Consider the following 72,089-nt stretch of genomic DNA (forward strand, 5'->3'; position numbering starts at 1 on the left):
AAGGGCCAAAGGTGGGTGAGCACGTCGGTGATGCGTAAATCATGAAGATGGTGTGAGAGCTCTATTGCCTGTCCCTGGATGGGTAGCAGCCACCAACTCTGAACCCCACTCTATCCCCGAGGCTACACTCAAGGGAAAGGAGAAGATCATCGCACCAATGCCTGGCATATAAGTTCTAGATTGATGAAGCACCACACAAATCTAAATGGGAGCTACTGTCTCCTCAAAAATATATGTCCCTTCTGTGTGACAGGAAGACATCGGAAGAAACTGTAATCCACTGGTAGCCCCAAGATCCTGGGGACCCACGTGGGGACTCTGGCGGGAGAGCCCTTACCACGGAATCTATGATGGTCTCCTCTATCAGCTCCGAGAATCGATGAATCAAACAGCGGGGGGACAAAGCTCGACGCGACTTTCTCCACTCCGGGTTGGGCTCCTGCTTCTGCTGGAGGGCGATGTGATGCTTTGCAGAGGTGAAAAGAGGGGGGAGTGTGGGCTCAAAGGAAGAGGGTGGGGTAGAGGGGACTGCTGTGAGGATGGAGGAGGAGGAGGTGGAGGAGAGGGATATGGGAGCGGCTGGGAGTGATCCATCGGAGAGGGAGGGTGGTGGGAGGGGCTCATCAAGGGTTCAATGAGGCCAGTTGGCCCCACTAGAAACTGAGAACCGAAGGAGTTGTCTCGGTGGGGTAACGAGACTGCCAAACCGAAGGGGCCAGTGATTGGGGGAGGCCCATTGCCAAATGGGTGGGTGTTGCGAGATAAATGCTCAAAACGATTTTCTAACAGAACCGAATCCTCCTGTAATCTGCCAGCCTAGTGTGTGCAATGATGGCACTTAGCTTTGGTAGTCAACTAACAGCCCTGGCACGAGCCAACGGTCTACCACTCTTCGGTAGCAGAGTCATCCAATGGCCAGGTCTTGGTCAGGTCTTGGTGCTCGGCTACTTGAGGGCCTGCCTCTTTCTCTACCCCCTTTTCCAAAGATGGCTAAGAGTGCACAAATTCAATTAAGACCTTTGCATTTCTTTCCTCTCTTGTGGAAGGGTTTCACAAGAGAGGGTTGTCTTTTCCAAGACGGCTAAGAGTGCACAAATCCAATTAAGACCTTTGCATTTATTCCCTTTTCCTCTCATGCAAGGCACAGTTTTTCTCGATTTGGTGAACACCAAGCACCAATTGAGATCAAATGAATTTATTTAATGCCACCAAAGAAGCTCAAATAAGGATAGTTAATCTCAAACATTGACCTCATTGAAGATCAAATGACTTCATTTGATGTGAATTGAGGATCATTGTCCTCATACAAGATCAAAGATAATTTTGAAAGATTTCAATTAAGATTAGACGACCTAAATCGTCATCTTTTATTGATCTTCATAAAGATAAAATAACCTTTTATCATCTTAATTTAATCTCAATTGAGATAAAATGGCATTAATGAACCTAAAATGAACACGGTTAAGCTCAACAAAGCTCAAATGTTCTCAATTAAGGCCGATTCATTAGAACATAACTTCAAATGGGAGATCAACTAATGTCAAATGAGCTCAAATGACAAAAAATTCTTGTAACTTCAATTAAGAGAAAATGGCATTAATACATCTCAATTGAGGTTTCATGATGTCAAATGAAGTAAGATTTTATCAAATTATGATTGACCTTATTCGACCTCAGTTGAAATCAAGTAAACTCAAATGACCTCAATGAAATCAAGCAAACTCAAACGAAGTAAGATTTTATCAAATTATGTTGATTGACCTTATTCGACCTCAACTAAAATCAAGCAAACTCAAATGACCTCCATGAAATCCAAATGTTAAAAAATAATGTATGTCAAACTGATCACGATTGAGATGAAAAGATGTTGAATAGCATCATTTGATATCAAATGAACTCAAACAATGTTGATGTAACATCGAATTGACCTCACATGACGTACCTTAACCAGTTAACTTTTAGGATGTGTACAAATTTAACCTGTACACATCAATTGGTTTTGCAACTAATTTCGTAAACTACCATTAAACCTTCAATCCAAGATTCCAACCACTTTCAAGTTTGTTTCAATCTTAGACTGAATATTAGACTAGGTTGATGTAATGACCTTAATCACAAGGTCCAACTTAATTTGGAAGAGATTCCTATCTTGGGAAAATTGGGTTTCAAAAAGTAGGCCACCCCATTGTTAAGTAATGGGTTATTTCTTATCTTATATCTTATAGTATGTTGGTGACATGGGGTGCGGTAGCTTGGGCCACGGATAGCGGCCCTGCACTTGGATATGAGGACGCTCCTGGCAGTGTGACCATCCAGGTCTCTGACAGGGCGATGGCGGTGGTTCCGACACCAGACTTCTCCTCGGCAGCCTCTCAGGAGGGGGTCGGGCAGAGATGGGAGTTGATCAGCAGCATGACGGCCTGGCACATATGGAGAGCCCGATGCAGGGAGGCCATTGACCACCAGACGACTCCACCGGCGGAGGTCATACAGGCCCTCTGGGTGGACATCATCCACACCTTGAGAGGACACTGGGGGAAACTCCAGGGAGACTCGGATCGCATGAGAGGGCGCCGCAAGGCTTTCCTCCGCACTTGGCAGCCTGGCCCTTTCCTCACCGCGAGGGACGAGGATGTCATTTGGCACTATCGGCCGCCAGTTTGGCTTTTCTCACCTCCTTCATGTATTACTAGGTAGCCCCCCCCAGAGAGCGGCCAGCCACGGGGGGGAGCTCAGGTGTTCATTGTGTTTTATCCCTCCTTGCGAGGTGAGCTTTGTAGCCATATGGCGTTTTCTCATTAACTAATAGAAGGATCTTTTTTTCGGAAAAAAAAAAGTATGAAAGGACAACCAATGTTCGTAAAGATAGTCTGAAAAGGAATTCTTTTTAACCTTGCTTTTTTCTAATGCAAGACTTTTTATTTATACTAAGCAGTGTCTTTAAGAATGAGAGCTGGAAGTAAGATTCGATCACGAGACTCACACACACGCTTCACCAATTGCTCTACCGCACTGCTGGTGGCCGTGGTTGAGGTGGTGGCCATCACAAACCGGGCAGATGACTGTGAGGACAGCCCACCAATCTTGACCTGGTCACGGTCAAGGTTCTGCAGAAAAACCCTCATCTGTGTGTTCTCCGTTGCCGCATTCGGTAAGGATTCAGAGCTCTTCGTAGAGCTGGTCGTGTTTGGAGAAAGCAAAAGCAAGCGACAATGGTGGTTCCGTCTGTGGTTGACGAGCTCGGGGATGGCCATGGCAGGTCCAGGCCCTGCCCTGTGCCTTGTATTGAAGGCCTGGAAGAGCCTCCTGTTGTCTGTGACTTCCTTGAAGCCTTCCTTGCCAAAGGCTGGCGACAGATGCAGCTAAATGATCATGCCTCCAGGCGGGCTGTTGCAGGGCCTCTTCTTCCATTGCAAAACATAGATTGAGGACATTTGTGGGCATTGCGGATACTTTTCCTTATGTTTTGAGGTTCCTCCTCACATAGAGTTGATAAGCATTTTTGTTCTTTGCTGCAGATTCCTTGTCTGGCTTGGTATCAATATGTGTTAAGGCTAAAGGTTTGTTCCCCATACGAGTCAGCATATGCCCGAGTGATTTTTTCTCATGCATTGCAACCATGCATCTAAGGGTGGTTATGCATGACTTTCCTGTTGGGTATTTCCGAGACTCTGCGTGTGTACCTATACCCCTGTCTGTGTGCCCACTTATGCCTGTGTGTGAACAGCCCTTGTCTGTGTGTGTGAAAGTGCTAACTTCTTGGCAACACCGGTAGAAGAAGATTCATCACCAACATAGGGGCATTTAATCTCCCATAAATATCTATGTTTTTATGTAACTGTCATGGGTCCTCTGCTCGGGGTCATCCTCGCAATATAAGTGTTTGACATGTATGTCAGTTTTTATGTGTTTGTAATGCCTTGTCTTATAAAAGGGTTCAATACTTCAATTTATCCATGTTTAAGTCCAAGGGAGGGTTGATTTTTGACAGATTGATGTAATTGAAAGTCATGGGTGATCAAGCTCTTTTAGCACCTGTTCCCTAGACCTATGAGTCTCTACGTATCCATGCTTATTAAGCCTCTGAGTCATACTCGTTGAGCTTTTATGCCTTTTGTGCCAAGCTCACTGTCCTTTCAACCACACTTACTAGCCTCTAAATCTGGAGCATGAAATATGTCTTAGATGGTGTGTTAGGTGCAATGTTGAACCCAAATCATAGCGGTTATTGAAGGTCTATCTTGGGACATCTCCACCTTCACTCCGCAAGGGAGTTTGTTGGGTATTTTGTGGAGACTGTGTATACCTACCGTCTAGGTGTACCCCTATTTGTGTACCCGCTTATGTTTGTGTGTAAACAATCCTTGTTTGTGTGTGTGAACACTCACTTATACGAGTAACTACATGTGAACCCTCTCTTATAGCCACTAGTGTGTTTGTGTGTAAGCAATGATGTCATTGGTTTAGCCAAGTGTCGCTGCCCCATGAGTAGAGTGTTGAGAAAGATAAGGCATTCAACCTATAAAAGCATACACTTGGTGTAAGCTTTACGATATAAATCAACAGAATATTGAGTCGTGCAACACATTCTCTCTAAGGCTTCAATGTCTCTCTCTCTCTCTCTCTCTCTCTCTCTCTCTCTCTTCTCTCTCTCTCTCTCTACACACACAATAGCCATGGACATTTTTCACCCTCCTTACCTTACGCATGTATAACCCTAACCCTAAGGCTCACACTTCCAACGTGCCACAGATGGCTGGACACAACTTGTTTTATCCAAGTCTTTCTACCCTTGCCCTTCATCAGATTCTGTAATGAAAACATGAGTTACCCATACTGTGTGAACACCCATAAGTTTTTTCTATACACTACTTCAAAGATATATGGGGAGCATGAGCTCACATCATAGTTTAATGCAAGTAATTATTTAGAGCCAAGGACTCGTGTGCTTTATTATCAATGCTTCATCCCGTGTACAAGTCAAGTATCCCCTCAGAAAAAGAGCGCCCAACTAGAGGAGAGGAAGGCAGGACCCTAAGAATATAGTATTGAAGTGAAAGATAGTAGGGAATGAATCAAGGATAATCATTTGAAAGAATGTTGAGGAAAGAGTAGTTCTACTGTCTCATGGAGTGAGTCACTTGAGTTGAGGAACTTGTTGAGAGGGTAATCCTTGAAAGGGGTGGGCATAAAGATTTCGTTTAATGAAACTCATACAGTTGTTGCATAGCTATTGATAAAGCAAGTAGAAACCCATAAGTAAGGGGAGCATGGACTCATCCTCCTTGAAAAGAGAACATGCATCATCACCACCCAAGTCAAGGAGTGGAAGAGGCTTATGAGCTCTCAGAGACTCACTCAAGGAGAGATCAAAAGAACTACACAGAGTTAGTTGGGATGAAGCAGGGTTTAGATTGAGTTTACAAACAAGTGTGTAGTCAATCACATCTTCATCCCATGGTACAGGTATTGACACACCTGATGATTTCCATACCCAAGACCAGCGCAAAAGCGCGGATATCACCTCATGTTTTATCCACTTGGCTTTGAAGTCAGTGATGAGTGAATCCAAGCTACGCCATCCATTTTTTGTCAAAGGACAATAGAGACCACGATAGAGGAGATACTTTCGCAGGGGTGTGGAACTCATAACCTCGATTTCCTTGTGTGTAAGAGTACCATGTTTGATTCCAACGTATGTGTCCACCTGGTTACCAAAATCATACAGCTCCTGTATTCCATCAAACTTGAGAAACCGCTGAGAAAGTTCATTGACAAACCAGTGCTCCCACCCTACCCTAGCCAGAACTTTCTGGTCCACGGAGTTATGCAACTCACACTCACAGCAGCCATTCTGACAGTCGCATCTGCGAGAAAATCTTGTGAAGATGTCATCAAGCAGATGTGTGCACAAGTTATGGAGAGCATGGAGAAGTTCTTCTGATCCTGAGATGAGACGCGGAGTTTGATAGGAAGGGTGCTCCATGGATATGACATTGTCAATTGCTTGCACCAAAGCAGTGTTCTTCCACTTCTGGTGCTGCTCCTCTGTTTTTACGACCTCTGCATCAGCCGCTTTCTCTTTCTCCCTCTTCCATTTGCAGTGCTCCTCCCCTTCCTTTGCAAAGTAACCCTGCACTGATATTTGTGGAGCTTCTGGGATGTTGTCAAAGAGAGAATTCATCAATTTTGTACCTGACCACACATCATATATCCATTAGACAAGTCAAATTTTGTACATGGCCACATTTTTTAAATTTAATGCTTTTATCAAATGTCGTTGACTTGATAGCTCAAAACCAAACATCATCACTTTGTCATGCTTTGTAGAACCAAGAGAAAGGCGCTAGTCTATATGATTTTTTGAAAATGATTAAAGACAAATGACCTAATTAAATTAATTCATTGTGGTGCATCTTCGTGTTCATCTTCATAATGAGACCAATCTTTGGCATCATTTACGTATCAAAGGAAAGTTCAGGTTATTTCCCAAATTAATCAAGTACTTAAGAGCAGTCTTGAGACTCCATGAGAGTCTACTCACAAAGCTTCAAATCATGAACTCCATCATGCAGAGCATAGACAACATGCTATGGCATACTGACACGCGTCAGCAGCGGCCAAGAGTAGGTGCCAGTTCATGCATTAAGACGAGTATTTTTAAAGTCATAGCCAAGCAAATCCTCCTCGCGACGTCCCATACCGCCACGAAGCTATCCTCGTGGGCCTCGAGATTGCTGCCGGCCTCGGTCGCGTAAAGCAGGTGCACGTCTGCACTAGATCCAGGCTCCAAGACCATAGAGCTCTCACAAACTCACGAGACTCTCTATATGACTAATGACTAACCTTGGCCACCCTTTTATAGGCTCTTGGCCGGTCATCGGGCGTCCAAACTTGGGCGCCCGCCCGTCCATACTTGGGTGCCCGCTCGTTAGTCTATCCCTAACTCAGCTCGCCAATCAGCCTGCCTAGCTCCAAGCTTCCCCAAACCTCGAAGGTAGTCTTGCGTGCGTGTAGCACACGGTGCACATGACATCTATCAAATCCCCACCGGATCTCCTCGTGATCGTTCTTGGTACGAGACTCAAAACCTGCAAACAAACAAACAACAAGGGGGTGCAGGCCTGACTCACCTCCCAACCATGACAACCGTGGGCAAACCCACAGTCTTGGCTGTCCCCACCGAGCCACGAGCTGAGCTAACTAGGTTAACGTACTGACCAATCTCCTCCTCGCGACGTCCCATACCACCACGAAGCTATCCTCGCGGGCTTTGAGATTGCTGCCGGCCTCGGCCGCATAAAGCAGGTGCACGTCTGCACTAGATCCAGGCTCCAAGAACATAGAGCTCTCACAAACTCGCGAGAATCTCTATATGACTAATGACTAACCTTGGCTACCCTTTTATAGACTCTTGGCCGGTCATCAGGCGTCCAAACTTGGGCGCCCACCCGTCCATACTTGGGTGCCCGCCCGTTAGTCTATCCCTAACTCAGCTCGCCAATCAGCCTGCCTAGCTCCAAGCATCCCCAAACCTCGAAGCTAGTCTTACGTGCGTGTAGCACACGGTAGATACACACTGTGCGCACTCGAAGCATATCCTCCAAAATCTGATTCACTCTTTCAGTCTGGCCATCAGATTGAGGATGATCTGAGGAACTCAAATTCAAAGTTGTTTCCAACTTCTCAAAAACAAGTTTCCAAAAATCACTCATAAACTTACCCCTATCACTGACTATGTCCTGCGGTAACCTGTACAGTCTAAACAATTGCTCGATAAACTGCCGTGCTAATTGCGTAGCTGTAATAGTCTTCCAGGTCGGTAAAAATCTAGCCATTTTTGTCAAGCGATCTATAGAATCGTGGCCTTGATGTGTTCTTGGCAATCCGGTAATAAAATCCATGGAAATACTTTCCCATTTATTACCTGGGATTTGCAAAGGATGCAACAACCCAACCTGTCTAAAGCGCTCAGCTTTATTTGCCTGACAAATTTGACACTTGAGAACATAATCTTCTACATACCCTTTAATCTTTGGCCAATAAAAAGTGTGTTTCACTTGTGTACCCCAGGGTGTCCAGCAGAAGGGGCGTCATGACACTCCTTAAGAATCTTGGACCTAATGTCCGGGATCTGTGGTACACAAATTTTGTCATTACGGAATAGTAAACCATTCCGAATCATCAACTGGCCTCCTACAGCCTGAATGGTAGACTGCTCGGTCATTGAGTCTTGGTCAATCAATGAGCTCCCGTCCTGGATCTTCTGCCAAAATGGACCAAAATAACTATCAATCCTACAAAGCCCTCTCAATGACTGAATAAAGTGAGTAGAAATCTCGGTGAACGACAAAGAATTCACCTCTCTAATTCGACTAAGCGTATCTGCAACACTATTCATGGACCCTTTCCGATAACGGATCTCAAAATCAAAATCTTGCATTAACTCAGCCCAACGAGCTTTCCTTCCTCTCAAATCATCCGCATCACACACATACTTGTCATCAATCAATACCACAAACTTGGAGCCATATAAATAATGTCTCCAAACCTTGAGAGCATGAATCACAGCATAAAGCTCTTTCTCAAGGATTGGCCAACGAGATCGAGTGTCGTCTAGCTTTTTACTTTCAAAAGCAACCGGTCTACCATCTTGAAATAGAGCAGCCCCGATAGCATAATCACTGGCATCAGTTTCAAGAACATAAGGCCGACTAGGATCAGGTAATGCTAAGATAGGTGCTTCCTTGACTTTATCTTTCAAAAGTCTGAAGGCCATATCTAGATCTTTATTCCAAATGATAGGCTGATTGGACTTACGTCCACGACCTTTCAACAAGTCGGTCATCGGTAGTGTGAGCTGAGAGTACTCCCGTACAGATTTTCGAAGAAAAACAACAAAACCGAGAAAAGAACGAAGTTGTTTTACTGTACGCGGTATAGGCCACTCCAGAACCTTCTGAACTCGGTCATAGTCAATGCTCAATCCATCTCGAGTAATCTTGTGTCCCAAGTAAATGATGTCGGTCATAAAAGCTCACATTTACTTAATTTAGCATATAGTCGATTCTGTCTTAAAATAGATAAGACAATCGTAAGGTGTCTAACATGATCCTCAAGAGTACGACTATATATCAAAATAACATCCAGGAACACCACCACAAATTTTCCCAAATGTTCACGAAAAAGATCGTTCATCATTTGCTAGAAAGTGGCTGGAGCATTGGTTAACCCAAAAGGTAATACGAGAAACTCGTAATGGCCATACCTAGTCCGAAAGGCGGTTCTTTCGACATGCCTTTCATGAATACGTATCAAGTGATAGCCAGTACGTAAATCTATCTTCGTGAAATATTTCGCTCCTGCTAACCAGTCAATCAAGTCATCTAATCTAGGAAGAGGATAACGGTTCTTAATTGTCAGCTTGTTCAATCTCTTGTAATCTATACACATTCTCCAGGTGTTGTCCTTCTTTCTCCTAAGCAACACAGGTGCACCCCAAGGTGATTTACTTGGACGGATCTGGCCCATCCTCAGATAATCTTCGAGTTGTTTAGCCAACTCATCTTCCTCAGCTTGGCTCATCCTGTAAGGTAGAATACTGACAGGATGAGCATCAGGGATCAAGTCAATACGATGATCTACGGCCCGTTCAGGTGGTAAACCCGATGGCAGTTCCTTAGGAAATACATCTTGAAACGAATCAAGTATCTTCTGTAATTCTGTGCTTTCAAATACACTTAATTCATTTACATCCATGGAAGGGATGAGAAAGGAAGAAAGTGGAATCAATACACAATGGAAAGCGGTATACAAAGAAGAATCCATTATATTTCCAAAACCAACTGTATTTACAAGAGATCCCTGAGAGAGATGAATACAATCACCTAAAATACTATACTGGATGTCCCTATGCTGAAAAGAAAAAATATGACTAGACCAATCTATCTGGACTTGAAGAGTCTTAATCCACTCAATCTCTAATAACAAGTCTACATTTTCTAGGTGCATAACATAGCATTCCAAAGTATCTTTGTAGTCCTGAATCTGGATTGGAAGCATCTCCACCTTTCGATCCCATACTTGCCTTCCCGCAGGTAGGCGTACCTCATAGGTATGATCGCTCCGTGTCGTATCAAGCTGGGTTGCAGGAAACGTTTCCCGGTAGGAAACGGCAAGACCTGGGAAACGTTTGGAAACGCCAAACTCAATTACTAGGAAACGTCGGGGGTAGGCTCAAGTTTAAGGTAAAAAATAGAAGTACAAATATATCTTTTTACAAAAAAATTAAAGTACATGTACAAATTCAATTATTGACCGGTAAGCACCATTAAAAGATGAAAAACAAAGCAGAACAATGGAAGACCATCATGGCTGAATTCCATTAATCAATCATTCTACAAGATAGAAATTGTTTACATGGGAAGTACATCTTCATCTTCAAACTGATCCTCAAAATACCTCATATATAGAATCCTCCTCTAATACATCCCATGCATGGCATGGACCTGAAGAATAAGAGGGCTCTTTCCGTGATATGAGCCTAAGATTACTGTGCACAAAGACCAAGTCATCTGCCTTCGTATGACCCAGCCGGTTCCGCTTCATGGAATGTATGAAGCCATAGGTGGACCAATTTCTCTCACATGCTGAAGCGCTAGATACTTGAGATAAGACACGAATAGCCAATCTCTGTAACATAGGAGTACCTGTACCATAGTTCTCCCACCATGCAATAGGAGAAAGCTTTTGCATGTCCGCTAAAGCTGAAGACTCTACAAAATCCCCCTGTAGTCCAATGTACTGTGACAATTGTGCTTTGTACTCCGTCTTCTCATCTTCATCTTTGCTCACCCTATCCAACGTCTTTCTCCACCCTCTCATCACATCCTTGTCCTTGTATGGTCGCTTCATAAACCACATTGGGTTGAGGACATAAGCTGTTGCATGAAGAGGAGAATGAAGCATTTCCCAACGCTCTTGTGCAAGTACCCGAATCTCCTCGTACTCGTCGTTGCCGTCTATGTATTCTTTCAATATCTCCTTGATTTTCTCTAGCATCTGATCAATGCCCTCATAAACCGTACCCATGACCGGTTCATCTCTATCCACCATACGAAGCATTGCCATGACCGGCCACAAGACCTTGACATACTTCTCTATGTCCTCCCAAAAAGGAGTAGACAAGAGTTGCATCTCTATGTGCAAAGCATACTCGTTGTTTCTCTTCCATGCATCCCACTCCTCGCTTGTGACTAGCTGCTTCAAGGGACTCTTCACCTTCACCAATCTCTGCAACATCATGAAGTTTGAAGCAAATCGAGTATCACCTGGCCTAATAAGCTTGAGCTTGGAGTGTTTGCTGAACATGGCCCTTGTTGCATCATGATTCGAAATGAACTGCTGGACTTCTTTGCCTTGGGTGATAGCTCGATCCATCCACTCGATTAGGACCAAGTCCTTCAGTAGAAGATTCAAGCAATGAGTTGCGCATGGTGTCCAAAAAATATGGGGATATGCTTGCTCCACCAAGTGACCTACAAGCTTGCAATTGGCAGCACTATCCGTAATTACTTGCACCACATTGTCCACACCGACCTCCCTAATGATGTCCAAAAGAGCTTCTGCAATAAACTCCCCTGTTTTTTGGCTCCCGGATGTATCGATGGATCTCTTGAATACCACACCTCGAGCACTGGAGACAATAAAATTAATCAAGGGCCTCTTTGCTGTGTCTGTCCATCCATCAGACACAATGGAGCACCCAAAGTGTGGCCATGTAGACTCTACCCCCGAGAGACGACTGCAAACCCTGTCTTTTTCCTTGTCCAAGAGTGTGGTGCGAAGCTTCTCATAGTTTGGGGGTTTGTAACCCTTACCAAAAGACGCTATTGCACCCACCATGTCATGAAAATAAGGAGACCGTGCATAAAAAAACGGCATACCACATGCATAAAAGCATCGAGCAACGGCCTCATCTACTTCCTCTCGAGATGCATTCTTGAACATACCTTCCACAGACGGTTGCATTGTAGGCTTCTTGTTGACTAGATTGTTGCCAGTCTTTTGCTTCTTGATAGCGCTCTCATGGTCTTCTCGAGTCATGTTTGCTCGATTTTCAGTCGACACCTTGCAGCACACTTGGATGCCTTGGTTCTTGATGTTGAGTAAATGGGCCCGTACTCGCGGATAGGAGCCTGCAAAATTTGTTTTGCAAAAAGAACATTCCCATTTCTTGCTGCCCTCCTTTCCGAATGCTACATTCTCAGTCACATACTTCCACAATGGCTCGGGAGCATGAGGTGCTTTAGGCTTGAAGGGCGTGATAAGGGGGACAGAACATGGTTGAAATTGGAAGTTAGCAAAAAAGAGGGGCTCTTCTCCTTCTAAGCCTGCGGTTTTGCTCCGATTGAAGCTGTTCGAACAAAGCCACTCAGGGACAGAAACTAAATTGATGCATTTGCATTTTAAGGCTCTATGGCGAATAGCATCTGCGAGAGTAAGGTGGTATTTAGGATCAAGGGGACATTTGCAAGGCTCGAAAATGATCCTTCTTGGCGCACAATTAAAGCAAATGCAAGGAGGTTGGGGTGCACAGTTTAAGCAAAGGCAAGGGGGCTCCTCCTGTGCTTGCATGGAAAGGGGTGGGAAGGGAGGAAAGAGAGAGAGAGAGGGGGGAAGGAGAGAGAGCTGTGTGTGCGTAAGTTTCTCACAGAGAGCTAACAACGTTGCAGGCTCAGCTAACTTTTTTTTTCAATTTTAATTTTATTAAAAAGGTGCTTTTTAAAAAAAATCCACAAACGGGCTTTTTAAAAAAACGGGCTCCTCGTTTTTAAGGTTCACGATATTTCTACAAAATGTGTAGCGTGGAATGCTCTGGCTCACTCGTTCTCTTTGTGGGCTTGTGGGTTCATTAACTATGTGCAGAGTGTGTGCAGGGCAACAAAATACGCTTTGAAGGCGAATCGTTTTTTTTTAATTGGGGCCCAGGCAGCAGGTTCGTTTTTTTTTAAATTCGCAGGCTGTTCTTGTCACTTTTTGGCCTGCCACGTGTTTTTAAAAAAGACTTCTAAAATGATCCGTTTCCCAGCCGTTCCCCGCTATAGGAAACGCGGAGCTGGTTGGAAAACGGGGAAACGACGTTTCCTTGCCTTCGTCCCACGTTTCCTGCAACCCAGGTATCAAGACTCAATTTCTGCACAAGTTTGTAGTTAACAAAGTTGTGTGAGCTGCTAGGATCTAGAAGAATGTGAATCTTATGGCCATTCACTTCTCCATAAACGCGGAGAAGATCATGCAAGCCAAATACTTTAGAGTTAAATAGACAATCAGAACAAGTACAAGGGCGAGAAAGTACAGTAATTGACGTACCTGTCAAAGACAACTGGTTAGCTGCTTGGGTCCTGCATTGGTCTTTGCACCCTTTTGCTTTGGGCACTCGTTACGCATGTGTCCTTTTTCTTCGCAGATAAAACAACGTCCTTCCTTCTTGAGCTTTAAAGCCCTAAGGAGTCGCTTCTTCTTCGCTGGTGTCGAACTTGAATTCTTCAAAGGTTGGTCCGAAGACTTTCCTTCAATCGTGTTAGCCATAGGTGCAGAGAACTTTCGTTTATGCTTGTTCCCCTGCTCGGTAACGGGTTTCGACTTGGAAGAGACCATTGTAACATCATAGATACGAGCTGAATGAATGGCTTCGTCCAATGTTTTGCATTTGTTATTTTTAACTTGTAAACGATATGAGTCTGGTAAACCAGCTACGAAGAACCCCAAAAGAGTAGTGGGATCCATCTTTGTAGCTTTCATCTGCAAGTCTCTAAACTTCTGGAGGTAGACCTCATAAGTGAGGTGCTGCGAGGTCATGGTCAAAGCTGTAAACCGGGCAACAATATCATAATCATCCTCTTTCTTGAGGAATTCCTTCTTGAAGACGTCTTCGAATTGTGCCCAAGTCGTTGGCTTAGGGTTAGAGTTCCTTCCACCAAAGCAAAGCTTTGCCTGAGAGGAAACCTGCTGCTAACTAGATCTTTTTTCCATCATCATATGGATGAAACTGAAAATGGACCAGATGCTAGCTGACTGATACACGCGCGCTCGCTGAAGCTCTCACTCCCCCCCTGCTCGTGCTGACTGCACGCTCCCCCCTTTTTCCCGCCTTCGCGTCTGCCCCCCCCCCGGCGGCCTGCCCTCGCGTTTGCCCCCCTCCCCCGCCTGGCTGTTCTGCGCGCCCCAGCGCTGCTGCGCCGCCGTCCCCTGCTCTAGCTCCTCTCCTTCGCGCCCCGCCCCCCCTTTAGCCGCCGTCGCCTCTTCTTCCCCCCCGCCCCCCTTCTTCGCGCTGCTGCCGCCTCCCCCCTAGGGGCTTTTTGTCCTCGCCGCCTACCCCCCCCTTTTTTCCTTTTCTGATTTTTCCGTCTCCCCTGGGGTTATCTTCTTTTTTGCCTTCCGCCTTCCCCCTCCGTCCTTTGTGTGTAGCTCGGTTCTAGCAAGACTCTCCGCATTCGCTCCGCCTTCGACATAGCTTCAGACACTGATGCAGGCTCCTCCCCCGCCTCAGCAGAGGGACTCTCCCGCAGCCCCCTCGCCCGCCCCTGAGGACACCCCCATCAGGCTTTCTCTTTCGCCAGAAGAGGAAGCGAGCCTCGCCGCAGAGGTGGAACGCCTCCAGGCTCATTCCACCATCTGCCGTATAGTCGGCACTTGCCCCAGCAGAGGGGAGATCCGGGATCTTCTCCAGGCCCGCCTTCTTGCAGATGTGGGCAAGATCCTGGACGTTCAGCTACTGGGCCGTGGACATTACCAGATCGAGTTCGAGACAGCCCAGAGCGTGGCCAAGGTCCTCGCCATGAGTCCCCTTGACATCAGGGGTGCTCGGGCTTTCTTCAGACCTTGGCAGCATGGCTTTGACCCAGCAGCGGCCGAGCAGGGAGAGCGCCTTTTCCATGTTACAGTTTGCTTCCCTAAGCTCCATCGGGAGTACCTTCCGCTGCTTTCTAGGCTAGGAGCATCGGTGGGTTCGGTGCTAGACTCGCCCCACAGCAGCTTCAGTGGTGGCCAGAGCAGCTGGGCTACCCTCGGTCAGAGTTTTGGTGTCTGACATCTCCTCCCTTTCGAAGGTCATTCAGCTATCTAGGATAGGAGGGGGATGGATTGATCAGAGAGTGGAGTTCTCGGGGCTCCCGAACCAGTGCTTTATTTGCAGGCAGGTCGGTCATCTGGCCAAGGCTTGCCCTCGCAGGAGACCCCGACCTTCACCGCAGCAGCAGGCCCCTGATGGCCCGCCCACAGATGCGGCTCGGCAGGCAGCCTCCGGGACACCTGCTCAGGCCACAGAGACCTCGGAGTGGCAGCCTGGACAGGGGCGCCGTCGAGGGAGACAGCCACAGCAGCACGCCCAGAGACCGTTGCAGCAGCAGCCACAGTCTCAGCATCACTGGGTTCCTGTGAGGAACAGCTTTGCTCCCCTCCAGGAGGAGACCCCTGCGAGACGACTGAGGACCAGGTGATGCCAGCACCCCCTCCTTCACCCCCCCCCACCCCCGTCCCCCCCTACTGCCTTGCTTCCACCTTCGCCTCCTCCCGTCCCCGCTCCGGTTTCGGCAACGGCTCCTTCTCCACCCCCCTCGCCCCCCCCTCCTCCCCCCCCGCTCGCCTCAACTCCCCGGGAGGCCCTGGCAGTCCCCTGGCGTTCACCTGCAGTCCGGAGGGCTCTGAGCACCGACCTTGCTCGAGCACCGCAGAGGAGACTTACCATGCCGATTCGGGCTTCATGGATATCATCTATCCGCAGTCGGCTGAGTCGCCTCGGCACTAGACAGCGCTCGGAGGCTTTTGATTACTCTTTCACACGGCTTTTTGGAGCTGAGGGCCCCCATGAGCCAGCACCCATCAGAGTTCATGTAGTGATTCCTCCGGCCCGCGGGGAGGAGGCACTTGATTCAGCGGTGGCCTTCTCGTTCCCTCTCTGTGGCCCATGCGACCGGGAGTGGACTCTGGAGCTCGCTCTTAGCACTTTGAAGACTCGGGCAGTTGAGTTTTCTCACCATGTGAGCGATCTGGAGGTGACAGATGTGATAGGCCGACTATGGGAGTTGGCTCATTTTTTCTTGGATCCCGGGAGTGTGGATGCCTCAGGGATTCGTCATTTGGTCGTTCGCATAGTGGCAGACTTAGCACGCGACCCTGGATATGTATGTATACACGAGGTTGCTCTATCTCAGCGGGAGGTAGTCGCCATGGGACACAGCCACTGGCGTTTGATCCGAGATTCTTGCAGTACACCGGGTGGGCAGATTCGCAGCCGCTCGGATGGGGACTACTCTCCATCCAAGCCGCTTGCGAAGGCCCGCCGTACGGCTGAGACAGCATCCACCTCAGCAGGTCATCCATGAGGATCATCTCATGGAATGTACAGGGCCTTGGCGGAGCACATTATATACGCTATCGTGGTTGCTTGAGGTAGGAGCTTCAGAGATGCCTGGTTGGTGGCAGCATTGATATTTTGATGATGCAGGAGCACCACTTGGGTGAGAGCAGGATCCGGAGATATGGTTCGGTGATGCCTGGTAGATGGGACACCTTTTGGTCTGCAGGGTTTGGTCCTTTGGGTGGACAGGGAGGAGTATGCATGGTCATTGCAGATGTATGGCGGCACGCCATTGTGGATCGAGGGATCATTGTGCCTGGTAGAGCACAGTATGTCATTCTGAGGATGCATGATGAGCTATTGGGCATGCTCAACGTCTATGCGCCCGACCATGCTAGTGCTAGAGCAGAGTTCTGGACCCAGGTTATGGATGCATTGCCAGAGGCCGCACATTGGTGTGTCGGGGGAGTCTTCAACATGCTTGAGGACCCAGCCGATAGGGTGGGAGGCAGTCATGTTACAGTGCACGGCACGGAGCTTGCAGCTTGGGAGCGATTTTGCATGTCACTGAGGATCACTGATGCATGGTAGCATGGGGCCTTCTCCCGCTCTCAGGACAGTCTTAGTTTCTCTCGGTCGGATCGCCAGCAGGGAGGGACTAATCTATCACGGATTGATCGCTTTTATGTGGGCGACTGGTTATGGGAGCGAGGGGGCTCCGTTGGCATTCTCGCTGGCACCTCATTTTCAGATCATGCGCCAGTTATTTTGACACTTGAGGAGAGGACACGGGAGCCCAGCTTGCAGTTGAGGATCCCAGAGAGGGTACTTACAGATCCTAGTCTCGCTGAGGAGCATGATAGTCAGTGCTCTGACCAGGATGCAGCAGGCCAGTGTGCCCAGGGACTCATCGAGCTTAGCTCTTTTTTGCACGCTGCAGCTTTGACACGGCTGGGAGAGATTCGCGAGCGAGAGCATCGGCTGAGACGCAGCCTTGCTTCGCTTCAGCGCCTTCAGGAGAAGCAGCCTGCATGTGAGTGGGTGGCGTCCCAGCTGAGCCAGGCACGCCAGGAGGTTAGAGAGGCAGAGGAGCAGAGACATGAGTTTTACTATCGTCGCCAGGCCTCTCAGTGGACTGATAGAGTGACTAGGGAGTTTTTTGAGATTACTGGATCCCGCCATGCTCGAGCAGGAGTCCGTCAGCTTGGGAGGCCGGACGGATCGGTAGCTACTGAGCCCGGGGAGATCAGAGCCATTGCCACTGGGTTCTATAGAGACCTGCTTTCAGCGGAGCCAACCACTGAGGCTCGGGATACTTGCAGACAGACTGTGTGGGCCCATGTGCAGAGGAGGGTCACAGATCGTATGCGTACAGTTCTTGGTGCGCCTCTTTCAGAGGTTGAGCTTGCTGAGGCCTTGAGGGTCCTGCCGCGCCATAGTTGCCCAGGGGAGGACGGACTGACGCCTGCCTTTTTTATGCGCTATTGGGACCTTTTGGGGCCAAGCCTCCACAGGGGCTTTCAATATGTTTTGGACACTGGGGTGATGCCACAGAGCTTTTCAGAGGGCTTGATCTTTCTTATCCCCAAGGGGGAGGGAGTATCAGATGATATTCGGCATTGGAGACCTATTACGATCCTCAACTGTCTACAAGGTCTTAGCAAAGGCCTTGAGTTTGAGGATCCAGCCCTTCCTGGGGGAGTTGATTCATGCTACCCAGACAAGATTCGTCAAGGAGCGTAGTATCCTTGACAACATTTTCACCTTCTAGGAGGCGACGGCCCGAGCTAGATTTCTTGGTGAGGACTTGGTCGTGATGCGTCTCGATTTTGAGAAGGCATACGATAGAGTCGATTGGGGTTTCTTAGAGGGCACTATGCTTCGCCTGGGCTTTGAGCCAGGTTGGATTAGAGGGGTGGCGGCTCTGTATTCCACAGCTCGTAGCCAGGTGTTGATTGCAGGAGGACGGGGGCCGAATTTTGAGCTGACCAGATCAGTCCGTCAGGGGTGTCCCCTCGCCCCTTTTCTTTTTCTCTTCTTTGCGGAGGCTATGAGCATGTATTTGACGGCAGAGGAGGTTGGTTTGAGAGGACTCCAGCTCCCAGTCCGAGGGGAGGACCTGCTCGATGCTGAGTTTGCTGACGACACGGGCTTATTTTTGCATGGCCAGGAGGCCAATCTTCTTCGGGCAGAGCAGTCGCTCCAGGTTTTTAGTGCAGCTTCGGGAGTATTGATCAATTGGCGCAAGACAGTGGCCTTTTGGATCAGTAGCGCTCCCACTCCGGCATGGAGCCCGGACCCCGGTTTTAGATGGATTCCTCCTGGCACAGCAGTGCGGTATTTGGGATGCCAGATTGGACTGGATTTGTCACCTGAGCAACAGATTGCCCCGCTTCTTCTGAGCATTCGGAAGAAGCTTTTGTATTGGAGTACAGCTCGACTATCCTTGGCTGGGAGGGTGGTGGTGGCAAATCAGGTGCTGTTAGCGACCATGTGGTACATTACGTCTTGCTGGATCTTCTCGAGCTCTTGCATCAGCCAAGTACAGAGGCTGATCAGGAACTTTCTTTGGTCTGGGCGGAACGGTCAGCCAGCCCGGGCAAAGGTTGCATGGGCAGTTATTACACTTCCGTTGGCTCAGGGAGGCTTGGGCATTATAGATCCAGTCGATCAGAGTAGAGCCTTATTGGGGAAGCTTATTGTTCGGGGGCTGCTTCCAAGTGCTGAGTCTTGGAAAGAGCTTCTCTTACAGCGGCTGCAGGCTCGGGCTCCCCCAGCAGGGGGCACTTGGGCCCCAGAGATTCGATGGATCTTCATAGAGATGAGGAGGACAGGCCTTAGTAGAGGATGGGAGGACAGATTTGACTTGAGTATCTTGAGAGCTTGGGAGCTGCTGAGACCGGGGCTCTCTCAGCGACCTCTTTCTTGTGTTGAGGAGCGGGCCAGACAGCCGCTCATCTGGAGCCCATCGGTTCGCACAAAGCAGGGTCATATGCTGGGTTCTCGGCCTCGTCTAGCCTGGGGACCTTTGGCGGCAGGCCCAGCACGTAGCTTTGGAGACTGGCAGGCCTTCTGCAGTCTCCCAGAGGAGATCCAGGTGGAGAGGCTGAGTCACTTCAGAGGGGGGTTGATTATGAGGGATGACATTCAGGAGGCACTCACAGAGGAGTGTGGTTCACGCCTATCGAGCTAGTGGCCCCACGGTGGATGGGAGCCTTTACACAGTTGGAGATTCTAATTGCTGTCAGAGCTTGCACTGAGGATGGCAGATGCCTCTACTATGAGATTCAGGATGAGGGCAGACTTCAGAGAGTGGAGATGGAGTCGCCTTTGGTTGCAGAGTGCACCTTTCAGAGGATACGGGTAGTGGCCGCCGCTTCTCGGAAGTGGCAAATTGACCCAGACCCTGCAGATGTGCTCCCGGATTGGCGCATATGGGCATATGCAGCGCGCCCCTTGGCCCGGCTCCAGTGGGACCCTGGTGAGTACGAGTGGCATGATCCTTATGCATCCCTTGAGGCCACAGAGATTACCTTTTTTCAGTATACTGTTCGGTTGGGGCGGCATATTTTGACGGCGAGGAGGATGGTCTCTCCCGCTGCAGCGGGGCACTGGCAGATACAGGGACTCTCACAGGAGTTCCTGGAGGATTTTTGGGCCCGGCTCTAGGCTAGTCGACAGGCCCGCAGGATCTCGACTTTCCAGTGGCTGGTCGCCCACAGGGGCTCAGCAGTTGGCACTTGGCTTGTCTACAGCGGTCTTCCGGCGGCCTGCGTCCGATGCGTCCACCCTATGGAGACACAGAGACATTGCCTATGGGACTGCCCTCAGGCGCAGCAGATTTGGCTGCGGATGCTGCGTATTCTGGCCCCCCTCTCTCTAGAGGGTATGTATACGTGGGGTGCCGCTGCTTGGTCGACTTCGTCAGGGCCTGCTATGGGCTATGAGACGGAGCAGGACAGCCAGGGCCATCAGATTCATTAGGGGCCAGCCTCGCCTTGTTCCTTCACCGGATTTCTCGTCCGCCAGCTGGACACAGGAGAGGGATCTACGATGGGAGCTCCTTAGCAGCCTCACCATCTGGTTCACCTGGAGGGCCCGGTGTTTCAGGGCCTTTGAGGGGAGACTGGAGCCTCCAGCAGAGACTGTTCGGGGGATTTGGCAGGAGTTGATCCACACCTTGCGACGAGGACAGTATGACCGCATCCGGGGCGACGAGGATGAGGCGATCTTGCGGCGCCAGGCCTTTCACACCACCTGGCGCAGCGGCCCCTTTATACCCTACACGCGGGGTCCCCCCGTTGGCACTACACGCCACCTGTTTGGCTTTTCCCCCCTCCTATTGTATGATATAGCATCTCAGTTCTTTGTACTGATGCTTGTACTTTTCAGCACCTAGGGAGAGTCTCCCTGGCTGCCTTGCTTTGTTCTCTGCTCTGTTTTTCTTGTGAGCAGGAGAGGATCTTTTGTAGCCCTACGCGCGTTTTTTATAACTAATGAAAGGATCTTTTCTCGGAAAAAAAAAAGAAACTGAAAATGGACCTGCCACTTATGTAGCCATGTGTCCACGATCTCCTTGGTACGCTGCTTTTGCTCGCCCCTGAACGGTTCCGGAGTAATATTGGGGCCTAAAGCAGAGGCAAAGGTATCCATACCCGATAGAGTAGAGAGGGTAGTGGTCAAGAGCGCCATGGAGTTTTGCAAAGCTTGCATCTGGTGTAATATGCGGAAGCTTCGGAAAAGGATCGGTACTTCAAAACTCAGAAATCAGCACTCTTTTCGTGACGGAACTAACACAAACTGAAAGGAGATGTGCAGAAAATAGAGAGAGAAGGGGGAGATGGAGAGGACACAGTATTGGGTCCCAATTACCCTCTGTAGGGCCCCCACCACGGATGGTGTATTTGCTTTATTAGAATGATGTAAATCTGAAAACAAATATAGAAAACTTGACCTTTTCTTGGCTGGGAAAATCCCTGCCCTTGACCTTCAGAAGTCCACCCCTTTACTTGGCAATCTCCTTGGCTTGACTGGCCCTTGATTGGCTTGAGCACTTGGTGAAAACTCAGATGAATGATGGGATTATGGCTCTCTTCTATTTATACTACCCTTCAGGGGCAGTCGGCCAGCATAAGGGCAGGCGGCCAGCATCAGATATGTCCCACGACTGGATATTCAGCTTTTAATGCTGAAAAATCTCATTAAATGCTGGAAAAATCCCCATAAATCCTGCGCATCACTTCCTGGCTGGCTGGTCATCAGGCGCCTGCTTCTTAAGGGCTGGGCACATCTTTTGCCCACAATCCCAAAGCTGGGCAGCCTGTGTGGGCTGCCCCATACATGCCCTACAGCCACTTAAAGGCTGTATGCTCCTGAAAATAGCCTTATCTTTGCCCTAGGGCTGTCCCACAGCCCTTCCATGGCTGGTGGATCCAGCCTGGGCCTTCCTATCCCTCATGGGGATGGTTTCACACCATTCCCATGCCCATACTAAGCTCCGGGTTAGCCCTATGGGCTGGCCCCTTGTCCTAAACATAATCTACTCAGTGATCTCGCATCCGGTACCATACCAAATACACAGAACCACTGACATCATTCTAGAGGGGGACTCACAGCGCGGACTGGCACTGTTTCATGTGCAGGACAGTGCACACCTGACCTCGGACTCATGTGCAGGACAATGCACACCTGACCTCGGACGACTGAGATGGATCCCTGGCTGACTCGTCCCGGACTGGGCTCACATGGGACCAGTTCACCATCCCAGGTCCTGCACCTTCTGTACAGAAATGTCTACGTGGCATCCAAGTGCGGGATGCACGTGACATCCCCTTCTGCTTAACTTGACGGAAGCTGCATAGCCTCCAAATAATCCGTCAATAATGCCGGATAGTCTTCGAAAACTTCTTTGTCGAGCCATACCGCTTCATGAGTTCCTCGGTCTTGAAACTTTGTGAGGAACTATCGTAGTCTTCGGCCTGAGCCATGCTTGAAACGGTGCAGAAGGATCTGTTCTGGAACCATTACTTCTGCTTCATCCACAATGTCTGGTTCCACTTCGTCTTTGACCTCTGAAGTGGGTGGACCTGCATATGGCTTTAACCAACTGACATGAAATACATCGTGCATAGTCCAACTCGGAGGTAGCTTTAACTGCATAGACACCTCACTAATCTTTTTCCGGATGGGAAATGGTCCGAAGCACCTGAAAGACAACTTTGGGCATCGCTTGCCCACCTGCTTCAATCTTTGCTTCATAATCCAAAGATACACCCAATCCCCTTCCGAAAACTTCATATTGGCCTGTCGAGTGTAGGCCTCTTGCGCTTTAGCCAATCTGTCTTTTACTGACTCTAGGATCTCCTGGTAAGACTCCGTTACTCTGTTCACCTCCGGTACTGAAGACGAAGTCCTGGTTAACAACGACTGGAAAGGTCTTCCAAACGCTGCCTCATATGGAGTCCTGCCAATAGCTGAAGAAAAAGAGTCATTCAAAACAGCTTGAACTAAAGCCAAAAACGATTCTCACTTACCTTGCTGATCGTGGACATAACACTTCAGCACATCAAAGGCCAACTGGTTGTATCTCTCTGTCTGGCCATCTGTCTGTGGGTGGAATGCACTGGAAAAATTCAACTTAGTACCAAAATTATCAAGCAATGCCCTCCAAAAATGACTGGTAAACTTGGCATCTCGGTCTGACACTATGGCCCTAGGAATCCCGCCAATCGGGTACCAATGCCGAATGAATAACTAGGCAACATCTTCAGCGGTCACATTGGCCCTGCACGGAATAAGCATAACAAATTTGCTAAACCTATCAACAATAGTTAAGCACTGCGTATTACGCTTACTCAGACCGGGAGGCAGATTTGTGACAAAGTCCATCGAAATGTCCTAGAAAGGACCCTCGGGAATTGGCAAAGGCTATAACAACCCTATCTTCTTTCCACGAGGAGCTTTCACCTTTTGACAAATGTCACAGCGTTGTACATATGTAAACACATCACGCCTCATCTTTGGCCAATAGTATTGCCGTTCTAATTTCTCCAGAGTCGAATTCATGCCCCTATGACCACCTGTAATGGCGTCATGGGCATCATGGAGAAGAGCTGCCCGGAATGACTTCATGACACATAGTCGGTCTTTGTAGAAAAGCCAACCATCGCGTATCAGAAAATGGCATGGTCCTGTGGCATCCAATGCCTGTTCCCACTGAGTACCGAATTCCTCGGAATCCGCGTACGTGTGCTTCATGTCTTCTAGTCCTGTACCAACAAGATCAAGTCTAGTGGTCTGAATCGCAGATACTTGTTCCTTCCTGCTCAAAGCATCGGCCACTGGATTGGCCTTTCCTGGAAGGTACTCAATCATACCACCGAACTGCTGGAATATCTGACTCCAGCGGTGTTGTCGATCACTCCTCTGTGCACTTGGCATCGTCTGAATCCAACGCATTGCCTGATGGTCAGTGCGAACCTCGAAGTCACGACCATACAGGAAATGTTTCCAATGTTTCAAGGCCTGTATAACTGCTAGGAGTTCACGATCATAGACTAAGTAATTCTTTTCGGCAGGCAGTAACTTACGAGACATATAAGCTACTGGATGACCATTCTGTTGCAGTACACCTCCAATTGCAATGTTACTCACATCGGTGAACACTTGAAATGGTTCGTCCCACGAGGCAAGGGCTAAACAAGGCGCTTCTGACAAAGCCACCTTGAGGTTCTGGAATGCCTCCAACGCTCGTGGAGTCATTCGAATCTTTTGTCTTCTTGTTTTCACTCCCTTTAGCAGATCGGTGAGGTTTGCCGAGAGATCAGAAAACTTGTCAATGTGGGTGGAATATGCCTGGCATATACCCACAAATGATCTAATGTCGTAAGCGGTCTGAGGTACGTCCCAGTTAACAATCTCGGCCACTTTAGCCGGATCAAGTCGAATGCCTTCGGCACTAATTATATATCCCAAGTAATGTACCTGGAACAGATAAAATTCTGACTTCTTTTCATTGACATAGAGCTCGTTGCTTTCCAGCAACTTAAGGACTTTCTCCACATCAATGTCATGCTGCTCAACTGTAGCTGAAAATATGAGTATGTCGTCCAAAAATATGAACACACTCTCTCCAATCAACTCCCGGAACACACGCATCATCATGCGGTTAAATGTAGCTGGGACGTTCGTCAAACCAAATGGCATAACCACAAATTCATGTGGGCCCGTACTGTACGGAAGGTTGTCTTGGGAATGTCCCCCTCTACAATCCGTACCTGGTGGTACCCACTTTTTAAATCCAGTTTTGAGAACACCTTTGCTCCATTCAGCCTCTCGAGAATATAGTCGATTCGAGGCATCGGGAATTTGCTCTTGATAGTTAGCTTGTTGAGTGCACGATAATCGACACACAACCGGGAAGACCCATCCTTTTTCTTGACAAATAAGATCGGTGCTGCAAATGGCGACACGCTGGGGAGGATGAAGCCAGCTTGCAACAATTCTTGGAGTTGGCGGTCCAACTCCGATTCCATTGCCTTAGAAAGGCGATATGGAAACTTGCTCGGGGGTTCCGAGCCTGGGAGGAGGTCAATCCTGTGATCCTCCGGTCTGGACGGGGGGAGCTGGGGAGGGAGACTGTCTCGAAGAAAAATCTTCTGGAACTTTTCATGGAGAACCGAGTACTTCTCGGAAGCACTGGCCACCGTCTGGGCTGTCTGGATGTAAATCATCGCACACTGTGCGCCTTTCCTGACTGCTCGCTTAGCCTGCAAGTGGCTTATGAGCGGAAAGTTTGGAATACCTGGCTCACACTTAATGGTCACCGCGGTGTTTGACACATTCCGATCGATCTGGAACGTGTGCTTGTCCCACTTGACATCAGGAAGAAACTTGTGAAACCACTGGATACCCAAAATTATGTCTGCTCCTACAAGAGGGGCAACCATAAAGTCACGCACAAACTCTACGCCCTGAATCACTAACTTAGCACCTAGAGCTTCATACTTGACGCTCGTTGTCATACCTGTGCTAAAACCCTCAACCTGTTTGTCCACCGGAGTCAGCTCGAAACAGGCACGCCTAGCGGCCTGTTCCGTGACCACGTCCTCCGTGCTGCCGTTGTCAAACAAGACAACGGCTCTCTGGCCACCTATGTAGCCAAAGGACTTCAGCAATTCGTTGCGCTCATACTCATGGTCATGGGCGCCCTTCTGCTTATCTTCGAGCTCCCGGCTAATAATTGCTCCAACTGAAGCACCGGGGATTGAAGAACTAGGGTTAGCCGCTGGGGTCTGTGTGGGAGCTGTGCTCACCATGGAAGCTGTGGAGGCGGCGGCGGCCTTTGGAGGCTTCTTCGGACAATCCCGAGAAGTATCTCCATTTGTATGACAAAAGAAGCATCTACCCTCCTTCTTGTACTGAGAAAGCTCCTCAGCACTCAACTTGCCACCTGTCTTGCCTGCCTCCGCTTTCTGGTCTGGAGTAAGCTTAGACACATTGTTCGAGTTCTTGGAGCGAGAGGCTCCCGGCTCTGTCCTGGGGAAGAGCCCGTCTGGTTCTGGCTTTTGCCCCCCGAGGTGTTAGCCCTGGGAGAAGCCGGCTGGGAAGTCTTGGGCTTGCCACCATTGTGTTTCATTGCTGCACTCTGCGCAAGCGAGAGTGCGTCCTCAAAGGTGGCTGGCCTAAACATACGCACCTCCCATTGGATTTGCGTGTCCAGGCCATACAAAAACTGCCCTTTCTTGTCCGTATTAGATAAGCCTAATTGCAGACATAAAGTCGAAATTCTATTGGCAAACTGAAGGACTGGTTGCGCGTTCTAACGCGCTCCCCTGAACTCGTCTTCGAGTCGCTCTCAAGGTAGTGGGGCAGTAAAAACCGCTGCTTAAGGTCGCGGACGAACTCGTCCCACACATAAGCTGCCATACCTACTCTGGTGTGGGCATGAGCCCACTGAGTCCACCAAGGAATGGCCTCACCTTCCAAGTACCAACTAGCTAAGATCACTTTGTCAATATCTGTTTCCTCACTGCGGCAAAGTAAGCTTGAAATTGATGTAACCATGAATAAAGAGTTGTGGGATCGAGTTTACCATTATACTTACTAAAATTCATTTTCTCGAGAAAATGATTCGAGGACGCCGCCGGTGTCAATCTGGCATCCAAGGCTCTGAGGTAACGCTCGTGTTCCACGCGTCGCATGGCGTCGTCTTCTCTTTGTCGGATCTCCAATGCACGCATATGCAACTCAAGCAAGGAGCTTGGCTGCAGCTGTGACCCCGCGAGAGGGTCCCTGTGACGAGGATCTGGTATCTGGGATCCGGAAGGAGGAAGGAGGAGATGGAAAACGCGACGCTGGAGAGCGAAAACGCTCCTCCAGAGCCAAGATCTGCGCCTTCTGCTCATCCAACTTGGCTGTCTGGTCTGCGATTGCTCGCATCATCTGCTGGAACACGTCTGTGACACTCAAGCCGGGTGCCCTAGCTAGGCTGCCTGGTGCGCACTCTGGTCCCATGGTTCTAGTTCTCTCTCGTCGCCAAAGTTCGCCATAGCGGGAAAATGCAATTCCTTTCCGGAACGCAATCTAACCATCCACTATCTGTGTGGGAGACTTCCGAAGGCTTCCGGAGGCTAAAAACCAACCATCCTTCAAGGGACAGGAGTCACTCCGAAAGGGGTAGTCCACCGGCGTCTAAAAAACAAACCACACGAACGAGAAACATTTTCTGGTTTTCTTTGCTGAATCTTTGTCCTTGACGTAGGCTCTGATACCACTGTAATATGCGGAAGCTTCGGAGAAGGATCGGTACTTCAAAACTCAGAAATCAGCACTCTTTTCGCGACGGAACCAACGCACAAACTGAAAGGAGATGTGCAGAAAATAGAGAGAGAAGGGGGAGATGGAGAGGACACAGTATTGGGTCCCAATTACCCTCTGTAGGGCCCCCACCACGGATGGTGTATTTGCTTTATTAGAATGATGTAAATCTGAAAACAAATACAGAAAACTTGACCTTTTCTTGGCTGGGAAAATCCCTGCCCTTGACCTTCAGAAGTCCACCCCTTTGCTTGGCAATCTCCTTGGCTTGACTGGCCCTTGATTGGCTTGAGCACTTGGTGAAAACTCAGATGAATGATGGGATTATGGCTCTCTTCTATTTATACTACCCTTCAGGGGCAGTCGGCCAGCATCAGATATGTCCCACGACTGGATATTCAGCTTTTAATGCTGAAAAATCTCATTAAATGCTGGAAAAATCCCCATAAATCCTGCGCATCACTTCCTGGCTGGCTGGTCATCAGGCGCCTGCTTCTTAAGGGCTGGGCACATCTTTTGCCCACAATCCCAAAGCTAGGCAGCCTGTATGGGCTGCCCCATACATGCCCTACAGCCACTTAAAGGCTGTATGCTCCTCAAAATAGCCTTATCTTTGCCCTAGGGCTGTCCCACAGCCCTTCCATGGCTGGTGGATCCAGCCTAGGCCTTCCTGGCCCTCATGGGGATGGTTTCACACCATTCCCATGCCCATACTAACCTCCGGGGTAGCCCTATGGGCTGGCCCCTTGTCCTAAACATAATCTACTCAGTGATCTCGCATCCGGTACCATACCAAATACACAGAACCACTGACATCATTCTAGAGGGGGACTCACAGCGCGGACTGGCACTGTTTCATGTGCAGGACAATGCACACCTGACCTCGCACTCATGTGCAGGACAATGCACACCTGACCTCGGACGACTGAGATGGATCCCTGGCTGACTCGTCCCGGACTGGGCTCACATGGGACCAGTTCACCATCCCAGGTCCTCCACCTTCTGTACAGAAATGTCTAGGAGGCATCCAAGTGCGCGATGCACGTGACATCTGGGCTGCGATTTGTGCCTGACGTTACAACGAAGAAGCTTCGAGAGCTACTTTGAACTCTTGGAAATCTGATTTTGACACATAATCGTCAAAAAGATCGGCATCGGTATCTTCCGTATAGCCGGCAAGCCTTCGCGTTCAACAAGGGCCCAACTCCAATTCTTGGGTCGACATCTTGAAGAGGGCGAGCGGAGAGAAAATTCGGTCTTGCACAAAAAAATGCGAGTGAACTTGAGAGCTTGAGAGCTTGTAAACTTGAGAGATGTGTGGCAAGAAGCCCACTTAAGGGGTTTATATAGCCTGCCCCAAAAGCTGCTTGAGCTTTTGCTTTTGTGTTTTTCTTTCTATAATATATATATATATATATATATACATATATATATATATATATATATATATATATATATATATATATATATATATATACATACATACATACATATATATATATATATAAAAGTTCTGTTTTCTTTTAAAAAAAAGAAAAAAAACACGTTGAACCTTAGGGACTCTTAAACTTTTGTAAAAAAAAAGTTTAATAAAAACGCAAAAAAAACAAAAGTGCCGAATCGGGCTGGGCGCATGCTTTTGCTGTTTTGTTTGGTTTTTTTTTTGTCCCTTCGGAATTAGCGTCGTCGCCATCATGCTCATGTTGCCGGCACCGCCTATGCTTGGGGTCCACGGCTGTGTGCACCAGCCGTTGCCTGCCAACGGAGGCCTGGCCGCCTACATGGGCCTGGCCGGGGCGCCTGCCTACGTGGGCCTCGACGCCGGCCTGCATAGGCTTGAGCGTTGGCCCGCCTAGGCCTGGGCGCTTGCCTACGTAGGCCTAGCCCACGTGTTCTCAGCGCCACCAACCTCCCATGAACCAACCAATAGCACCCGTCGACGAAGCCAGCAACGAATCCCTCATCGCTCTCTGTCTCTCGCGTTCAACCAAAAAACATCGTGCTTTTTTTTTTCTTGGTTCTCACCCGACTTGTTCCATGCGATTTCACAAGCAACTTCAGCCTTCTTCTTGCAAAGCAATCAACCCTTTCTAGACCACCATCTCCATCATCCTGGGTGTCTTTGACGGAAAAACACATACTTTTTGAAAAAACAGCAGCATGTATAACAAAACAACAAGCTTCTTGAACACATACCTTTCTTCGACCTCATCTTCTCTACCTACCGACTTGCTCGTTCATGAGGCACGCTTTGATACCACTGTCAAATCCCCAAAGATCTCCTCGTAGAACGCTCCTGGTTCGAGACTCGAAAACTGCAAACAAACAAACAAACAAGAAGGGGATGCAAGCCTGACTCACCTCCCAACCATGACAGCCGTGGGCAAGCCCAAAGTCTTGGCTATCTCCACCGAGCCACGAGCTGAGCTAACTAGGTTGACGTACCGACCAATCTCCTCCTCGCGACGTCCCATACCGCCATGAAGCTACCCTCGCGGGCCTCGAGATTGCTGCCGGCCTCGGCCGCATAAAGCATGTGCACGTTTGCACTAGATCCAGGCTCCAAGACCATAGAGCTCTCACAAATCTCGCGAGACTCTATATGGCTAATGACTAACCTTGGCCACGCTTTTATAGGCTCTTGGCCGATCATCGGGCGTCCACACTTGGGTGCCCGCCCGTCCATACTTGGATGCCCGCCCGTTAGTCTATCCCTAACTCAGCTCGCCATTCAGCCTGCCTAGTTCCAAGCTTCCCCAAACCTCGAAGCTAGTCTTGCGTGCGTGTAGCACACAGTAGATGCACACTATGCACATGACATACTCCCCTTCCTCTAAGACATAGTAGCGACACGTTTCAAAAAACGCGTTTGAAACGTTTTGGAAACGTTTCAAACCTTTCCCAGAAGTCTGAAACGCGTTTCAAACTTTCCCATCTTGGCATGTGAAAAATCAATACCATATATGATATTTATATGCCAGAATATATGGGATCATTGATAGCATTGATAAAATGATAATATGTTGAATATATGCATGCTTGTATGATGTATCAGGATTTAGTAATAAGTATGTGTTATCATCTATGCATAATGGGCCCATGGCCCATGGGATAGCAAATGCCAAATATGCCAAGGCAGTCATCCATGTTCAAACTTCAAACTCAAAGTTTCAAACTTCAATCCTAGATAAAAACAATGCAAGAAAGAAATGAGCCATGGTGTATGTTGAATATGTACAAACTACAAAGTTCAAATGCCAAACTTTAACTTCAAAGGTTGCAGGCTGCAGCCTGCAGGTTTCAATCATGATTCATGAATCAACAATCATAGATAATACTAAATAGACAAATCACATGACACAGAGTCTCAATGGTAAATGCTCATCATAAGTAAGCTCAAGAGTCAATAGTAAATAGTCAAACACAATCCGTGTCACATGTGACACACAGTACATAGTACAAAATAAAGTAGAAAATAGAATCAGGAGTCATCCTCCTCAGACGGAGACGACGACGACTCCTCATGGTCATCTCCATCCTCTGATGTCTCTGACTCTGTGCCGGAAAAAGACTCTGCCTCAGCTCCATAAATCTCAGGTTCTGTAGCCGTAGCACTCGTAGAAGCTCCATCTCTAGATGCATGCACTCGTGTGATACGAGCTGGTGCCATCAACTCCTCGTAAAGCATAGCATAGATGTCACGCTCCTCCTGAGGAATATCCGGTACATCCTTCACCAACTCTATGTCAATCTTGTCGACATTCACTTGGCGCGGCTCGATTGGATTGCCTTGTTGCTCAATTAGACGGAGGTTGCAATGACAATAAACCAACCGTTCTAATTGAGCACTGCTCAATTTGTTCCTCTTCTTTGTGTGGAAGAGAGCCCATGTGCTCCAGTTCCTCTCACAAGGCCCAGAGCTGCAATCTTGTGAGAGGACTCGCAATGCAAGGCGTTTCTGTCATAGAAAGGGCATAAAACTTTGTAAGTAGTCATGATAAAGCACTAACCTCCCATTGCATCATGATTCATGGCTATTATTGATGTAACATTTGAATACTAAACACTTACCAGTAATGGAGTACCAATCCCATATTTCTCCCACCATGAGACTGGCTGTAGCTGTGTCTCTCTTAGTAGTGCGGTGGGTCTTCCAAACACACGGCTCCCATTGCGATATACCAAGAGCTCATCCTCCAATTTTCTCAAGAGATTAATATCACCTCCTGTCCACCTCTGGATGTACTGTTGCCACCCTTCTTCCAACTCCTCGTTGTTGAACTGCTCCTCATTACGCCATAGAGGATGCAGTATATGGGCAACCGAATGGATTGGTCTATGAAACCAATTCCATCTACGGTTCCAAACCTCCCTGATGTCCTGGACCCTATTCATAGACCAAGTCACGAATAACGATTCACCAACAACCAAAGCCAAATAAACCCGACAAGTACAAAACTGGAAAGACATGCATATTGCATATTACATACCTCTCTGCTGATAGAACGGTGCACCGATTCAGGGCTTCTCCAATACGGTCCATGAACTCGTAAAGGAGACCAAGAGTGCTGCCCTCCATGTCTGTGATGCGAAGGACACTGTAAAGAGGCTGAGTGGCCTTCACAAGTGCTTTGACATCATCCCACCAACTCTCTCGCATCATAGCACGCACAAATGCCACTGCCTTGGGCTGCTCTCGATCCTCCCATGCCATCCACTCTCGTGACACAACTGTGCGGAGTAGCCCTTGCTGGACTCTCACTAGCCTCTCAATCACAATGAACATGTACGCAAACCTGGTCTTTAAGGGCTTGAGCAACTCATCATCATCAAGATGCCTAATGTCACCATGACCAATAATGCATGTGTCTCCACCATGTGTGTAATCCTCATCCTCATGTACAAGGCCTATGTCAAATGCATCCTCATAGGCATGTACATCATCACATCAGTTCGCATAGGTATGACTCAAACTATCCCAGGGGACATAATCATCTTGAGTGACGTCACATGTAGAAACCCCATGATCCTCATGCGTATCCACATCCATGTGATGCATATCCACATCCACATGAAAGTCATTCCCATGCTCATGCATAACACCTACACATGTGCAACATCACCACGAACATCACACACACATGCATCGCTCATGCACACATCATGCAACAACCATTTTGAGCTTCTAGGTGAGCTCGGGCAGGGCGACCCTCATACCCAAATGTGTGGGATCCATGGAAGAGAATCCTGTCACATCAAGAGTAAGCATCTCTACCATGTGCTCCTCACGGCCCACATCATCCATGACATGCTCATGGGCATCTAGCACATCCCCATTAACACAAGAAATATCAATAGGCACACTGACAACATCGTCCACATCAATGTCACATGTGACATCATCAATTGAATGTCGTGTGCCCTCATGTCCTCGTGATCCACATGATCCATGAAATCCACATGATCACCATGATCCACATGGATGGCATCCATATCATACACAATCACCGATCACCACATGTCAACTACATATGTGCATGGCTATCATCCTCATAGATACATATGATATCACGAACCGGTGTATATGATGCATCATCATCATGCATAGCATCCGTATCCAATAAAGCATCACTACATTCATCTACATCATGTGAACCAATAGCATCTGCCATGCATGTATCCATAACATCATCAACATTCTCATCATCATCATGTGATGGTGTACATGTGTGACATGTATCTGAAATCCCATGTATGCCATCAAGTACATCACATGTGACAACATCTCCATGCTCATCATCAAAATCTTCCTCGGCATGAGGTCTTGAAGCACCGCCTCGATGAGTATTCCTTGGGTTTGGAAATGCATGACCCTTGCCTTTGACTTCATTGGGTGTGTATAGAGACATCAAGTTGCACATAGCACCATAAGTAGAATGAGGGTGATGATTCTCTTTGTCTTTAACATGAGCTTGATGAACATGTTGAGATGCTTGTCATGTGCATCAGCAATGCCATGGACTTTCTCAAGACTAAATCCAGAAGGGGCAAGCAGATAAAGACTATGAACCAGTAGAAGATGGACATGGAGTAGGACTTGGAGCAAAGCATGGATCAGAAGGGCTGTCGGCTGCATGGAGGATGACATCAGCAGTACCAAAGGGCTGTCGGCTGCAGGACAGAAGGTGCTGGCAGCAGGCGCATCCAGAAGACACAGTTGGCAGCATTAAATTGATTTTATGAATTAATAACTGGCCGACCAGCAGTCGGCCAGTTCCCCACATGCTCCAAGGCCTATATAAAGGCACCTTTGCTCTATGTTGTATTCATTCACTCCCACTAGGGGTGTGAGTCACTAGGGGTCCCATAGGGGACAGAATTTAGGGTTAGCAACCTTTTTATGAAGGCAGCCCATGGCTGCAAAGATATGTACCTTTTTGTACCATAGTATATACTGAAATTCCAGCACTTCTCACTCTCTCTCTCTATTCTCTCTCTACCTGCGTTTTTGCATCAGATGGTGTGTTTTTGCATCAGATGGTTTCCAAGAGTGTTTAGGGCTGAAAGAAGACTACCCAGAGCTTCCGCGCGTTACATTGGTATCAGAGCATCAGGCTCAGCCAAGCTAAACACTGATTCAGTCCCATATGATGGTGTACAGGTCCAAGGTACAGGAAAGTACACAGATTCGAAGCCCAAGGCAAGAACACAGATCGGGAAGAACTCCCAGGAGGTTTGTTGGTGGTGTTCCACAGTGCCAGATGGGGATGGCAGTTCCGTGAGAGATAGGTTCTAAGGGAACGGTCCCAAGGGAGGTTAATCCTCCAAGGGTGATGTGAGAGTGCCAGACTCAGTTCCAGGAACGAAGACCAAGACGGTGTTCAGAGCCAGGGCAGGAATGGATTGTGGACTAGAGGAAGACCAGATGCATAGATCTTCATCAGAGACAGAGTGGTTTGGAGAACAGAACGGATTTTCAGAGAAAAAAGGTTTGCCAGGGATGGATGATGACAGAGGGACTTCGGGACAGGATTGGGATGATGACAATCATCCAAGAGCAGGTTGGATTCCCGTCATCAAGTTTAGCAGAGGGGGATGTCATGTGCATCAGCAATGCCATGGACTTTCTCAAGACTAAATCCAGAAGGGGCAAGCAGATAAAGACTATGAACCAGTAGAAGATGGACATGGAGTAGGACTTGGAGCAAAGCATGGATCAGAAGGGCTGTCGGCTGCATGGAGGATGACATCAGCAGTACCAAAGGGCTGTCGGCTGCAGGACAGAAGGTGCTGGCAGCAGGCGCATCCAGAAGACACAGTCGGCAGCATTAAATTGATTTTATGAATTAATAACTGGCCGACCAGCAGTCGGCCAGTTCCCCACATGCTCCAAGGCCTATATAAAGGCACCTTTGCTCTATGTTGTATTCATTCACTCCCACTAGGGGTGTGAGTCACTAGGGGTCCCATAGGGGACAGAATTTAGGGTTAGCAACCTTTTTATGAAGGCAGCCCATGGCTGCAAAGATATGTACCTTTTTGTACCATAGTATATACTGAAATTCCAGCACTTCTCACTCTCTCTCTCTACTCTCTCTCTACCTGCGTTTTTGCATCAGATGGTGCGTTTTTGCATCAGATGGTTTCCAAGAGTGTTAAGGGCTGAAAGAAGACTACCCAGAGCTTCCGCGCGTTACAATGCTCCACCCTTATCTTCATCCATGCTCTTTATGTCACACGAATGTCCCTAATCTCTTGCATCATGCTTTCCACAAATGGTTGCATCATGGTTTCCATCATGCTTATCATCATCATCATCATCATTATCATTTGTGACGTCATTTGTCATAACAGGCAATGCTTGTGCATTTGCTCCTCCCGATTGATGTAGGCATATGCTCACTTATGGTAGTGCTATGTGTGAACAGGGCTTAACCAAGGGCACTTTTTCCCATGTGGTTTTTCCCCTTGGGATATCAAGTGTGAAAGGACACTCTACATATAATATTTTGTACTTCTATATTATATGGATGTGGCACACATGCAAGGGTTGACTTGCATTTTGTGGATACCACACTTTTGGCTCTCTCTTTCTCTCTCTCATTTCTGTGTGTGAGCTTCTCTACCGTGCACCTAACCCTAATGTGCAGGTTTGTGTGTGTGAGTGTGTGAGTCCAACACCAACAATTGGTATCAGAGCAGGGAGCTGGCCCTGGAATCTGCCCCTTGAAGAGCTGCAGAAAACCTGCAGAACTCTGTCGCCCTGCGAATTTCCGTCGCTGGCGCTTCCGTCCGACAGTTTCGTCGCCGACGGTTCCGGCCACCAGAAACCGGCAGCGCTAGTGGGGAGCCCACCGCCACCGCTCAGCCCACGGGCGGCACCTCCCTCTCCAGCCGGCGGCGACAGTGCTGCCAGAAACGCCTCCACCCGTCAGTTCTCCATTCTGGCCGTCGACAGTTTTCGCACCGGCCGCCTAGAGCTATCGTCGACGTTGCGTTCCGGCCGCCCAGAGCCGCCGTCGACTTTGCTGCTCCGAGCTCCGCACGTGCCCGGGCCGACAACTCAAGCACGTTCCGCGCCTACCGCCTCCACCTGGACCGTTTGCTCTGCCGCGTTGGCCCGTCGACCCTGCGCTCCAGCCACCTCCGTCGACCCTGCGCTCCCTCTCGCTCCATCTTCACGCCTGCGCTTGGCTACAAGCCCCTCAACATACACGCCTGTCTGCTCCCCGCCTAGCACCTGCTTCACACGTGCTGCCCTTGCCTAAAGGTATTCTCTGTACACATTTTTGTTCAAACACAAATACAAATTTTGCAGCCATTTCAGTGCAGGTCAGATACAATTTTGCAGACACTACTGTGCATGTCACATACAATTTTGCAGACACTACAGTGCATGTGGTAAAGGGTTCATGCGATTTGGGGGATTTCTCAATTTCAGGACAAATTGAAAAAAAATTGGGCATGTTGCTTTGCTTGCAATTTGGGGGTTTTCAAAATTGAGGTCAAAATCAACAAATTGAACCTCTTTCATTTGCAGAAATTTGGGGCTTCTGTGAAAATTGGCCAATTAGATGCACATTGAAGCGATTGGAGTGCATAAAAATTAGGGATTTTCTGATTGGAGCATGTAATTGGGCATTACAGCTGTGATTTGTCGCGTATGTATACACATTTTGTGTAATTGGACAATTTGGTGCAGGTTTACACTTGCTCTGGTTTGCAGGCATAGACATTTGGTTGCCTGGCAATGCACATTGGTGCTTGGTTTGCTTGCAGGTATATTTTGTTGACATGGCACAGAATGCTACAGATGTATTTGGTGTGCTCACCCAGGAGGACAAGTTGGATGGATCTAACTACTCTCTCTGGAGTTTCATGATCCGTAATTTGCTGGTAGCCAAAGGGCTTTGGGGCATCGTGTGTGGTGATGACACACGCCCACTTACCATACAGCCAGCCACGCCTCAAAGGGGAGGTGCTCAAAGAGCTCCTGATGTAGAACCTGCTCCCACACAAGAGCAGAAGAGATGGGACTCTAGAGATGCACAGGCCATGTCATTGATAGCCCTTTCAGTGAAAAGGACTATTATTCCGCACATTCGTTCTTGCAAGACATCGAAGCTTGCATGGGACACATTGGAAGCAATGTATCAGGTACGCAACGAGGCAAGAGTTGCCTACTTGAAGAGGCAATTGGATCTTCTTTCTATGGATGAGGGTGACTCAATGGCAGATCATCTCACCAAAGTGAAAGATTTGCAGGAACAATTGCTCAACATTGATGAGGTTATCCCAGACAGACAGATGGTCACCAACACTCTTCATTCTTTACCACCTTCCTACTTGGGCTTTCACACCTCTCTCAACCTCTCAATGAGAGGAGGTGGTGATCCCATCACTTTTGAAGAGCTGGTGGGTTTACTCTTGCAGGAAGAGCAAACAAGAGCAAACTTATCGAGCAACCATGGTGGAGACAAGGCACTTACAGCCAAGGATAAGGGTAAAGCAAAGAGCTTTAAGCATGGGGGACAACAGTCTAGCAAGGCTGGTCATGGACAGCCCTCTTCTGGTGGTGAAAAGTCTGACAAAGGGGATGCAAACAAGCCCAAAAAGAAGGGTAAATGTCACTACTGCCATAAGCCAGGACCATGGTTGTCACGGTACGAAAATACGATACTGTACGATATGATACCGTACGGAAATTTTTGGTACGATATGAAATTTTCAGATACCGTACGATAAAATACGGTTTTTATTTTTTACACTTACAACCTATGGAGCTTCAAGCTTAAATGTGAGGGAAGGTTGGGAGGAGAGGAGTCTACAGTGCTTGAGGAACCAGAACATGGATATGTGTCTCTCCCAGTTGGATCTCCCGATTGTCTCCAAAAAAGAACCTGGATGGATAATGCAATACCAAAGGTCTCCCAGTGTAGCGTTTATGACTAAGGGACCATCCTTGCACAAATACGAGCAGTGCATCTAGGGTGATAAGTTTAGGGACTCCTCTCTAGATCAAAATGGCCATGTCCAAATCTTCTCCCTCGTACATAACTTGAGAATCTAATTGTCTAGCCTACCTATACCAGGGATCTCCAAGTGACGTAGCAAGATTCTCTCATCCTACCAATCAAGTGTACACTACCAGTCTACCTTGCCAGATTTTTTAGGTCTCTCAACAACCCCATATGGAATACTGAGTGGACACGAAAGTTACGAAGTATTGCGAGCATTTGGGATCTTCATTAAGCAGGGTTTCTATATTTTTTTTAAGCATTTGGATTTTTTTTTTCAAGGGAAAAAAATTTTGGGAAAAAAAAAACTCGTACCGTACGATATCGTACCGTACCAACCGTACGGTACGAACCCATTCGTACCGGTACGAGAAACAACTATGGCCTGGACACTACATCAGTGAATGTAGGAAGCGGATTGCAAAAGAGAAAAGGAAAGAAGCAGGCAATGCAGTAGCAGACTCTTCTGATGACAAAGCACAGCAATCAGCTAATGTAATCCAAGAAGAGTACACTTTTTTGGTCACATGCACTAGTGGTACACCAAGTGCTTCAGACACTGATATGTCTTGCATTGCATCTGACAGACAGAATGCATCATGATATTTTGATAGTGGTGCTTCGAGCCACATCACTTCATGCAAAGATATATTTCAGCACTTGGCTTATGCTTCAAATGGCCACACTGTATCATGTGCAGATCATACCACATATCCAGTAAAGGGAATTGGCAATGTCATACTTATTGCAGCCAATGGTGCCAATATATGTATGAAAAATGTATTGTATGTTCCAGGCATAAAGAAAATCTGCTCTCCGTCTCAGCCATAAACGACCAAGGTTTAAAGGTTGAATTTGAAGATGGGAAGTGTTTGGTAAAAGACCCATCAAAGGGTTATGAAATAGTCACTTCTGGAACATGATACAAAGGCTTGTATAAGCTGGACAGCTATGACAAGCGTACTTATGATGCAAATACAGTGGCTGCCCACACTCCTGCTATGCATGATGCAGAGCTATGGCATGGTCGTTTTGGGCATGTAAATTTTCGGAGTTTGATGCTTTTGCAGAAGCATCATATGGTTGATAATATGCCGCCTCTTGAGTCTCCACCAAGACATGTATGTGAGGGGTGTATTTTGGGAAAGATGCAACGAAAACCATTCCACAAAGATGGAGCTGTTAGAGCTGAAAGTAAATTACAGCTCATGCATAGTGATGTATGTGGTCCAATGCGGACACCATCCATAGGGGGACATCTTTACTTCGTCACATTCATTGATGACTACTCCAGGTTTGCTTGGGCTTACCCCTTGAAAGCGAAAGCAGATGTGTTTACATGCTTTCGACACTTTGTAGCAATGGCTGAAAATATGTGTGGATGTAAAGTCCAAACACTCCGCTCAGATAGAGGTGGAGAATACATGTCAAATGCATTCATGGATTATATGCTTCAAAAGGGCATCAAACACCAATGTATTGTGCCTTATACGCCGCAGCAGAATGGTGTAGCTGAAAGGAAAAATAGATCTCTCATGGAGATGGCAAGATGCATGGTGAAAGCACAAAAGTTGCCTCACAAATTTTGGATGGAAGCTATAATGTGTGCAACTCATGTATTGAACAAGTGTCCAACAAAAGCTTTGAAAACCATAACACCATTTGAGGCTTGGTATAGCCGAAAGCCAACAGTGGATTATATGCGTACATTTGGGTGTTTGGCATATGCACATGTGCCAGAACAACTCCAAACAAAGCTAGATGACAAAGCAATTAAATGCATTTTTGTGGGCTACCGCAATGAGAGCAAAGGATACCGTCTTTATAATCCAACTACACGAAGGATTTTTGTCAGTAGAGATGTGGTATTTGCTGAAAATTCAGAACAGCCCATGTACGGCTTGTATAAAAGCAATGATCCAGGCATACATGACATGTTTGATGGACTTTTACCCATTGCAATTAGGGGGGATTCAGATCAGCCATCCCCTACACAAGAAAATCCTCATGTAGAACATGTGGAACAGCCAACCATTCAGCCCCCTTCTATGGAAGAAGTGGAAGATCTTGTCAGGGAAGAGCAAACAGCCATAGACATAGCCAAGTCAGTGCCAAGATGGTTGCTGAAAACTTTGCAAGAAAGCAAACTTGCAGCTCCACTCACAGGTAGAACAAGGGCTAGTTCCAGCCACGCTTTGAATATACATCGTGGGGAGTCTGCTTTAGCAATGGGTGGTCTCTTTGATTCAGAAGAGCCTTCTTCTTATGAAGAAGCACATGAGAATGAGCATTGGTTGCAAGCTATGCAAGCTGAAATTTCTTCTATCATGAAGAACAATACATGGGATCTTGTGGAATTGCCTAAAGGCAAGCATGTCATTGGAACAAAGTGGGTAAAGTCAAAAGAAAGTCTGATGGTACTATTGACAGGTACAAAGCAAGACTTTAGGTTTGTGTGTGTGAGTGTGTGAGTCCAACACCAACAATTGATTCAATGCATTGGCCACATTTGCCCAATTTGCACATGATATATCCTATGTGTCATACTTGCATTGTTGTTATCGCCTTGTAAATTCATATCCTCTTCACCAATCACCTCTACATGCTCCTCATTCACCATTTCCTTGTCTTCCCTTATCTCTTGAAGTCCCATCGCTTGCTTAGATGGAGGCCCCCTTGACATAATGGCTGAAAATGAAAAATGGCTAGTAGAAGACTTAAATGGTGTCGAAAATTGGTAATCTAGGACTCTATGGATAGCTCTTGTGGCGTAGTATTCAAATATGCAAGAACAGAAAATTTTTGGATAGCCCTAATATTCTCTGTTTTAGGGTTTGTACAACAATGCTAAGAATAGAAATTAGACTATAGAATACTCAAAACTCACCGGATTTGGATGAAATTTGGTGTGTGATCTTGTGATGATGAGTACTAACTATGCCTAAGAGGGTTTGATCAAAGTCAAAGTGCAGATATACTCTGTTTTGACTTTTTCTTGTCAAAGTCAACCACCTACATTTGAGCATCCAAACGACGTCAGATTCGGGTGTACTATGGATTGTTGGAAAGTCCTAATGATGTGCAACCATCTTATGATGTAATTTGTCCCAAATAATTTGTTGTTTCTGATTGGACCCAAGTTTTGACCTCTGGTAAAAAATGGCAACTTAGGGATCCAAATGGTGTCTAAACGAAGAGGTTGAAGGCTTGTTGGGAAGGTGTAAGGGAGTACTAAGAGCCTATATAATCATCTAAACTCCATCCCTAATGTGATTTTACTTAATTAGGGTTTTGTGGATCTGCAGATTTTACTTAAGTGATCTTTTGGTACCAATAGGCATATTTTGATCATCTTCATCACCATTTTCTCATGATGAAACTCATGGAGATGCAATTGGTGAAGAAATAGTAGCCAAGCATGTGATATTGAAATCAATTTCTTCCAAAAAAAACGTGTCCAATCCACGGGCTCTCACAGCCATGTAATCGCTCAAAATTGCCATCATAGCTTGTTAAGTTTTGCTTAAGAGCTTGGTTGCCATTGATTAGATGCTTTGCTAAGCATTAATCATGGCTTATAGCTCTCCCACAAGAGTGCAGATGCACGCAGCGCACTGTTGGCCTCACAGCAAAAATCACACGAAAATCCTCCTATTACAAAGATGATTAAGGGACTTATGCTTGCTTAGGCCATTCCAAAGCTAAAGCAAGCTCCAATGTGAGCCTCAAACTCCACCAAATGGAGGAAAATGGGCACAGAAAAACGCAGCCTCACTCCACGAAAATCACCATGGAAATCATCATTGGATAGTTCCTCCTGTAGCTTATTCCCTACCGAATCAAAGCCCTAAAGTATGGCAAGGCTATAGCCAAAGATTGAAGCCCAAATGCACTCCAAAGATCAAACAAGAAGAGGGAAAGAGCAAAAACGTTTTGGATTAGTAAAAGTAATCATGATTAATAAAATTAATGACTTTTTTCCCCCAAATTTGGACCAAGGTTTGCATGAAGGTTCCTATTCAGTTGCTTAGGTTCCACACATGTGACAACTACCAAGGTGAGTGAGAAGCTACCATGATCACTGTGTGCGCGCGCGCGCGTGTGTGTGTGTGTGTGTGTGTGTGTGTGAGAGAGAGAGAGAGAGAGAGAGAGAGAAGACTCTTCTAACATCATAACCACATGATCCATGTGACAGCTCTGAAGCACTGGACATGCAGCTTGAGCCTGGAACCTCTCAATACACACACACACACACACACACACACACACACACACACACACAAGAGTCTTCTAACATCATAGCCACATGATCCATACAACTTTGAAGCACTGGACATACGGCTTGAGCCTGGAATCTCTCAATACACACACACACACACACACACACAGCCATCATCACAAGTTCTTTCAAAATATTTGGAGAACCCTATAAAAACATGTCCATGGAAGGCCAATTATGAGAAACAGTGGAGGAGAAGGCTAGTTACCTGCTAAAGCATGGCATACCACTTTGCCCAAAGCTAACCCTTTTATGACACTCAGCTCCCCAGAACTCGCCAATTCATTGCGCAGATCACCTTCTTCTGATGACCCTTTCATGTCTTTTTCTATCACGGTCAGGCCAAGTTCATTGGCACCCGGCCATACCACACGATCCGGCATTTTCCAAACCAGCAGCAGGCATCGTTTGATTTGTTGGAGGGCAAAGCAGATCTCAGCAAAGGTGGGTCTGCAAGGAGGGGTTGCTTGCAAGCAGCACTCTATGACATTGACCAGGTATTTTGGACAATCTGGCCTCTCGGCTTTCACCCAATTCTTCCACTCCCCATTGGCAACTGCAGTATACAATTCCTTGTATTTACCAGTCCTGATTCTCCCATCAGGAATGCCAGTCATGATGTCAAGGCATGTGATTCCATAGCTATAAACATCCACCTTGTCTGTGTACGCTGCTTTGCAATCTAATCCTCGCAGCTCTGGTGCCATGTAGCCTGTGGTACCTACAAGTGTGGTATGCTCCACAATATGCGAATTGTTTGAGCTAGACATATGCTTTGTCAGTCCAAGATCTCCTACCTTTACCTCCAAACACCCCAGTCCAGGTGAGCATCGCAGCAAGACATTGGCCGGCTTCAAGTCTCGATGGGTGACTCCACATTCATGCATGAACCTCACTGCTCTTGCAATCTCTAGCATCAAGTCTACCATCTCCAGCTCACTGAACGCAGCCACACCGTCTTCTTGCACTTGATGCACAATTCTGTCCAAACTCCCATCCATTAGCTCCATCACAATGCCACTTTCTGCAATCTTTCCATTCCTCAGCTCGCGCCGAGTTATGTAACCCTTGACTAGCACAATGTTGGGGTGTTGAAGAGAAGCTAGCTTTCGAAGCTCTGAAACATGAGGAGTCTCCAAATGTAGGCACTTCCCAGTCCCATGTTCAGAAATGCCCAACAAATAATCCCTAAAGTTTGAATATCCTTGCATGTGCTCCGTGGATGATGAACTGCTGTCATTTCCACTATTTGTGAAGATTGATGAGCTATACTCTGACTCTGACTCAGAGCTTTCCCGCAAAAGCAGCTTCACAGCGACCGGATCACCAATTATCTGCCCACTTGCAGTCCTGACAAAATGCCCTTTGCACACAGAAGCAAAGCCCCCTTCTCCCAGGGGTTCCTCATCTAGCACCACTTTAGTATCTTTGTAGGAGTCTAGATTCCAAGCTTCTAAAGCTCCAAAAGATCTTGAGAGGCAGTGGTACTCATCCTGGGAGAACATGCGAGGTTTCTTTACTACTGCTCGCTGGAACTTGCATGCTGGTAGGTGCTTAGAAGACTCACGAGAAAGTTTGTAGAGACAGTGAAGAGCGATGCATGTATGCACAACAGGCTTCAGAGATGCCACGAGAGCATTGGACCTCTCAATTAATGCCATGTGGACCTTGGTTGATCTTTTGTGGATATGGGTTGATGCCATGTGGATGTGGGCTGATGGCATGCAGATGTCGCTTGCACCATTGATGAAGAGCTCTATTTGTGGTATGAGCCATATCACAAGCCATTGCAAGTCGCAGAAGAAGTCCATGAACTGGGTGGCAAGCGGCGACTGCTCATCCAGGACAAGCCTGATGCAGTAGAAGCCAGAAAAATCTGCAAGCATGTCGCGGGATCTGCAGTGCAGCCGAAGCAGCTCCTCAAGCAAGGGTTGGAAGTGGGTGTCACTAACCTGATCATGATGATGACGATGGGGAGGACAAGCTGTTGCGTCGATCAGATGTGTCACCAAGAAGTCGAGATTTTCTTTAACACAACTCAAGAGAACATCTGGCTCACCACATGCAGAGCTGGGCATTTTGACTTCAAAGGCAGCCCTCTGCCTCAGCCTCTCTTGCCGGTGATTCAGGAGCTGACTTCTGCTTCTGCCCATCGCTTCCCACCGCTCCCGCATCTCGCTCTTCGCCGCTTCCAGCCTTCTAAAGGAATCTCGGCTGGGATCGAGGTGTCTGCGCCTTTCGCTTCCCTCGCATTCCATCTGCTCTCTTTTCCCTAATACTCTTGAGGTTTTCCTTCCTTTCTTCCTCTGCCCCTCCCTCCCTTTAACATCGTTCTTGGTAGGCATGGCTCTCTCTTTCGTGAAGACCTACGGGCCGCTGGCGAAACACTCAGAGAGTCAGAAGAGAGAGAAGGCAAAGAAGGGGGGCCGAGGGGGTTAATGTTTCCGACATAAAGTTAACTGCCCCTCCCTGTTTCTCTCTAGGGTTTTGACGAGACTGCGTCCTGACTCAGACTGTCAGTCCACTACGTTGACTTGGTCCCCCATGAAATTTGTCCATTCCAATAATATGGATTTTATTTAGGTAACAAAACTGGAATTTTTTTTTTTTAAGTTTGGCTGATTAGAAATTACCCCCATCACTTATTTGTAACTTTCCATGTGGCAAGCAAATGAGAGCCCCACTTGACAACACCTTCACATAAAAGAGAGAGGAATTTTATTTTTTTAATGAGTCATTTGCACATTGAATGAGTCTCATATAATATATCCGTGTATATATATATATATAGGAAAGTTTCACATTTTTAAACTTTTTAAAAAGAACGTTCCACAAGCCTAGATGGATTGGGGCTCACAATTAGTTGTCACTTGCTCATTGAATCAGTTTCTCATCTCTATATTATCTTCTACTAATATATTACATGGCTTATAGCCCCCCGCCCCACGTGTCGAAATCTTTTGAGGCCACACTGCATCGTGCCGCCTTCATGCAAAGGTTTCTATCTCTCTCGCAGGTTGCAGGTTGCAGGTCCGCCACCGCTCCATGCAGAGCCGCCTCCCTTCAATGTGGTAGGTTGCAGGGAATGCATAGCCACATCCTTCAATTCGAGCGGTGCTCCTTCATCTTCATCTGCAGACGTCCTCCTTACGACCTCCCCTCCTCGGTCTGCTTTCGTGTGTGTAATAATCATATATATATTTATGTATTTTATAAAATAAAAAAATAAATTTTTAAAATTTTGAAACGACGTGTGTGTGTATGTGTGTTTGTATGTGTGTGTGTGTGTGTGTGTGTGTGTGTGTGTGTGTGAGAGAGAGAGAGAGAGAGAGAGAGAGAGTGTGTATTTTGAATAGTTTTATTAATTTTAAAAGTTAGTGAATAGTGTGTGTGTGTGTATGTGTGTGTCGTTTGAGGGTTTGAGAAATAGTGTGTGTGTGTGTGTGTGTGTGAGAGAGAGAGAGAGAGGGAAAGAGAGAAAGAGAGAGAGAGAGAGTGTGTGTGTGTGTGTGTGTGTGTGTGTGTCTGTATTTTGTGGGTTTGCGTGTGTTATAAATGATTTAGCTTTGTGAATAGTTTGAGGGTTTTTGAACACAATGTTCACGTGCACATGTGTACATACACATGAGAGTAGGCAACCAGGGGTAAGGATATGTATGTGTATATATAAAAAAAAACTAATAACTAAACCAACTCTATGTCAACCATATCCTCCTCCTACTCATGGTGATAATGTTCATCATGTGTATCAATAAACACATTATTATCCTTTTCATGCATCATCTTAGCAAAGGTCCATTGTCTTCTTCTCTAAATCTTGCATTATATTTATCTTTTATGTGTATGTGTTGATATATATTTATGTATATATATATATATATATATATATATATATATATATATATATATATATATATCTATGTATGTATGTATGTATGTATGTATGTATGTATTTATGTACATTTGTATGTATGTATATACATATACATATACATATATGTGTATATATATGTATATATACACTCATATATATATGTTATATCTATGTAATTATATTTATCTTTTATATGTGTGTGTGTGTAGTAATTATATATATATATAGTTATCTTGTGTGTGTATAATATATGTATGTGTGTGTTATTTATTTGTGTGTGTGTTTGTGTTTGTGTGTTATTTATTTGTGTGTGTTTGTGTGTGTGTGTGTGTGGTGGTTGTTGTTGTTGTTGTTGTTGTGTGTGTGTGTGTGTATGTGTGTGAGTAAAAGAAAGGTAGGGTTTTTTTTGCGTGTCTTAAGTTTTTTGTTCGTTGGGAGGATTTTTGTGGGTTATCTTTGTAGAGTGCATTGTGCCATATGTTTTGTATAGTAGGTTTATAAGAATCCAAGTTGCACTTACACCTTGGGAGAGTGGATTAGTTAGAGGAACTCTCAAACACTCTCACACAGCAAGAAAAAGGGTGTGTACTTATGTGTCTTTAATTAAACACACATGTACACACATATAGGTCCAAACATCCATGTACACACACAATGTATTCGCACATTAGTATATTTGACACACATCGACATATATAGTATTCATGCTTCTACTTACTTATATAATTGTATGTATGATTGACAGATGGAAGAGGTGACTAGCATTTTTTTTTAGCACATGAGAAGCACTCTTTCCTTTGAGGAAAGGGTGAATTTGGTTGCCGTGTTTGAGCGTCGTTATTTCCATGTTCCAAGTTGGTCTAGGCCATGGCCGGTTTATGTTGTTAATTGGAACGATGTTTTTCAAATTACTATACGATTAGATTCAGATAAATTAGATAAAAATATTGTGCTCATGATTATTCAAGAAAGCCTGGGATTTGATTGATCGTTATGAAATAGACTATAATGTCCATGGTGATAAAGATCAAACACGATAAGTATTCAATGTGTCCCAAAGCATAAGCTTCTTCGAAAATAAATATGCTTGTGTTATTATTTGGTAACCATTGGTGGTAGATTGTATAAGTATTTTTTATTCTTTCTTACTATCTCTAAGTATAAAAAAGATCATGATTGTTATTAATATATAGCTTGATTATGTTACAGATACATGTCATTAAATATCTTGAAGTTGACCTATGATAATAACAAATTGTTATTAATATATAGCTTGATTATGTTACAGATACATGTTATTAATATATAGCTTGATTATGTTACAGATACATGTCATTAAATATCTTGAAGTTGACCTATGATAATTGTTCTTTGAGGAGATGCCACAATTGGGCTTTTTTGGATATCATTGTAGCCCAAAATGGGAAGTTATTGGCTTTGATGGGTGGGATGATATTAATCCTCGATATATTTATATAGTCTTAGATCCTTTTACAGGCTAGTTGGTGCTTTCGAGTATAATTCTCTCTTCAACTTGAGGTTAGTTCTTTTGATGCTGTCACTATCTCTCTCAATTTTTGTGTTAGAGATGCAGAGTGAGGATTACCTAGAGAGAGAGAGAGAGAGAGAGAGAGAGAGAGAGAGCAACGAAGAAGTAGCTTTACTACGCCGCCTGAGTTGATGAATGTTCGAGCTACTAAAGCGCCTTGCTTGGTCAAGGTCTCCATCTGGACAAACAAGGTCTCCATCTGGACAAACAAGGTCTCCATGTCTACAAACTATTGTAGATACATGCGACTGCACTGAGAAAAATTCGGTTGCTTTTGCAAGGAGTACTTAGATGCCCTTTGGGGGGATGAGATTCGTGGAAGTGGCGCCAAAGGGGAGATACGTTGAGAGATGAGTTTACTCATCATCTCCATCGCATCCATGATAGTAGTGATCACATATGGAGGCAAACCAACTAGACATGATTTCTTTCATGGAGAACATGCATGTTCAAATTAGGGAATGTCTACGTGGATGTAATGGGCAATGTAAAGAACACATAGATTCTCTAAAAGATCAAGTGTGTGCATTAGGTGTGGAGGTATTGAGTCTAAAGATATCTGTTAATCGACTCAATGTAATTATGAAAAAGATGTGCCATGTTTTAGAAGCCAGGGTAGTTGCTTAGAGTTTTTTTGAGAGGGATGATGTTTTTTGATTAAGGGTCAAATTGTGTTCCAACTTTTAGATTTGGCTCTTCATTTTGGGAGTGATATATATGAAATTTTCATTTTTTCAAATTTAATACTTCTCTCTTCCATCTCTCAACATGTTTCAACTCTGCCTCTCTCTCTCTCTCTCTCTCTCTCTCTCTCTCTCTCTCTCTCTCTCTCTCTCTCTCTATATATATATATATATATATATATATATATATATATATGTATGTATGTATGTATGTATGTATGTATGTATGTATGTATGTATGTATGTATATCTCACCGTCTATCTATGTATGTATGTATATCTCACCGTCTATCTATGTCATTGTCTCTCTCTTTATCTATCTCAAGTATTATGTTGTTTAAAGTTAAGAAAAATAGTATTCGTAATTTTGTGTTTCGAAGGAGATTGAAGATGGATTGGAGCTGTACATACTTGAGTTCGAACCAAGTTGGTCGGTTTTGAATTTTGGATGCAACACACATGACTCGCCACCGTAAACGGTCACAGACAAGGACTTGCATTCGAAACCAAAATGGTGCTAGTTTTACGGATTACTTTAACATAGCTAGAATTAAAACATTTGGAAGGGTTAAAAATGAGGAGCATAGTGAACCCCACGGCGGCATCCACTTGGATTCAAGAAATAGAACAATTCTCAATACTACGGTTTTTCAAGAACCTATCAATGAACATCACATTGCTCAGACACATAGAGATTTAGCGCGAGGCCCTTTCTCATTTGATTTAAATGAGCTACCTATGGATGATAATTTTCATTCTATAATGTTTGTTGTTGGTGATGTGAAAGATATTAAATCTCAATGTCACTCTATAAGGCGGGTGTTTTCTTTGGCTCGGAATGTCAAGCACCCAGTAACTATGGTGGCATATTCTTGAGATTGTACTCTTCACTCATTAGGAGCCCTTTCTTACAAGTGTCATTTTTGTGGTGCAATAATTTGGAAGTGTGAGGTGTCAAGAAAGCTTGGAAAATCTGTGGGCAAACACTGTTGTGGAAGTGGGAAGGTCTCTTTACTGCCATTGAAAAATCCACCTCCTGCATTGGTGGAGCTGTTGTGTGGTAATGATAATGCAAGTAAGAAATACAGAAAGAATATACGCTCTTATAATAATGCCTTGGCATTCGTTTCACTGGGTGCTCACTTGGATAGTCAGTTCACTAGGAGAGGAGGAGTATTCAATTTTCGAATCCATGGTACCACCTATCATCGTGTTGGTTCTGTCATATCTGATGAAACCTGAGATGCGGCTCCTCTATTTGCTCAGCTTTATGTGTGTATGATACAGAGCATGAATTAGAGAATATACTTCATGGGATGCCCTCTTTAAATCACAACATTGTTGAAAGGTTGCAAACAATGATGTATGTACATAATCCATACGCCCGTGCACTTCGTTCAATGAGAGAAATGTTGTTGTCAAGTCCACATGCAGATTTGAGAATGGTCATCACACTGAAGCTCGATCAACCTCACGCAATACTTGGTCCCTACAGGAAGTGAGGTAGCAGCTATCATGCCGGGTCAAGGAGATGATTTTCATGTGGGGCATAGAGACATTTCAAAATACAGGATTTTAGCTGCGTCAATTGTTTGTCATTATAATGGTTTTTTGTGAGTCTATATACCCTGGGCAGCTTTGGGACAAATTCTTCGCCGAACTTTCAGAAGATTTTTTCCATACATTACAGCAGAGAGGGTATGTCGATGTTGGTGTTTGTCATTCTTTAGCAAAGAATCGGGCTTTGTTGCACATGCAAGATCTCTTACACCAGTATGGAAAGCGGTTAGCTGATTTTGAAGGGTTGTCTACTCCAGATAGATCAAGTGTTGCCACTGTCAACAATGGTTTGCTAATGGAAGAGATGACATTTGATTCTGTTCAGCAGGCTGATTTGTCTGTTTCCATGGAAAGGAGTCTTAATAGTTGTCAATCAAGAGCATTTGATACTATCCTTAGAGCCATTTCTTTGAACCAGGGTGGTGTTTTTTTCCTTGATGGACTAGGTGGATCAGGAAAAAATTATCTTTGCAATGCCTTGCTATCTCGATTGCGTGAAGAGAAACACGTTGCCTTGGCATGTGCATCGTCTGGAATAGCCGCATTGTTACTCTCAAATGGTCGTACAACTCACTCATGTTTCAAAATCCCATTGGCACTCAATGCTTCTAGCACATGTGGAATCAAAGCTAATAGCCCATTCACCAAGGTGTTGAAGCTTGCAAGGTTAATCATTTGGGACGAGGCTCCAATGATGCATAGGTACGCATATGAAGCATTGGACAGGACATTGAAGGACATTATGCAAAGTGATACAGTGTTTGGTGAAAAAGTTATGCTCTTTGGTGGTGACTTTAGGCAAATCTTACCGGTTGTGCCAAAGGGATCGTGCGAGAACATTGTTGATGCAACGTTATGCCGGTCACATATTTGGAGATATGTGAGTATTTTAGAGCTCACCCAAAACATGCGAGTTAGACAGAGTGCTTATAGTGGTATAGAACATGAATTTGTCAAATGGACATTACAAATTGGGGATGGCACTATAGGTCAGCCAAACAACGAAGGTAGAGTAGCAATTCCATCGCAAATGTTGATCCATGGCAACTCTGTTTTGAGTTTGGTAGAATGGGTATGCAAAGATCTTCAAAGAGTTGAGGATTATGCATGCTTCTTCAAAGACCGTGCTATTCTTGCCAAAAAAATTTAGAGGTTGATGAAATCAATGAACTAGCCTTGAGTTCATTGCCTGGTCTTGAAAGAGAATACCTCAGTGTAGATTCTATTGTTTCTTGCAAGAATGATGCAATACTGTATCCAATTGAGTACTTGAATAGTTTGAACTTAGGTGGTGGTTACCCTCCTCACCGCTTACTTCTAAAGATTAATTCCCCTATCTTTCTACTCCGCAATTTGGACCCTTGAGGAGGACTGGGACTTTGTAATGGTACCAGATTGATATGCAAGCAATTTAACTCAAAGGTGATAGAAGCAGAAATCATTACAGGTACGAACATTGGAGACGGAGTCTTTATTCCCAGGATAACATTTGTGCCTAGCTTCAATTGCCTTTTGACATGAGAAGGAGGTAATTTCCTGTCAGGTTAGCTTTTGGTATGTCAATAAATAAGTCCCAAAGACAAACATTGAGTGTATTGGGACTTTATCTGGCCACACAAGTATTCACACATGGACAATTGTACGTTGCTATGTCACGTGTTAGATCATCCGTGAAAGTGTGTGTAAAGCATATTGTGGAATATGAAAGTGGCACAAGAGGTCCAAATGAAGTCTTCACAACCAATGTTTTCTACAAGGAGGTTTTACAAATGGCATGCCAAAGAATTTAAATGTAAATGGCAGCTTGCAAATGTTAGAGACTACATTTATACATATCTTTGTGCAATGAAGTAAGCATTTGAATGGAGAATGTTTCTGAAGATGTGCAAGTGCAGTCTTTGTTTGCTTTTGGATTGCTTTTATATATATTGCCATTATATTATTCGTTGCTTGGCCCAAGCTACTGAGCGCGCACACACACACACACACACACACACAGTCATATGTGTGTGTGTGTGTATAGATATAAATATATATAGAGAGAGAGAAAGAGAGAGTGTGTTATATTTGATATCAGGGGTATATTGGTTAGGATGGATGTGGCAAGGAGATCATTTTCATTCGTTTATGGTGATGGACAAGATATTGAAGGTAAATGTTTTAGACGTTTGCTATAATATAGGTATTATTGTTCTCCAAGATCTATTTAATATTCATGGCTGAATTGTAGACTCTCCATTTTGGGAAGGCCAAGCAACAACATCTCTAATTATCAAACTATTAGAGAGCTCTAGTGTTTTACGGTATATATAAAAACTTCCTTTTTATGTAGCTTTTGTGTTTTGTTTGATTAATTTATATTTTTATTGAAACATTCTTTTTGTAACATGGAATATCTTTCCTTTTTAGAACCCAGATTATTGTTAGGTTTGTATGGTCGAGATAGTTACAGCGAGAGCTTTGGGCTCCTAGGAATTTACAATCTATGATTGGCGGAAGGTTGCAGATCAATTTCATGTACGTGTAATGTTTGTGGATTATGAAAGGCCTGATAAGTTAGATTTTCGGTGCATAGCCACTGGACAATATATAATTTTTCAATTTGCTGTTTACAAGCCTGTTCAAACATCGTTCGCCTCAAATAATGATCCACCAAATGAGTTTTGTAAGCTTTTATCCTTATCCAACTTTTTTTAAACGAGAGTTATATTTTCAATGCTAATATTTTTTTATGGCATACATTTTGCCAGATGGAGGCACGGGGTATAGGCTACCAAGGAGAGATAATCTAGTTGTCTGAAGATTGTTTTGAGGCCGTGTTCAGGTGTGTTAAGATTGTCATCATTTTATGGGTTTGTAATGCTAGATGTATATTTATATACCGAATTTGGTGCTTTAGAAGCTTCTATATGGATATATATGGCAATCATGATGTGTTTATATATAAGGTTGGCAAGTTGAGGACGATGTATACATATATGTATGAGTGTGACCAATACCTATGGATATTATGGGTGCGTACGCATACACACACATATTTACATGTGTGTATGTGACATGCACACATGCATTCATAGGTGCGCACATACTTACACATCTTCCAGTTGTGGCATGTATGGTTTCAATGGATTTCACGTACACGTACATATACGTACATGTACATACATACATACATACATGTACATACGTACATACATACATCTTTATACGTGTGTGTGTAACTCGATGTGCCTAGCTTGATTTTACACATATTTCTTTTGCCTGTCCCTACATGGAAAATGCTTCCTTGAAAATGCATAATGCTTCTTGCCCGTGGGGAGACATGTCACGACAATAGTATATCTTAAGGAAGAGTTTCACAAAGCTGGAGTCTTAAAAAGACGTGCAAAGCACGGGTTGCCCACTAGTATATATAAGCACTACTCACACTCACACACACATATAAATGCATATATATATATATATATATATATATATATATATATATACATACACACACACACACACACACATATATTATATTACACACACACACACATATAAGAGTTTCTCATTTGCTCATTTGCTCATGTGTGCATACACATACACACACATATAATATTATATTATGTGCACATGTGTGAGAGAGAGCACACACACACACACACACATATTTATATATATATTTATAGGTATGTATATATGTAGATCTATATGTATGCCAACATAAACACATGCATGTGCATGCACACAATGCACCATACACACACATGCACACAAAACACACACACACACTCGCACGCACGTGCATATACACAAATATGCACACTTACACGCACACACTTACTCAACCTTGCACATACACATACATGCATATGAACTTACATATATATACATGCATACACACACTGACATACACAAATACATGTGCACACACATCGATAGGCACACATGTATACATAGATACACATGCGCACACACATTTGCACGTGTACATGAACACACTCTCACACACATAGACACAAAAATGCCCTCATAAAAAAATTCACACACACACATATACATTTGCGTATGCATACACACGTTCATGTGTGTGTGTGTGTTTGTATAATATACATATATATATGTATGTATATGTGTGTGTGTGTGTGTGTGTGAAAATATATGTAAATATATATATATATATATATATATATAGAGAGAGAGAGAGAGAGAGAGAGAGAGAGAATATTTAAAAACACACACACACACACACACACACATACATACATATACATATATATATATATATACATATATATATATATATACACTTTTTATGATTATTATTTAAACACATATATATTCAATAAATATATGTGTGTGTATGTGCGTGTGCACGTGCATGGGTGTGTGTGTATTTTATTATATTAAATATGCTTATTTATTCTCTCTCTCTCTCTCTCTCTCTCTCTCTGTCTCTCCCTCTCTCCTACGTAGATATATATACATTGTAATCTTTATATAATATAATATGATATAGATGTATGTATGTATATGTGTGTGTGTGTGTGTGTGTGTGTGTGTGTGTGTGTGTACAAGAGAATGTGGGGAAGAAGGAGAGCTTCAAACCCTAGCAAGCAAACACACACAAGAGACAGCAAGACACAAGAGAGAGATGGATAGCTGAATTTTCCTCCATCTTCTTCTTCTCTACTCAACCAACATAACATAAAGATAAGAGTATACACTATATGGGTTAGTACTCAACTACTACAACATACAAGGGTTGTTCCATAATGTGAACCCGACTAAATGAGTTGGCGCTATAACTATGCTAGTCTCTAGTAATCCAAAATGGCTATCACATAGCCTGTCATCCCAGTGGCCGCATATCATCCATAATCTCACTAGCCATGCCAGTGGTGTAGATACGGGTCATTAATGTCTGTCGTAGCACTAGTTGAGCTCGATATCTCAACACTCCCCCTCGAGCTTAACTCCACACACTGCACTCCAAGTAAGCTCCTAAACCTGTGGAGCTTCTCTGTGCCCAATGCCTTCGTGAAGATATCAGCCAACCTGATCCTCTGGTGCTGACGTATACCAAATCTACATCTCCTGCTAGAACCTTCTCTCTCACAAAGTGATAATGCACCTCAATGTGCTTCGTTCTAGCATGATATACTAGGTTACTGGCCAACTGTATACTACTCATGTTGTCACAATATATGACAACTGTCCTATCCACGAGGCTCTCCCATGTCACCAAGTAGCTTCTGAAACTAAGCTATCTCACAAGCTGTTATAGCAGCACCTCTGCACTCTGCCTCTCTACTCAACAAGGCAACTGTTGGCTGTTTTTTATTGCTCCAACTCATAGCAGCACTGCCAAATGAGAACATAAAACCACTGGTAGATCACCTTTCTATAATACTACCAACCCAATCAGCATCTGTGTACCCATGCAAATGTATCTTTGTACCAGCCTCATAGAAAAGTCCATAATCAACTGTGGACTTTATGTACCCGAGGATCCGTCTAGCCACACCCAAGTGTGGCTTCCTTGGGGCCTGCATAAACTGACTCACAAGTCTAACAGCATAGCTCAAGTCTGGCCTTGTAATGGTCATATAGATCAAACTACCCACTATGTGCCTGTATGTAGTGGGGTCCTCCAAAAGCTCACCTGTATGTAGTGGGGTCCTCCAAAAGCTCACCTGTATCTGTGGAAAGCTTTGTGTTCTGCTCCAATGGCACTACATACCCACTATGTGCTTGTATGTAGTGGGGTCCTCCAAAAGCTCACCTGTATCTGTGGAAAGCTTTGTGTTCTGCTCCAATGGCACTACAATAGGCTTACAGCCTCTCATACCATACTTGGACAACATGTCCAAGCTATACTGCCTCTGCAATAGCAAAACAGCTTGTTTCCAAATAGCTTTTGATGTGCTCTTGTGTTGAAGTATTTTCATGGGTTCCTTCTTTGGATTTGGATTTTTTTTGAGCTTGTCGATCGTTCTCATGCACATTTTGGCCCTTGTCACGCGCACACTTTTGGCCATTTGGTTTATTTTTTTTGAGGCATTCACGCGCACATTTTTTTGGCCATTTAGTGTATTTGGGGCGTTCACACGTGTATCTTGGCCCTTGTTTATGCAGCATAGGTGGTCATTCTGAGCATTTCAGTATTGTTTTGGCTTTTTCTCATGTGTGGGTGACCATTTGAGCATACTGGTGCCTTTTCCACACGCGGTGTGGGATTCTTGAACACATCTAGGGGTGTTTCCACACTTTCAGGCACCGACATCATGTTATGAGATGACACATCCTATTCATGTCACTTATGGATGTTTGAGCTTGAGATGTTGTTGCCTAGCCAGTTTAGACATTTATTTGATGAGGGGCATGTCCATGCCAGATGGTCCAGATGTCATACTTATGGTGATTTGTTGAGGATCTATGTGGTTATCTTTCTAGGGATGGTTCAGCATTGCTTGATGGGATGATGTATGTGGGGACTTGATTGAGTGCCCTAAATTTGTGAGCAAAGATGACTATACCTAAAGATGGGTATCATTATGACATGCATTCAGTGGATGATGATGTGGATAGTGATGATGATGTTCATGCTATGACTACAGATGATTCGTCGCTATCACAGTGGTGTTCGCATGGGTCTAGAGAGCTTCTATGACTCGCCCACGACATCGACTAGGCATCATCTCATTGATTCCCATTTACATAGACCAACTCATTCATTGTATTATGACGGGGGTGATGTTGTATTGTACACACACATACATGATGATATTGATGTATCGCACACACATACACATGATGATAGTGATACATGTGCACTTGATGCCACTGATACATATGCACATGATGAGATGATGTATGTGTTAGTGATAGTGAGGGTGATGTGTGTGAGTTAGATCATGTGGACATGATCTTGAGGGCAGAGATGGTAGCGAGCACATCGAGCATCATAGAGCTACCTATCTCTATTCCTAGTGATCATAGGGATACATTAGATGACCATAGTGATGCATTCCATGATCTTGATGGGCATTTGACTAGTCATGATCATTCGGCTAGTCATACATCCCTAGTTACACATGGGATTGACACTTCACATGTCGTTGAGCACATCATAGACCATGAGGAGCATAGACCCAAGGTTCTAGTATTAGATGTGTTGGGATACTCCTCTAGATTTGTTACATGTGGAGAGATTTTGGATACGACCACTACTCCTAGTTTTCATAGCATTCCTAGCAGCATTCGGGTGGATCGAGTTGTTGTGTGATTGAGCAATCAGGGATCGTGCATGAGAGTAGTGATGAGTTCATAGAGGTGAGACATCATAGGAGTATGTATATCGATCATATTTTTAGCATATCCTATGACATTGACCTTGAGATCTTTACATTTGATCTAGGTATTTTCTTAGATCCAGTGTTATTGGAGATTGATCTATCATGGGATTTAGGTCATATAGAGACACCAGTGATAGAGTTTATCTATACCTTTGGGGAAGTGGCCTTGGAGATTCCATTGATAGGTGAGTTGGCTAATACCACTTATATCTCTTGTGTAGACACTTTGTTAGTGCTTAGTGATGATAATCCAGCTTTTATTTTAGAGGGACACACACATATAGAGTGTCTTGCACATGGAGATATTGTGCATGGGTAAGATCATACTTATACATATATTGATATGGTGGATCATGCCTTCGAATTTTTGAATGGTGCTACATGTGACGGTGGCATGAGTTCACATTTGACTCTACATGAGGCCAACCTTGAGCTATGCTCATTTGACTCCTACGGATGTCGACACAATCTTGTGACTGTGAGCTATGCTCATTTGGCTCCTACGGATGACACAATCCTGTTTTCTTTGGAGTCATGACATTTTTCTTTGGATGCATTCTTTGCCATTTGAGGAGCATAGTTTTTGGATATGTGGCTTGACATTTAGATGCATCTATGACATATTTTAGTCTTGGCCTACACGATGATTCTTTTGTGTCAGGACCACTTGACATTCTGGCTAGGAGTTTCAAGCTTCTTTGACAGATACCTTTCATGCCAGATTCACAGTGTGGTCATGAGGATGAGCTTATGAGTTTTCTTTTCGACCCTGGGGCTACTATCTCTTTGGAGTCAAGCTTTCCTTTTGATCCTGGAGCTACTACCATTCTAGTTTTGACGGTTTGGGGTGTATACCATACATATCCCTTTGATCTTGGAGGATACTCAACTAGCTTCGTTATCGACGATGGTTCCTTATCCTCTCCACTTGCACCAGACTTTCCATTTCACCCAGGGGGTCATATGATTCATGCACGGGTCTTCCGCTAAATTCAATCATGGATGTGATTTTTGGCTTTTGTTACATAGCCACTTTGTATATGTCTTTTCTTTGGGCACAACCACCCTTTGATTTTGAGGATGAAATCATTGTGACACCAAACTACTTGAGAGAGAACTGAGCTTAAGAGAATAATTGCATGTATTTCTCATTTATCCTTAAGGCCCTGGCTCTATAATGTTTCTCTCTCATTTATAAGGGCCTAGCTCTATATAATGTTTGTTTCTTTCTCATTTACAAGGGCCGAGCTCTATAATGTGTTAATGGATGGGAGTCATACTAGGAATTTTTGGGACATTGTATCAAGGTGTTAGCAAGGATTAATCAAAACTTCTCTTTTATTCGACATGCCAACCTACATACTCGCCATGTGCATGGCATGAGCAGGTCTGCTCTCCCGGTTCGGGATGGTTTGTAATGAAGTAGGTTTGGGTGCACATGCACATGGGGATTGGGGCCTAGGCACTTGGGCTTAGGGACATTTACATGTGTACTTTTGGGGGCCTTGGACTATATGAGGCATAGGGCTCACGGACATTGTAACCCTTTTTTATCATATTCACTTTATAGACATTCATGTCTTCTTGGTGCTCTTGCGTCTAAGCTTTTATTGGTGAAATTTTCCCATATGAGATGTGAGGATGGTGACCCATACCCATGTTGTCACTCCATGCTTTGAGTGGCCAACCCTAGTCTCTTGTAAGGGAGGAGAACAAAATCCATATGGATATGGGTAAGGACATAATGCAGAAAACAAGGCTTTTTAAATAGTTGTTACGAATGTCCAACGATGCCCCTATGCAAGCTTATTCTCTATGTAAGGGCTAGGGGATTAAGAGATGATGTTTCAGGTCTAAAGATAGCTTTTGGAAAGGAGGGTTATGTAGCAAAGAAGGTTGTCTTCATTGTGTCCACCATGAAAATGTATATTAGGGAGAGGAAGATGGTTAATGATGTGATCATGGCTGAGTGGGATAATATTTGGCATGACATTAACAAGGAGTTTGAAGAGGAGATTTAAAGAAGAACCATAGTTTCAAATGCTTGCGAGTCAATGTTTTATGTTTGGAAAGAATATACATGAAAAGTGTGGGAGGTTTCTGCTTAGATAATCCTCTAGATATAATTTCTATGATCAAATCTTCTATAAAAAACAATGACATGATTGAAATGCTAAAGCTCTCGCAGTGTGTAGGGCTTCGAAGGAAGGTAGTCAAGGAAGTTTGCAATGACTTTCATGACTTGGTCAAGCCTGATGAGGTGGTGGAGGCATGTGACAAGGTTTTAATAAGCACAAAGGGATACAGAGCCATATCAAAGCTACTCATCCAAGGTATGAAGCTTCATCGTCTCGTGTGTTTGGCTTACCTCGACCACATACCGTAGCAATGGCACGACACCAACAAAATTTGGCTATTCCAAGGTTCATAGGTGAATACAAACACAGTAATGGTTTAATGGCTGTAGAGAAGGCAAAAAAAAGAAATCAATATTCAACTACGACATATATAATAACATATTTACAGATGTTAGAAGGGTCCAATCAGCCATGGTGAAGTTCTATCAGTACACAATAGAGGACTATGAGGGTAATATTATTTTTTGTTATCAAGCTTGATGAGGCACAAATTCTCAAACATGAAAAAATGGAAAGAATCAGTATAGGGCTAATGAACAAAGCTTTAAATTATGCCCAAGGTAAGGAAGACCAGCCATTACATAGCGCACAATCAGAGATGGAACTATGGTACATAGGGGTAGTTGCAGTACCAGATGAGAGTGACGATACTCTCAAATGGTTGTTTTGGCACACAAAAACTCCAAGTGTCATAGATGCTCATAATAAAGGAGATATGCTTGTGGTTGATGGGGTAGGAAACTTTGCAGTTGAGTGGTACATGAGTGCTGACTTGAAAGCATTGAAGTGCATGTATGGGGTGTGTGGTGGTCCTAGATGTGCAAATCCATGCCTCTATTGCATGGCAGGAATGAACAATTTGGATTGGTACAACCCTACAACAGATTGTACAAAGCCTCCATCCAGAGACAAGACAAAGCAAGTAATTGGTGATAAAGATCAGACCAAGGATAAAGGGAAATCAAAGACCAGGAGCAAGGGAAAGTCAACAAAAATAGCCGAATTCAAGGATGAACCATGTATTGTGCTTGAGGATCCCAATTGGGATCCCCTACTTCCTATACAACTAGAGAGAGTTCACATTTGTAGTTTACATGCAAAAATTAGAATACTGGATAAGCTATTAAAGCTTCATCTTGACTATGCTTATTCCATTTTGCCATCAGAGCTATCGGATGCATGTTTAGAGCAATGTGAGATTTTACTCTCTAACATGGGATTTCATGGTGGACATGTGCAACTTAAAAAGGATGACAAGAAATCAGGTACCACTGGTTATGTTTTGGTAGATGTGTCAATGGGAGAAGCCAAAGTTAGGAGGTTCTTATGAAACTATGAAAATAAACAAGTTACAGCAGTATGAGAATGTTGGAAATCTCTATGTGAGCACACAACTAACCAAGCTAGTGATCCAAGGATGACAAAACTTTGTATGAGGGTCTAGATAGAGCTTGATAATTTTATAAAACTCTTACGTAAGCAAACGACTGAAGGCAATTACGTAAGTTAATTTGAAACAACAATCAAGATACTTGTGGAAAAAATTGTAGCTGCTTGGGGGAACAAGGACATAACCATCTACCTAGTGTAAAACAAAAAAACAATTTACTTTACAATAATAAAAAACTCAAAAAATATTGTGTATTTATTCTTATAAATACCTTTTTGTTCTCATCCGTCAACAAGTCGTCTATCCTCCCACAAGTCAATTGAACCTTGTGGAGGCATCTCTTCTTCCTCAGTATGGAATCCTTGGTTGCTTCCTTCCCATCTAAAAAATTTGATGCAGCTTGACATGCATCTGCAATCAAACCAATACAATAGTCCTCCCTTATATTTAATAGATTTTGGATATCTATTAGTAATCCAAAACTCTTATTTTCCTTTAGTGGGAAGGATGGTAGGCATGGAAGAAGTATCTCCTTCTTTGAATCCTCTATAGAAGGATGGTAGGCATGGAAGAAGTATCTCCTTCTTTGAATCCTCTATAGAAACATCCTTTTCCTCTGGAAGAATTAAACTTGCCTTAAAATTTGCAGCATCAAAATCCATGGTCATTATTGCTTCTTTCTCTTTATTCTACATCCTCAATTTCTTCTTGATTTTGAATATCTCCTAGAAATGCTACAGGCTAGACACTGGAACTCTCTAGACTATTCCTTTCAGCATCTTCAATTCCTGATTTTACATGATAGAAGCTTGCATTTCCTACTATGTAATGTGCAATGCTCCATAGTGACCTTCACATGGTTAGGAAGTATGTCATACTTTTTCTATAATATGGCCTTTTTTGAAGTTGTCTATGACAACATATTAAGATGATCAAACCTTACACCCTCAATAAGAATTATACATATTAAGATGATCAAACCTTACACCCTCAATAAGAATTATACTATCATCTATCAAAGCACAGAAAGCTTGCATCTCCTCTTCATAATAGTCCTTGAAGTGATCAATCACACTGAACTCACTTCAAATATGACATTGAAAAATTCCCTATAGCAATCAAATAAACTTTGTGCACTTGCAAGATGTAGGAAGTCAAAGAGTCTTTCTTCTTGGTGTTTCTTCTATCACAGGATCACCTTCATCACCTGAAGCCATCTCTTTGCAGTTAAAAGCTATTAGAATAGCTAAGGGTTGTACAACCAAGAAGAAATTGTGAGGCTTGGGGGTAGCTAGAGGAAACTGTGTTATCGAACGAAAAGAAATTGTGAGGAAGTTGGGTTATATAACATGAAATTCTTGGGTCTCGAATATCAACACGATATGGGCAATCCACTTTGGTTGGATTGATCTAATCATGTTGTGTTTCAATTGGGCTATATCAAGGAGATGAGGGGCACCATAAGGTGCTGAGGGGGAAAAGAGAAGAGGCAACAATGTGTGCCCTGATTGCCTGCGATGCGAGGAGAAGAGGAGAGCCAGGCTTTACACCTTATTGACACAAAGAGAGCAGAAGTATGGTCTTGCCCGTGTGACCACCCTCCAGATAAGGCTATAGATCGGGGTTAAGAGAAGGGAAGAAGGGCCTTGGGGTTTTCGTGCTAATGAGCAGGGGAAGCAAGGGAAGGAGGGCCGTGCACCCAGCCCAGAGGAGGATCACCATGAGCAAAGCATAAGTTGGAAAGACAATGCAAAGGTAGAAATCCGATGTCAAAAGATTGATGATATCGCATTGTCTTTCCTAGTCTGGCAGATGGGGATATCTCACAAAAATGGGGTAGCTCAAGGGGCCACGCAAAGGGCAAAGGTAGCTCAGTGGACAAGGCAAGGGAGAGACTAGCTCTCGGAGGCATATGGTGCTTGGGCAGCTTAGAGGTAATTTTTTATAAAATTAACAAGCTATTTATAAGCGTGTGATGCCACGTGGCAATAGTATGGATGCCACACGGCCATGCCACCCATCCACACATGTGAGGCCACATGTCGATGTACGGGCACATGTGTGAAGCCACATGTTAGCCTACGGTTACACGTGTACACATGTGTGCATTAACACTCTCACGTGTCTCGTACAATTCATTTTCCGTACGCCATGTGGCATAGTTGAGGTCATCTATAAATATATTAGTGGGATATTTTTTTTTCACTATACATTTGTGATGAATAGGTGTCCCTTACCCCAGCTCCTGCTCTTTGTCTTCACCCCAGCTCCTCCTTTTGGTCTTCACCCTAGCTCTAGTGGTGTTCAAATTGGCAACATGATCCTATCTTTACCACCCTAGCCCTAGTGGTGTCCAGCTAAGGTTGTCCAATTGGAATAACAACGCGATAATCACAAATTGGAGTCATCAAAATTTGATATACACGATGTCCTTCCACAACCATAGAGGTATGCTTATTCTGATCAAATTCAGAAGTTTCATGTGTTTAATTTAGATAATTTACAAATAAATCACTTACATTTAGGCAAAAAAGGATTTTTTTATATCTATTTCAGTAAAAATTTGGTGATTCTAGTTTTGCCACTATAAGAATCTAGAAAAAATTGTTGGGATTTTGTTCATATTTTGGCTATGCCATCTATAGATTCTTATTTTTTTTTCATATGTAGAAATACTTGTTTTGGCTTTTCTTGAAATATGTTGTGATACACCAGGTTCAATTTTTTAAATAAAAGTTTAAGAGTTTAGCCTAAAAAGACAAGGACTAGCGTAGGCTAAAGGATGATGGCCAGTAAAAGGCTGCAAGGGAGGGGGAGCAATAGAGGAGGAGAAGAGGAATTAGAGCTTGGAGACATCTGATTGAGGAGAAGAAGTGCAACCGAACAGCGCGACAACAATATTATTATTGCAAGAGGAGTTGGAGAGACACGAATGCAAAAAAAGGGCAATGTCATAAATGTCGGGGGACTGCCCACGATCAGTGGACTTATAGGGCTGAATAGCAGCGGGAGAGCAGGAGGAATGACAAGGTCAGGGAGGGACAACCGATGACGTGTAAGCATGTGTAAGGTTCTGGCCATGTTTGCAGGGAAGGGATAGAATTAGCACATCTAGCTTTAGCAAGTAGCTCACCAATGCGGTGGGAAAGACGATGCGGATATGAAAAACCAGTAGCATGCGATACCGTTTATCACACGGTCTTTCCATTCTTGGTTATGCCTCGTACACAACTGCTTGTTCTCTCCCACTAGCCACATGTTATGACTATGGCTCAAGCCAAATGGAAAGACGTGGCTGGGGATATGGTGCTATGCCATTGTGCTGAGTGGAGAGCCTTCACTAGACACTCCTCTTCTGCTGCTTGAAGGCAGGACCCCAACGATCTAGTCAAGAGTCTTTCCCAATGGAAGCTTTCCCAAGGGAGGGTAGGATTTGCAGCAAAACAATAGCATATATATGAGTGAAATGCTAGCCAGTAGCTCAGGAATGCTTCAAGAAAGATGGCATAATTAGGATAATCCGGTTACACATGTTATCCTATATCACACTATATTTCCATTGTTTCCCACACCAACCCGCACTTGTTTCTAGGCAGTTGAATTTTGTGTAAAATTATCTTTTCTCCTAGAGTGGTCTCTAAAAATTGCATGTACATATGAATTGTTGTACTTTGCATGACTGAAGTATAGTATGTACATATCATGTTCCACCATATCTATATCCAAAATGAAGCATGTTCTTATATGAAGTCATATTTGATTATTTTTTATTTGACAGGCTTAGCTTAGATGGGTAGAACAAAGAAAACAACAAGGAGGGTTGGACCAAGTCTAGGGTTGGTAGAGAAAGCAGCAAGTGAAAGCGCATTGTCAAAGCAAAAGTTGAAAAAGAGAATCAATTAGGATGTGAATGCCCCCAGAGAGAGATAAGGAAAGCCCAAAAACATGTTGAGTTACTCATACCCAAGCTTACCTTCATGAGAGTTGTGAGACAGATTTGTGATGAATGGAAGCTTTGGATGAGATGGGCCGGCAATGCAATATGTGCCCTTCAAGAGGCTGCAGAGGATTTCATTATAGAATTTTTTATTGATAGTTACATTTGTTCTACCCATGCACATAGGGTCACTCTTATAGACAAAGACATGCACACCTGCAGGCTAATAAGATACAGATTTAAGAAGTTATTGCATCCTATACCATTGAGTGACCCCATGGTAATTAATATTTTGAATGTCCCACTAGCTAGAAAACTAAGGATGCAAGTATTAAGATTGAGGATGCTACCCATGATAGGGATACTAGGACTGGAGATGAAATAAAGAATGAGAAGGCTATTGAGGAAGAAATGAGGGCTACTGAAGAAAGAATAATGGGAGATGAGTTGATAGACCTTGAAGAGAAGAATCTACAAGATTTAAGGAATGTACGTGGTGGACAACTTGTTGTTCATGTGAAGGATTTTGTTATAATGCTGCAGAGTATCTTGATATAGCACCTTCAGACATGTATATGCTGTCAGAGAGAAATCAAGAAATAAATGATGTTGTGATCTTGATATCTCTCAAGTATGTAAGATATATTTTTTAAAAATTTATCTGCTTATTTGTTTTTTCAAGATAACTACCTAATTTATCCTCTTGTTTGTTTTTTGTAGGCTTCTTTTGTCTACCCTACTCTCCCAGAGGCCTATTTTGCTATCTTTTTGCTAGACCCCATAGTCTCTCTTTATGTAAGAGGAACAAGCACCAATTTGCAAGGCTGGAAGAATGGTTGATGAGATGCGATATTGAAAAGGTGCAATATAATTGTACCTTATAATGAAAAGTAAGTATTTATTTTAAATATGTTTTACTTTGTTTTATGTCTTTTTATACATCTCTATCAATTATTTTTTATTTTCTCTATTTTGTAGGAGCCATTGTTGGAATTAGGGTTGCAGGAAAGCACACAAAGCTTGGAGAAGAAGAAGCAAGAATGCACACAACACAAAGTGTATTAGATTGTGTCAATGTACAAAAGATAAGTTAGCCCTAGAAGGATGGGCGTATATACAAGCCGGGGGAAAAAACCTCCTAAAGAGGGAAAAAGTGCCCCGGCGGTCCTAAGTGTGTTTACACACATCACTGCCTATATATATATGGCAACAAATCCCCCCTGGGAGTGATGGTGTGAACGAGAGCTGGCACCCATGTATAGGGGAGTGCCATGCCCGAAGTAGATCAGTCCACAAAGGGGAGCAAGCCCAAAGCTTTGCGGAAAGCTTCGAACTTCTCACGAGGAAGCGCCTTTGTGAAAAGATCGGCAAGGTTGTCCTGTGTTGGCACATAGGCCAAGCTGATCTCTCCTGCTGAGAGTCTCTCCCTGACATAGTGATAATGCACCTCAATGTGCTTTGTGCGAGCATGAAAAACTGGGTTTCTCGCAACTACCAATGCACTCTGAGTGTCAGTGAAGATAGAGGTGGTAGACTCCTGTCCAACACCCAAGTCAGCCACCATAAGCCGTCTGAGCCACACACACACTCAACCATAGCTGTGAAAGCTGCCCTATACTCAGCTTCACAACTAGAAGTGGCCACAGTAGGTTGCTTCTTGCTCAACCAAGATATGCATGAGCTACCGAGCATGAAACAAAAACCACTTGTGGACACTCTTGTGTCATAGCAACTAGCCCAATCTGAGTCCAAAAAAGCATGTAAATCTGGCGGCAACGATCCCCCCTTGGGATAAAACAACCCAAGATGTATGGTGCCACTCAAGTAGTGAAAGATGCGTTTAACTGCCTTCCAATGCTGAGACCCTGGGCTATGCATAAACCTGCTCACCTATGAGACTGCAAACTGAATGTCCGGCCTCGTAATGCATACATAAATGAGGCAACCAACAGCTGTCTGATAGAGTGTGACATCAAAGTGATCTCCAGCATCATGAAGACTCAACTTTAAACCTGTCTCCATTGGAGTGGCAATAGGTTTGCAGTCTTCAAGGCCAAATCTCCGCAACAATGTCTCAATATACTTTGTCTGACACAAAGCAATACCTCCATCACACTGCTTAAATTGTATCCCCAAATAATGATGCAAATGTCCCAAATCTGACATCTCAAAAGAGGCATTCAAATCAGCCTTAAAATCAGTAATATGACTTTCATTTGGTCCTGTGAGCAGCATGTCATCGACATAGAGAGCAATGATTAGATGTACATCATCCATACATTTAACATATAAAGTGCTTTCTATTGGACCATTCTGAAAACCATGTGCAGTCAAATATGCATGTATCTTTTCATACCAAGCTCGTGGAGCTTGCTTTAAACCATATAAAGCCTTTTTCAACCTGCACACTTTGTTTTCCTACCCTTTTTGAACAAAACCATGAGGCTGCGATACATACACCTCCTCATGTAAATCTCCATTCAAGAACGTAGTCTTTATGTCCAACTGATGTACATTCCAACCATTATGAGCTGCCAATGCACAAATGCTACGAATGGTAGTCATACGACAAGTGGGAGCAAAGGTCTCATCAAAATCAATGCCCTTTTCTTGAGCATAACCCTTTGCAACAAGTCTAGCCTTATAGCGATAAACACTGCCATCTGGCTTTCGTTTCAACTTAAAAACCCACTTACATCCAATGGCCTTTTTACCAATAGGCAAATCACACAAAGACCATGTACCATTCTTCATTATAGCATCATATTCACTTTGCATTGCAGTCAACCAGTTTTTTGAATTTTGTGCCTCATCAAATGAAAGAGGTTCTTCCTCTTCACACATGCTAGACACATCCAAAGCATAACAATCTGATGTATAAGAGGCATGTTGAAAACCTGAATGAGTACGACTAGTCATAGGTGCATCAATCTTACTATCACGCAAGGTTTGCACCAGCCATTTTGGCATACCTCTAGCCTGCTCATTTTCAGCCCTATCCTCATGAATTACATCCTCTAAATCTGCATCAGAAATAGGCTGATCTATGATGTCGTTTCAAATCTGCATAGGCTGAATATTTGCCTCATTAGGACTTACATTTGAATTCCCACTTGTAAAGAGAGGCAACAACGTATCAAATACATCCCGTGAGCTCACACCTGTCTCTTTGGTACATGATAACAAAGGTTGCACAGCATCTTCCATAAAAACAACATCTCGACTAATCAAGATACGCTTTGACTGTGGATGATACAATCTGTAACCCTTGCTCTCAGCACTGTAACCAACAAAAATGCATTTAACAGCCTTATCATCCAATTTTCTGCGTTGTTGCACAGGCACTAAAGCATAGGCCAAGCAAGCAAAGACACGTAAGTGACCAATAGAAGGCTTCCTGCCATGCCAAGCTTTGTATGGAGTAATAGACTGCAAGGCCTTAGTGGGACACCTGCTGAGTACATATGCAGCACACATGACAGCCTCAAGCCAAAACGCATGTGGCAAAGCTTGGCTCTTGACCATACATTGTGCCATCTCCATAAGTGACCTGTTTTTCCTCTCAGCAACACCATTTTGCTGAGGGGTATACGGCACTGTACATTGGTGTTTTATCCCACGACTAGCCAGAAATGCATCAAACTCTTTAGACAAGTACTCCCCCCCTCGATCAGAACGGAGGGTGCCCACAGTACAATTGGATACATTTTCAACCATAAGAAAAAATAGTTTGAAGCACAAAAACACTTCGGACTTTGCCTTCAGTGGATATACCCATGCATGCCTTGAGTAATCATCAATGAAAGTTACGAAGTACAAGTGTTTACCAAATGACGGAGTTTGCATAGGCCCACATACATCACTATGTACAAGTTGCAATTTGCGAGTGGCCCGTACAGAACCATCCTTTGGAAACATAGAACGCTGCTTTTTGCCCAAAATACAGCCTTCACAAACATGTTTCAATGGTGCCTCAAGAGGGGGCAATGAAGCAACCATATCAAATTTCTACAAACGCAGCAAACTAGCAAAGTTCAGATGACCAAAACGAGCATGCCATAGTTTTGCATCTGAAACTGCCTTTTCATCAGAAACTGCATTTGCTGAATCTTTCACACACTTGTCATAAGAATTGAGCCTATACAGCCCACGAAACAAGGTGCCAGATGCAATAATCGTATCACCAGAAGTCAAATCATGAACAGTACATCTGTCATTCATAAATTTGACTACAAATCCAAGTCTAGCAAGCGCAGAGACAGACAATAGATTCTTCTTTATCCCTGGCACATACAAAGCATCTGAAAGTGTGAAAGCGCTGCCATTTGCAGCAGTAAGCATAATTTTACCAACGCCCTTCACTGGGTAAGAAGCATTATTGGCACATGTGACAGTATTCCCATTAGGGACAGCCTCAAGAGAAGTGAACATATCACGATGCGAGGTAATGTGCTTTGTAGCACCACTGTCAAAATACCAAACATGAGAGTCAACAGAAATTGCCAAACATGCATCATGTACAGATGGGTCATTGGGTCATACTGGCAATACACGCTAAACGCCCATTTTGTATCCTACACAACATTTGCAGAATCTGCATTTGTAGAAGCATCTGCTATTGTGGCTGCATTTGACTCTTTCTTCTTTGCCTCTTTAGCCTTTAGCTTAGGGTAGTTCTTAATGACATGATCATTTGCCTTACAATAGTTGCACCTGGTTTTTTTCTTGCCTTTATCAAGAGCCTTCTCAGACTTATTGTTGCTACCTGTGGAAGGAGAAGAAGTTGCAGACCTACTAATAGGAGAAGAAACAGTGAAAGGGGCTGCCTTACCACTTCTTCTCTACTGCTGGGCAGCAATAAATGCTTGATCAACTGCATGCTGCCTAGCCTTGTTTTGCCTGGACTGCGCTTCTTGCAAGAGCTTGTTGACTAAAGTATCATACTTGACAGCATCAGGTCTGTCCTCAGTAAGAAGTCTCCATGTGGAAGCAAAAGTCTGATACGTCTCACGTAAAGCATCAAGAACAGTCTGCACAAGAGAATGATCAGGAATAATCTCACGTGTAGAAATCAACTATTCTTTGAGATCTTTAATCTCAGCAAGAAAAACATTCATTTCATCATCTTCCTGCATAATCTTCAATTCTAGCTCTTTACGCAGGTAAGCGATTTTTGCCTCGTTACGACCTGCATACAAACCAGCTAGAATATCCCAAGCCTGTTTTGCTGTTTTAGCTGAACGAATATGTGGGGTGATGTTACGTTTGACAGAAAGTGCAATCAAGGCATGAGCCTGCGCATCTTTACCATCCCAATGAGCTTGTTCAGCAGTGGGTAAAACAGCAGCAACAGTAGAGTTGCTAGATGCTGCAACATCCTCAATAGATCCTACATCCACAGAACCTGGACGTACATCCATACCCTGCACAATGTTCCACACTCCTTTTGCAACCAAAACATGCTGCATCATGTTTGTCCAAAGTGGGTAGTTGCTGTCTCCATCCAGTTTGTCTTCAGCAGACAACATGCGAAATACATCATTGCTGTTATCAGCCATGGCCACTGACTGAAACTGATGCAAAAGCTACCTGTAATGAAGCAAAGACTAAACAGAAGACAACTTGTGCTATGTAGCACGGTCCACAATAGAACACGTATGCCTGTTTTGCAGAAAACTGCACTGTCGAAATTTCTGCAGAAAATGACAAAAACACCTGTGCAAAACTTGAAATGCAAAAACGGAGCCCGAAACGACCTCAGATGCAAATTCTAAGAACGCAAAGCCCTATGGGCATATTTGTAGAGTATAGGGACCTGCAAGCGCTCGTGAAAGCTCACCTCAATCGGAGAACGTGAGTCGGAGGGTGCTGGCGGCATAGCCCTGGGAGCCGATGCCTGCTCTGATACCAATTGTTGGAATTAGGGTTGCAGGAAAGCACACAAAGCTTGGAGAAGAAGAAGCAAGAATGCACACAACACAAAGTGTATTAGATTGTGTCAATGTACAAAAGATAAGTTAGCCCTAGAAGGATGGGCGTATATACAAGCCGGGGGAAAAAAACCTCCTAAAGAGGGAAAAAGTGCCCCGGCAGTCCTAAGTGTGTTCACACACATCACTGCCTATATATATATGGCAACAGCCATTGGAGTGTAATTATAATCTCACCTCTCTTGGGCGACACCTATAAGCTTTCCACTCCTCCATCTAGTGCGGTCCATGAACTTGATGCCACTCCCCTCAATGTGGTACACATGCCCTTTGTGCCGGCACTCCTCACTTTGGCAATGCTGATGACATTGTCAACCATGTGCTTATGCCACTCCACCCTCCGGTGTTGCTCATGAGGCACTTCTCGTGGAAAATTCCTTTCCAGGTCTAGTGCACGAAACCGTGCCAATGCTATCTTTGACAAGTACTTTGTTGACCTTGATGTGGCATCACGGCCTAGTGTGCTAGATGCACTGCAACACTTGTGCATGGCATAGTGTACCGCCACTTTTGCAATTTGCAGCCCACATTCAAGGAGAGCATGTGCCGGTGTGCTACGAGCTTAAGGCAATACTTCAGCCACATTAGGGCCAAAAAAAGTTTTTTTTTTAAAAAGAGCCGCATTTTAATCACTTTTACCAGATTTGGATTAAGCTTTGAACCAATAGAAATGTGACATTCAACCATAAATATGACATTGGGTGTCATATCCACTTTTTACTAACTTCACTAGTTTTGGCTATTTTAGTGGGTTATCTATCACCACTTTAATGTGATAGAGTGCGGCTATTTCAACGTCACTTTAGTGGGTTCCAACTTCAAGGGCCTGTCCTCACCTGCCAAATGTCAATACTTCAAAAAGTAAAAATTTAAAATTTAGGTTCCCCCAAAATGAGTAAATGCATTTGAATTCCCTAATCTACCATGATTGTACCTCTTTCTAGTCGTCTTTTTGTATCATCCTCTCCTCTATTCATCCTCTAACAATTTTGAGACAACAGTCTAACCCAAGCCGCACTCCTAATGCCATTTCATCATGCATTCTTTATAACGTTAAAGATAATCAGGGTGTGTGGAATGGCATAAACTTCAAATTCAATGATTGGGTGACTATGTAACCATCATGCAAAGGTCCTCATAGGATAAAAAGGCAAATAATAGGCTTAGTGCAATACCATTGAAAGGGACGTATCTTAGAATTCAAGATAGCAAAAGATGGATGGAAGGTGAAGGTGAAGGTGCAACATGTATACACGACAAGAGAGATGCACATGCATCCTTCTACTCTAGCATCTGCATTGCAAACTCATTGTAAGATATTTTTTATAATTTTACTTATGTTCTTTATGATTCTATGGCTTATTCACATGTGTTGTATATGTGATAGATGTTTATCTATCAAGTATTGAGTGGCAACATGTGAAGTCATTCACTACTGCTGGGACTTTCGAAGCCATGCATGCTGATCTTGGAAAAGTATTATTTTTCGATCAACCATCTATTCTTTTCATTGATAAACAAATATTTTTATACAATGCTAAGTATATTGTCCCTAAAAGAGCAAAAGCTTATGGAAGACGAGAGTTTGGCTATACCAAGCCTAAATTCATTAGATTGGGACTTTCCAAACAAAGGTACTCTATTATCATTTAAA

At 44.5% G+C, this 72,089-nt stretch overlaps 3 protein-coding genes across 3 annotated transcripts; all 3 read right to left on the reverse strand.

Moving 5' to 3' along the window:
- Positions 1-5,170: 5,170 nt before the first annotated feature.
- Positions 5,171-44,500, reverse strand: LOC147617145 (uncharacterized). The gene is made up of 2 exons (XM_086776734.1): positions 42,183-44,500; positions 5,171-6,195 (listed from the first exon to the last, which is right to left on the reverse strand). Exons 1-2 carry the CDS (start codon positions 44,317-44,319, stop codon positions 5,231-5,233), a joined length of 3,102 nt encoding a protein of 1,033 aa, XP_086632860.1. The 5' UTR covers positions 44,320-44,500; the 3' UTR covers positions 5,171-5,230.
- On the reverse strand, positions 10,453-12,116 carry LOC147617146 (uncharacterized). Its single transcript, XM_086776277.1, has one exon. It carries the CDS (start codon positions 12,103-12,105, stop codon positions 10,453-10,455), a length of 1,653 nt encoding a protein of 550 aa, XP_086632403.1. The 5' UTR covers positions 12,106-12,116.
- On the reverse strand, positions 30,660-32,046 carry LOC147617147 (uncharacterized). The gene is made up of 3 exons (XM_086776278.1): positions 31,669-32,046; positions 31,250-31,565; positions 30,660-31,136 (listed from the first exon to the last, which is right to left on the reverse strand). Exons 1-3 carry the CDS (start codon positions 31,962-31,964, stop codon positions 30,660-30,662), a joined length of 1,089 nt encoding a protein of 362 aa, XP_086632404.1. The 5' UTR covers positions 31,965-32,046.
- Positions 44,501-72,089: the final 27,589 nt, after the last annotated feature.

The sequence above is a fragment of the Cibotium barometz genome, chromosome 37, assembly GCF_041138505.1.
Source record: "Cibotium barometz isolate CiBa-2024 chromosome 37, ASM4113850v1, whole genome shotgun sequence".
Taxonomy (NCBI): domain Eukaryota; kingdom Viridiplantae; phylum Streptophyta; class Polypodiopsida; order Cyatheales; family Cibotiaceae; genus Cibotium; species Cibotium barometz.

Bases quoted from the DNA above. Each gene is read 5' to 3' on its own strand.
- LOC147617146 (XM_086776277.1), bottom strand. From the start codon at position 12,105: ATGACTCGAGAAGACCATGAGAGCGCTATCAAGAAGCAAAAGACTGGC.
- LOC147617147 (XM_086776278.1), bottom strand. From the start codon at position 31,964: ATGTTCATTGTGATTGAGAGGCTAGTGAGAGTCCAGCAAGGGCTACTC. The intron at 31,566-31,668 runs GTATGTAATATG...GTCTATGAATAG, and splicing joins ACCGTTCTATCAGCAGAGAG to GGTCCAGGACATCAGGGAGG. The intron at 31,137-31,249 runs GTAAGTGTTTAG...TTTCTATGACAG, and splicing joins GGATTGGTACTCCATTACTG to AAACGCCTTGCATTGCGAGT.
- LOC147617145 (XM_086776734.1), bottom strand. From the start codon at position 44,319: ATGCCTACCAAGAACGATGTTAAAGGGAGGGAGGGGCAGAGGAAGAAA. The intron at 6,196-42,182 runs GTAACTAGCCTT...ATGTGTGGTCAG, and splicing joins GGTATGCCATGCTTTAGCAG to GTACAAAATTGATGAATTCT.